This window comes from Somniosus microcephalus, chromosome 8, assembly GCF_052327205.1.
Source record: "Somniosus microcephalus isolate GS21.2 chromosome 8, FLI_Smic_1.0, whole genome shotgun sequence".
In the NCBI taxonomy this organism is placed as follows: Eukaryota; Metazoa; Chordata; class Chondrichthyes; order Squaliformes; family Somniosidae; genus Somniosus; species Somniosus microcephalus.
In genome coordinates, this window is record NC_140994.1 from 202140415 (window position 1) to 202212503 (window position 72089).

Consider the following 72089-nt stretch of genomic DNA (forward strand, 5'->3'; position numbering starts at 1 on the left):
TTCTGGGAAATGGCAAAAGTGCATTGAGGACGCAGAGCGACTTGCTTTTGTAATGCTGATGGTAAAAGTGATAGGAATTAACAGGGTATAGCAGAGATGATGTATGACCTTGGACAACTGTCGCCTACAATTACAGAGCCATATGGTAGCCACCTATGCTTGAAGATTAAGCCTATGCGAATGTGGCATGGCAGTGTGCATGCCCTACTTGACGGGCCACAGTGAACTTGAGGGATGCTACATTGGTCACAACAGGGCATTCAAGGCGTCCCTCATCCTCCTCCTCCTCCTCTTCCCAGGAAGATCTGCGCTGAGCCACGCAGCTGCTACTCCCCTGATTATGAGGATCAGGATGAGAGGACTTAAATTTTCCCCCTCCCCTTGCTATAGGTTTCATTTGAGGCAACAAGCTTGCAAGTGCACAGTCAAAGTGGCCTGAAATTATTCCATTCAGGTCACACTGCAGATGAGCGTCAGCTTGAAGAGACACAAGGTTAGTAGATGTGCAAAATCTTATCCAATACCTACAACAGCAAAGTTGTTGCATTTGAATGTCAGCCATGTTTCAGGGGCGCTTTTAAAGTGCTCCACCAATGAATACAAATCATGTCCTCCAGCAACTCGTCTCCTTGAAGCTGGCCTGTTTCTGACAAGTCGGGAAACTGGAGCCAGGAGCACGAAAATGGGAAACCACTATCAAAATAGGATTAGCAAGGCAGTTAACAGGCTCTTAACTGCCTTAACTGCCTGTCCCACCGGTTCCAATAGGGTCAGTTTGGGAGCAGCTGAACAGACAGACACGAAAATTGGGTTGGGGCAAAATGGAGGTGGGTTGGGTGTCTGAAGCCATTTTTTCTGATTTTCGCTACAGACCCGCCTCCAAACCCGCCTCCTCAGGGCTATTAAAATCAAGGCCTAGGAGTTAACTGTTGGAAGTGGGTAGCGGTGTTCTGTTCAGGGACCACTTCTTTTCACTGTCTACATCACTGATTTGCATAGAGAGAGTGGTGTCCTGGTCAATTACTGCTCTATCAGCCTGCTCCCAATCATCAGTAAAGTGATGAAAGGAGTCATCAATAGTGCCATCAAGCAACATTTACTCACAAATAACCTGCTCAGTTCACATTCCAGCAGAACCATTCAGCTCCAAACCTCGTCATAGTCTTGATCCAGGCTTGGGCGCAGATGCTGATTACAGAGGACAGGTGTGTGTAGCTTCCCTCGACACCAAGCACGGCCCCAAGGAGCTACAATCACTGCACTTCCTTCTTCTCATACTCACACACTACTATTGCAACCCTCATTTACTCACAACTTGCATGTCACACACTCACTATTAGCTATTCCACCATAACAGCAAAATTCTCCAAACACCTCACAAGACTCTCCCTAACACATTCCCTTCTTTCTTGCAGGAGAAGGTTGCACACAACTCCAGACAGCAAGGTGGCACCGGAGGAGGAAGGTCCCTCAAAGAGAGCTTGCTGGCCATCATTGGCAGAGGAAGAGTCGAGGCCATGGTGACTCGCAAAGCTGGAGGAGGCATCATGCAGGGTTTCTTCATACCTAATCCTCTTTGTCCCTTCTGACTCTCACGCCAAACACGCTGCATGGCAAGTTGTAGATGCTTTCACCATCCACTTCTCTATTTCTGCTCTTCGTTCACACCACAAATTAAACTTCATCCCTCTCTTTCATTTCAGCTGCTGAGAATGTGATAGCCATTGTGCCAGTGGAGGAAAAGGAAGCGATCCTTCAGGAAACATAGAAACATAGAACATAGAAAAATAGGAGCAGGAGTAGGCCATTCGGCCCTTCGAGCCTGCTCCGCCATTCAATCTGATCATGGCTGATACTCTATCTCAATACCATATTCCCGCTCTCTCCCCATACCCCTTGATGCCTTTTGTGTCTAGAAATCTATCTATCTCCTTAAATATATTCAGTGGTTTGGCCTCCACAGCCTTCTGTGGTAGAGAATTCCACAGGTTCACCACCCTCTGAGTGAAGAAATTTCTCCTCATCTCAGTCCTAAATGTCCTAACCCGTATCCTGAGATTTTGACCCCTCGTTCTAGAACCCCAGCCAGGGGAAACATCCTCCCTGCATCCAGTCTGTCTAGCCCTGTCAGAATTTTATATGTTTCAATGAGATCCCCTCTCAGTCTTCTAAACTCTAGTGAATACAGGCCTAGTCGAACCAATCTCTCCTCATACAACAGTCCTGCCATTCCAGGATGCTCCGCTTCTTCCTTGAACAGAGGCCCGACCAGTCCCCATCCACAACCACCCTCCTCCGCCTGGCTGAACTTGTTCTCACATTGAACAACTTCTCCTTTGACTCCACTCATTTCCTCCAAATCAAAGGTGTTGCTATGGGTACCCGCATGGATCCTAGCTATGCCTGCCTTTTCGTGGGATATGTGGAACACTCTTTGTTCCAGTCCTACTCGGGTCCACTCCCTCACCTCTTTTTCCGGTACATTGATGACTGTATCGGTGCCGTTTCCTGCTCTCGCCCTGAACTAGACAATTTCATTCACTTTGCCTCCAACTTCCACCCTTCCCTCACCTTCACATGGCCCATCTCCGACTCTTCCCTTCCCTTCCTCGACTCCTCCGTCTCCATCTCTGGGGATAGGTTATTGACCAACATTCACTACAAGCCCACTGACTCCCACAGCTACCTGGACTACACTTCCTCCCACCCCGCCTCCTGTATGGACTCTATTCCATTCTCCCAGTTTCTCCGTCTCCGCCGCATCTGCTCCGACGATGCCACCTTCCACACCAGTGCTTCCGACATGTCTTCCTTTTTCCTCAACCGAGGATTCCCCTCTACCGTGGTTGACACGGCCCTCGACCATGTCCGTTCTATCGCCTGCACTTCTGCCCTCACCCCTGTCCCTCCCGGAACCATGATAGGGTTCCCCTTGTCCTCACCTTTCACCCCACCAGCCTCCACATTCAACGGATCATCCTCCGCCATTTCCGCCACATCCAACGTTATCCCACCACCAAACACATCTTCCCCTCCCCTCCCCTTTCAGCATTCCGTAGGGACTGCTCCCTCCAAGACACCCTAGTCCACTCCTCTATCACCCCCAGCACCCCTTCCCTTTCGCCTGGTACCTTCCCGTGCAAGCGCAGAAGATGCAACACCTGCCCTTATACCTCCCCCCTTCCCACTGTCCAGGGCCCCAAACACCCCTTCCAGGTGAAACAGTGATTTACTTGTACTTTTTGCAAACTAGTATACTGTATTCGCTGCTCACGATGTGGTCTCCTCTACATTGGGGAGAACAAACGCAGATTGGGTGACCACTTTGCGGAACACCTCCATTCAGTCCGTAAGGGTGACCCCGAGCTTCCGGTCACCTGTCATTTTAATTCACTGCCCCATTCCCACTCAGACCTCACCGTACTCGGGCTCTTACATTGTTCCACAGAAACCCAGCGTAAGCTCGAGGAACAGCACCTCATCTTCCGATTAGGCACTTTACAGCCTTCCGGACTCAATATCGAGTTCAACAATTTCAGATCATAACCTCGGCCCCATTACATTTTCACATATATTTTTTATCCACACCTTTGTTTTGGCCCCCTTTCTTTTCTCTCCCACATGGCAGCTGGCTCTCATTCTGCCAGCGCATTTCACATCTAATCTAGAGCCGTCTTTTGTCTCTCCAGTAGTCCTATCACCATCTCGTCTTGTTTTGAATACCTCTTAATGTCTCTTCACTTCTCTTTTTGTTCTTTCATCCCCATTCCCCAGTCCCCAAACTGGCCTTTTAATCTGTTTCATTTCCTGTGCTTTTTCAGTCCTGATGAAGGGTTTTGACCTGAAACGTTGACTCTATTTCTCTCTCCATGAATGTTGCCTGGCCTGCTGAGTTTTTCCAGCATTTTCTGTTGTTATCCCAGGAATCAGTCTGGTGAACCTTCGCTGCACTCCCTCTATGGCAAGTATATCCTTTCTTAGGTAAGGAGACCAAAACTGCACACAGTACTCCAGGTGTGGTCTCACCAAGGCCCTGTATAACTGTAGTAAGACATCCTTGCTCCTGTACTCAAATCCTCTTGCAATGAAGGCCAACATACCATTTTCCTTCCTAACTGCTTGCTGCACCTGCATGTTTGCTTTCAGTGACTGGTGTACAAGGACACCCAGGTCCCTCTGTACATTTCCCAATCTATCACCAGTTAAATAATTCTTTGCCTTTCTGTTTTTCCTACTGAAGTGGATAACTTCACATTTATCCACGTTGTACTGCAATCTGCCATATATTTGCCCACTCACTCAACTTGTCTAAATCGCCTTGAAGCCTCTTTGCATCCTCCTCACAACTCACAATCCCACCTAGTTTCATGTCATCAGCAAATTTGGAAATATTACATTGATGTATATTGTGAATAGCTGGAGCCCAAGCACTGATCCCTGCGGTACCCCACTAGTCACCACCTGCCACCCCGAAAAAGACCCATTTATTCATACTCTCTGTTTCCTGTCTGTTAACCAATTTTCAATCCATGCCAGTATATTACCCCCAATCCCATGTGCTTTAATTTTGCACACTAACCTCTTATTTGGGACTTTATCAAAGGCCTTCTGAAAATCCAAATACACCACAGCCACTGGTTCTCCCTTATCTATTCTACCAGTTACATCCTCAAAAAACTCCAGTAGGTTTGTCAAACACGATTTCTCTTTCACAAATCCATGTTGACTTTGTCTAATCCCGTTGATATTTTCCAAGTGTCCTGTTATCACATCCTTTATAATAGACTCTAACATTTTCCCTACCACTGATGTTAGGCTAACCGGTCTGTAATTCCCTGTTTTCTCTCTCCCTTCTTTTTTAAATAGTGGGGTTACATTTGCCACCCTCCAATCTGCAGGAACTGTTCCATAATCTATAGGAAGATGCATTGTCACTCAACCTCACTCTCGCAAGCACCAACTCAGACTAGGTTAAAGGAGGTCGCTACATGTGGTGACTCACCAGGCACAAGTGTGCAGGAGCTAGGGCAGAGGTACAGGATGCCACAGATGCCAACTCGCCGGAGGCAGAGTTCACAAACTAGTTATGCTGCAGAGCGCTCAAATGCTGACTTTGAAGACCAAGGCTACTGAAGAAGGCTCATGGGCATCTACCAAGAAATGTTAGGCGCACTGGGCAGCCTGCCAAAGAGCTTTCCTATAACGACGCTGAGAATGGAGGAGTCCAGCTCCAACTTGACTCAAGACATTGCACAGCACATGGAGAACGCGGTCAGCTCTATCAACAACACAATGGTACCCACCAGCCTCTGCTGACAGCTTCCACCATGCAATCTCAGATGGCTGCCACCTTGGCTTTGGGGGCCAATGTTGACAGAGGCCTCCAAAGCATCACAGCAGTCTGTTCTCATGCAGAGGCAGCGTTCCAGTAGAGTGGCCTTGGCTCCATGGAAGGCACCTGCTTTCCTCTCTCAGGATGACAACATGTCCGCCTCCGTGTCCGTGCCCGCACCCCCCCCACCCCTCCAGTGCCCTTGCTAGTGCCACACAGCCGGCCGTGCCAGACTACTCCAGCCCACGCCGAGATGCTAGAGTCTAGTCATGGAATAGTTGGGCCAAACGCCCTGTTTCCATGTTGTAATTTCTATGTAAATAGCCCTGAGGTTATCCATCAGACTCAAATTTAATTGGTGGTCTTTTCTTCCCTACTAGTTTGACTTTGTTCGACTTTTTTCTTCACTCAATAATCCTATCTAGTTTGCCCTCAGAATTTCTCAAACCCTGGAGAGGATCTTTTACGTTTTTAAAATTTGAAACTACAAATATTTCCACACTTTCTCAGGTGTTGACTGTTGCCAGGGGGCATAGATTACATGGGTAAGGCTAGAAGTGGACATTTTCAATTTACGATGTGCACGGTGCCTGTGTAACGGGGGTGATTTTGTGCAGGGACATATCCATTCAACAGTCAGCACTTGGATTTTTTTTCAGCTGTAGGATGAGGTACAATGGAGAATTTCTACTATAGTACCCTCACATGGTGTTTAAACCCTACTTTAAGATAAGCCTCTCTAGAGGCTTGAGCACATAATCTCGGCTGACATTTCAGTGCAGTACTGAGGGAGTGCTGCATTGTCGGAGGCTCTGTCTTTCAGATGTGATGTTAAACCTAGTCTGCCATCTCAGGTGGATGTAAAAGATCCCATGGTAATTTTTGAAGAAGAGCGAAAAGTTCTCCCACTGTCCTGGCCAACATTTATCAGACAATCAACATCACCAAATTTAGATGATCAGGTCATTTATCTCATTGTTGTTTGTGGGACCTTGCTGTGTTTCCCTACATTACAAGAGTGACTACACTTCAAATGTACTTCATTGGCTGTGAAAATCCTATGGTCATGAAAAGTGCTATATAAATGCAAGTTCTTTCATTTAGGCCTTACACCACTCTGTGCCAGGATCACACAGATTTTTATGATCCAGCTACATTGTGATTGCTGAGGTTCTCACTGATAGTGTGCGAGAGCTTTGCCAAGACTTCAAAATTTATTTTAAATTCAGCTGTCTCATGATTTGTCTTGGAAATGCACAGGTTGTGCTATAGGCCTTCAAAAAATGCTTGCAGTAGAAGGCCCTTGCAGCAGCACTTGTGGGAATGGGGATAAGGATGAGGATATCCTTCACACCAAAATCCTAATGATCCTACCAGCTCTGACCATGTAATAAAGCATTTTTCCACCATCTTTAAAATACCAAGCTTGATTTGGTACAATAAAAAAAGCAAAATACTGCAGATGCTGGCAATCTGAAATAACAACAGAAAATACTGGAAATACTCAGGTCAGGCAGCATCTGTGGAGAGAGAAACAGAGTTAATGTTTCAGGTCTGTGACCTTTGGTATAATGTTCAGTTTCTATTCACTCCTAACAGCCAAATAAAAACTTTCAGTATGGAAAGTGCTAGCTTTGCAAGCACAACTGTCTCACTATCCATAAAAAAATTGCACATTCATTACCCAGAGAAGCTGCAGATAACCCAGCATCAGGCACCGGTGGACATACAATATCAAAATATAAGCATTAGCTCTGGCATAACATCAGTTAGTACTATTATCACTAATCCTTTACCCTTTAAAAATGCAATGCCTCAATTCCTCTTACTGCCTTAGAATATGGTGTGGAGATGCCGGAGTTGGACTGGGGTGGACAAATGTAAGAAGTCACACGACACCAGGTTATAGTCCAACAGCTTTATTTGAAATCACAAGCTTTCGGAGCGCTGCTCCTTCTTCAGGTGAAGTGGAGAAATGCATAAAGACACAGCTTATATAGTCAGAGAATCATGTCAGATGTTTACAGGTAACCTTTCCAACTGCCATTTATCACACCTCGGCAGAGAGATAATCACAGCAGTCAAAGGTGTGAATGGTGTCCAAACAGGTCAGTCAGGGAAACATTACATCAAAGAACAATGAGGTGGGGTCACAAGGGGTCAAATATTGCAGATGCTGGGGTCTGTATGAAAAACAAAAAAACAGACAAAAATCATTTTTTTTTTTGGCTGGAAATCACAGCAGGTCCGGCCGCATCTGCGTAGAGAGAACAAGCCAATGTCGACTCGAGTCTGGATGACCCTGCATCAGGTGGGGTTACATGTAGCGTGACATGAACCCAAGATCTCGGTTAAGGCCGTCCTCATGGGTGCGGAACTTGGCTATCAGTTTCTGCTCGACGATTTTGCGTTGTCGTGTGTCTCGAAGGCCACCTTGGAGAATGCTTACCCGAAGATCGGAGGCTGAATGTCCTTGACTGCTGCCCCACCACCAAAATGGACCCCATCGGTCTCGCAGCAGACACAGAGGAATTCATCAGGAGAATGAGGCTCCGGGAATTCTTCCACAAATCCCAAGATGTCAGCAGTGAACCCAATGAGACAATCAATGATCCGGAACAGCAGACAGAGGGATCTGGTGTATAGCGTTGGTTGGAGATCCTGTGCAGCGAAGAAGTCTTGCTCGAACTTGTGCATGAAGATCTTTGCGTATTGGGGTGCGAATTTGGTCCCCATGGCTGTTCCGTGTGTTTGGGTAAAGAACTGGTTGTCGAAGGTGAAGACATTGTGGTCAAGGATGAAGCGGATGAGTTGTAGGATGGCGTCTGGAGATTGGCTGTTGTTGGTGTTGAGTACTGAGGCTGTCGCAGCGATGCCGTCATCGTGGGGGATACTGGTGTAGAGTGCCGAGACGTCCATCGTGGCGAGGAGTGTTCCTGGTTCAACTGGTCCGTGGGTGCTGAGCTTCTGTAAGAAGTCTGTAGTGTCGCGACAGAAGCTGGGGGTTCCCTGTACGATGGGTTTCAGGATGCCCTCGACATATCCAGAGAGGTTCTCACACAGGGTTCCGTTGCCTGATGCGATAGGACGTCCAGGCGTGTTGGCTTTGTGTATCTTTGGGAGGCAGTAGAAGTCTCCCACGCGGGGAGTACGTGGGATGAGAGCATGTAGGATGCTTTGAAGGTCTGGATCGAAGGTTTTGATCAGTCTGTTGAGTTGGCGGGTGTGTTCTTTGGTCGGATCTGTGGGTAACTGTCTGTAGTGTTCCTGGTTGTCCAGTTGTCGGTATACTTCTTTGCAATAGTCCGTTCTGTTCTGTATGACGATGGCACCTCCTTTGTCTGCTGGTTTGATGACGATGTTGTGGTTGGTCTTGAGAGCGTGGATGGCGTTGCGTTGTGCTCGGGTGACATTCTGGACTGTCTTGTGAGTGCGGCTGATGAATCTGGCGTTGATGCATCTCCTGACAGCTTGAGCATACATGTCAAGCTTAGGGCAGCGACCCTCCGGAGGGGTCCAATTTGACTCTTTCTTCTTCGGTTGCTGCACTGTGGATCCCTCTGTCTGCTGTTCCGGATCATTGATTGTCTCATTGGGTTCACTGCTGACATCTTGGGATTTGTGGAAGAATTCCCGGAGCCTCATTCTCCTGATGAATTCCTCTGTGTCTGCTGCGAGACCGATGGGGTCCATTTTGGTGGTGGGGCAGCAGTCAAGGACATTCAGCCTCCGATCTTCGGGTAAGCATTCTCCAAGGTGGCCTTCGAGACACACGACAACGCAAAATCGTCGAGCAGAAACTGATAGCCAAGTTCCGCACCCATGAGGACGGCCTTAACCGAGATCTTGGGTTCATGTCATGCTACATGTAACCCCACCTGATGCAGGGTCATCCAGACTCGAGTCGACATTGGCTTGTTCTCTCTACACAGATGCGACCGGACCTGCTGTGATTTCCAGCCAAAAAAAAATGTTTTTTGTCTTTTTTTGTTTTTCATACAGACCCCAGCATCTGCAATATTTGACCCCTTGTGACCCCACCTCATTGTTCTTTGATGTAATGTTTCCCTGACTGACCTGTTTGGACACCATTCACACCTTTGACTGCTGTGATTATCTCTCTGCCGAGGTGTGATAAATGGCAGTTGGAAAGGTTACCTGTAAACATCTGACATGATTCTCTGACTATATAAGCTGTGTCTTTATGCATTTCTCCACTTCACCTGAAGAAGGAGCAGTGCTCCGAAAGCTTGTGATTTCAAATAAAGCTGTTGGACTATAACCTGGTGTCGTGTGACTTCTTACATTTGCCTTTGAATAAACCATATTTCCAAATCCACTGCTGTTGTGCCTGAACCTGCCAAAACTGACAAACATTACTGATTATTACCAGGCAGCAAGAAGGCCCACCCCATCCAGAAGCATCATTGACGTAACTAGTACCTTGGCACTGCTTCATGATACCAGCAACACAAGTAAAATACAGCAATGCCAACTGTGTAATTTTCAGCATGAATGCATTTTACCATAAATGCTTAAGGTAATCCAAAAGACTTCTGTGTGCATTGCAAGGCAACTCTCAATAAATTATACATAGAAAGACTTGCATTTATATAGCGCCTTTCACAACCACTGGACGTCCCAAAGCGCTTTACAGACAATTAAGTACTTTTGAAGTGTAGTGACTGTTGTAATGTAGGAAACGCAGCAGCCAATTTGCACACAGCAAGTTCCCACAAACAGCAATGTGATAATGACCAGATAATCTGTTTTTTAGGGATGTTGATTGAGGGTTAAATATCGGCTAGGACACTGGGGATAATTCTCCTGCTCTTCTTCGAAATAGTGCCATAGGATCTTTTACGTCCACCTGAGAGAACAGATGGGGACTCGGTTTAATGTCTCATCTGAAAGACTCCACCTCTGACAGTGCAGCACTCCCTCAATACTGCACTGGAGTGTCAGCCTAGATTTTTGTGGTCAAGTCTTTGAAGTGGGATTTGAACCCACAACATTCTGACTCAGAGGCGAGGGTGCTACCAACTGAGCCATGGCTGACACTAAAAAAGAACATTTGACATACAAAGAAACATTTGGAAACAGCTGTTTTAATCATCTAGCTGAAAAATAATGTGCTACAGCATTGTCACTAATATAATCACTGTTTCCATACAATTTGAAACATATGGAATGGAACATCACAGTGGCAGAAATGGTATGTCTTGGGCCAGTTATTGTTGGTATGAAAGGCAGTGGAATGGAAGATGCAAACAGAAGTTTAGCTTTCAGTATTTAATTCCTCTATGCCAAGACATTACAACCTGACTCTCACATCTGTCAGAAAAAAAACAAGCAATATAATTGCTTTGCCCCTTGGGACTAAGCTCCCTGAAAACTGGCCATCTGCTTTGCTGTTCCCATCAATCATTCTAACATCACTTGGGGTGAAGCTCGAATTACTTGGCATATCCAGTAGGCAGTTGATATGGTTTGCAGCAAATTATATCTTTATTATAGTATTGAAAATTACACTCTGGATTAGAAATGGATCCTGTTCGTGAAAATGCTTGAGATAAGTAGATTAATAGTATATTACAACACAGAAGGAGGTCATTTGGCCCATTGCACCTGTGCCAGCTCTCGAAAAGAATGAGCCACTTAATCCCATTCCCCTGCCCTTCCCCAGCCTATTATTTTTTTTTTATTTTGAGATATTTATCCACTTATCTTTTCAAAGCAATTATGCATTCTGCTTCCACTATTATTTCTGGTAGGGCATTCCATGTCATAAAAACCCTCTGCTTAAAAAAATCCTATGTGAACCCACTTTGATTTAAAACATATCACTTATCATAGAATCATAGAATGGTTACAGCACAGAAGGAGGCCATTCGGCCCGTCCCGGCTCCCTGCAAAGAGCACTTCAGCTAGTCCCACTCCATCACCCTTTCCCCGTAGCACTGCAATTTTTTTTCCTTTCTTCCTTCCTATATGCAACTCATTTCCAAATCCTTTCTGTGGAAAATGTTCAAAAACTCTCTAAACGTGGTACAGGTGGAGATCCATCACTTGATGAAGTAACATTTACCCATGCTAATAAGCATAACTCAATATCAAAACACTCTGTGGAGAGTGCTGGCTGTTAAAATGTCATCTGGTGTGTTGTCAAGGACTGTATGCACTTATTCTAGTGAATACTAATGGTTGGGAAAGTAAATAAATTGTGATCAGTTATACACATTTACTTTCATCATATTATAAACAGCAGAACTAACTGAACAACTGAAAGATTATTTAACAAGTTAAAAGTATTAATCTTGTGAAATCAATTTCATATAAAAGTAAAACCAAAGTCCATAAAATTGATAGTCGATGTACAAAGAATATGTACGCACATATTTTCTAGAAGGGGGCGGTGGGCAGACATCTGGTGCTCAATGAGAGGATTTCAGATCTGGGATATGAAGATTTTTCCACCTTTTGAGATTAGCCTCAGTGTCAAACACACAAGGTCTTCCCCTTTCCCCTGCCCATGGTAGAGACCAGGCGCCCAGTGTATAGGGAACCCAGGCCCGACTCCATGGCCCACCACATCATGTTGAAAAGATTTCTCCCTTCTTCATGATAAATTATAGAACAGACTGATCAAACACTTACACAATAGCAAAATACTGCAGATTGGGTGACCGCTTTGCGAAACACCTCTGTTCAGTCCATAAGGGTGACCCTGAGCTTCCGGTCGCCTGTAACTTTAATTTACCACTTCACTCCTACCCTGATCTCTCTGTCCTCGGCCTATTACATTGTTCCAATGTAGCTCAACATAAGCTCGAGGAACAGCACTTCATCTTACAGCCTTCTGGACTCAACATTCAGTTCAACAATTTCAAACTATAACCCCTGCCCCATTTTTCATGCTGTATGATTTTGCCATTCCCATTTGCAACATTTTATCTTTCCTGCCTCTTACAAAAGCACAGTATATTCCTTCAATTCCTTCCTCCCCTCCCTGTCTCTGCACCTGCTTAATATCTGTTACATCTCCAGCTTTTTCCAGTTCTGATGAAGGGTCCCAGACCTGAAATGTTAACTCTGTTTCTTTCTCCACGGATGCTGCCTGGCCTGATCAAACACTTATACTGGTTGTCAGTAGATGGGTTGAGTTAATTAATTATGTAATGTATATCTTTAATTGGGGTAAAATGGTGATATACATTTGTAAATTACACTTTTAGGTATGTAAAACTATCAAAATCAGAATGCAAATTAATATTTAAAATATATCAATATTACTGACAACACATTCATACTATGGATAACGGCAAAGTTTAAGGAGAATAAAGTGGTGCATATAACTAAATTCAGGTGCTGATTAGTAACGATGGAAGTAATGAGTAAAATAGAAAAATGATTCCACTCAGAATACCAGTCCGAAGTAAATAGCAAATAAGCATAGTAATTCACCCTTTGATCATCAAAAGGAAGGAAGGAAGAAAAGCTCAAAGGATAAAATAATGAATACAGCTGAAGGCCATTAATATTTTTCTTTTGGAGGTCATGTCTTGCAAAGTCATTGGAAAATATACCAGCATTAATAGTGATTGGCACCTAAGCTCCAGCTGTTTTAAGAGAGATAATAGCCTGGTGCTTGGTATATTTGGCAAGAACAGGGACATTTTACAGAGTCTTTTATCTCATAAATAAGAAATAAAATGCAGTGTCCCAAAGGAGGAGAATCTTAAGAGTCAAATTCAAGAATACAACCAGCAGTGTCTGACCAAACAGTTAATTAAAGGTCAAACTGCAGTTGTGGTTACTTGATCTGTTAGTATGATGGGTCCAAAATTTGCGATCAGAGGCTTCCCGCGGGCGGATGCCTCCAACTTGTAAAAATCTATGCATTTACCTGGTGGCCCGGGAGGTATGGAGACTTGCGATCCTGGGCCTATCCGGGTATGTGGGGCAGAGGCCCACGTATCCCAGGGGTGCATACAGTTCGCAAGCGCCCCTGGGATCACGTGGGCTGGCTCAACCAATAAAAAAGGGAATCCCCATTCATACTTATGAATGATAATGAAGCAGTCCATGCCCACATACAACAAGACCTGGACGACGTTCAGGCTTGGGCTGATAAGTGGCAGGTAACATTCATGCCACAGAAGTGCCATGTAATGACTATCTCCAACAAGCGAAAGTCTAAACACCGCCCCTTGACATTCAATGGCATTACCATCGCCGAATCTCCCACCAGCAACATCCTGGGGGTTACCATTGACCAGAAACTTAACTGGACCAGCCACATAAATACTGTGGCAACAAGAGCCGGTCAGAGGCTAGGTATTCTGCGGCGAGTGTCTCACCTCTTGACTCCCCAAAGCCTTTCTACCATCTACAAGGCACAAGTAAGGAGTGTGATGGAATACTCTCCACTTGCCTGGATGAGTGCAGCTCCAACAACACTCAAGAAGCTCGACACCATCCAGGACAAAACAGCCCACTTGATTGGCACCCCCTCTACCATCTTAAACATTCACTCACTCCACCACCGATGTAGCGTGGCTGCAGTGTGTACCATCCACTAGATGCACTGCAGCAACTCGCCAAGGCTTCTTCAGCAGCACCTCCCAAACCTGCGACCTCTTCCACCTAGAAGGACAAGGGCAGCCTGACTCATGGAAACATCACCACCTCCAAGTTTCCCTCCAAGTCACACATCATCCTGACTTAGAAGTATATCGCCGATCCTTCATTGTCGCTGGGTCAAAATCCTGGAGCTTCCTCCCTAACAACACTGTGGGAGTACAATCACCACATGGACTGCAGCGGTTCAAGAAGGCGGCTCACCACCACCTTCTCAAGGGCAATTAGGGATGGGCAATAAAATGCCCACATCCCATAAACAAATTTTTTAAAAGTTCTGTACGTATGGAACTCCCATAAGTATGAATGGGGATCACTTAAAAAATACACGAACACATGAAATAAATAAAAAAAATTAATTACATATTTAAAATTGATTAAAATGCCATTTAATTAAATATTTTAAACAGAAATTTAAGTTTTTGGAAAAAAAATTATGTTTTAACGGGCTAAAAAAACTTACCTTATTGGACAGGGTTTTTAATGTTTAAATGAGTGATAACATTTTATTTTTCTATTTTTTAAAACTCTTATGCTGGTAAAAGCAGGCCTTATGCGTAAGAATTTCACGGGCATTCAGCGAGCGGAAGTTGGGCAAATAGCGCAACTCTCCACTCGCAGAGGCCCATCTCCCGGGGATGCAGAGGATCTGTCAAGAAGACAGATCACAAGTTCCGGGTTTTAGCGCATGCGCTTCGCTTACCTAAACCCGGAACTTGCGTGACCCCTACGGGCACATACACACGTTGTACACACCCGTAGGGGTCGCAAAATACAGCCCCAATGGTGTAGTGCAACTAAAATTAAAATTCTCTACAACCTTTAACATGGATATTTTTTTTGAGCAAGTCTGGTAATGGTCCAGTACATTTCACAGTTACAATATCATAGTTTATGTATAAAGCTACCAGAATCTTAATAAAAAATCATAACAGTTATCAACACTGACCTGATGGCCCATCACAATCTAAACGATTCCATTACTTTTCAGCAGCCTTTTCCACTTAATTCTCTCTTAATGCATTGTGTGGACTATCTGGAGACTGCCAACTATGTATTCTATTCATTGTTCAAACTGTCACTAGGCTACTGCAGTGTGGTTGATTCCCCTTTCCAAGCTCTGTACCTGAAAATAAAATATGGATGCCAAACATAATGCATGTCTATGACAAAATATCCTCTGGTTCTGTATTTCTTTTCACACAATCCTTCATATACACTCTGTTTTCCACAAGTATTCTTTACTAATGACGAGTGCTTAAGATTTGTTACATCAATAGCAGCTCTTTAAATCTCACTAGTTTATTAAAATTTCTAGAATGACAGACAAGATCTATTCAAGCTTCTAACTACAGCAAGATTCTTCATTGTTTGTTGAAACTTATTTTTCCTTTTTTCCTTACACTTTGATACTTCTTTTATTTTCATCAGACAATTATGTTGCATAAAGCCTTTATATGGGAATCATGGGCCAAAAATTGCTGCAATGGTGGGATTGGCAGCAATGTTCCCTGTAACTTTTTTTGGCGCCCCGCGTGGTTTTTGCATTGAAAAGACAGCAAGCAGCTGTGTGGGATCCCTGGATCACTACACGGCCGCACAGCTTACAAGGACCGTTGATTGGCAGTGAACAACGTTAATTGGACTTTTATGTTCACCATTGACATAGCACAGTATTTGTGCCATAAATTGCTAGTGCGTTGATCCAATAATAATGCAGCAATATCATATCTGGGATCTCATGGACATCATGTCCAATGGACTATATACTTGACCAACAACATGGCACAATAAAAAGCTCAAAATAGGCACCATGGCCTCGATTTTCATTGGGCCGTGAGGCGGGCTTTTAGGCGTGCGGGGTTAAAATCGCAAAACCTGGGGGGTCGCGACCCCCCCGCCTGGTTCCCGCCTCCACGCTATTTTAACCTAGGTGTGTCTGATTGACCTTAATCAGTCCCGCCTGCAACAGGCGGGAGTGGTCTTTAGGGCCCTTAAACAGCACTGATTGGCCTTTAAAATCCCATTTTAACAGGCCCTTGCCTGTTTAACCCTTTTCCCATGTAAAATGCGCCTGGTGGGGATGACGTCTGTGAAACCTGGCGTGAACACTATTGGCTTGCTGACTATCAGCTGCAGGTCCAACATTAAAGAGGATATTTGATCAGTCATTATTTGCAGGTGGCAGGACTTTGTTGTCTCAGGTCTGGGGGAACTTTTAGAAGGCATAACCACAGCTGTGGAAGTTTGGAGCCTGGCACCCATCTCCAGTGTGACCTCCTGCGAGACCCCTCTCGCCACCCTCACTCAGCGCTTCCTCAACTGAGGCATCTACCAGAAGCATGGGAGGCCTTTTTTTCCTTCCCCTCTTGGCATTAGAGGACCTCCAGCCCCCTTCTCGAAATGACACACGCCACAACTGCAGAAGCTGCCATCAGAATTTTTATGAAAAACACACAACTGATGGCATTTCCACAAAATACACAGCATTTCACCCAAGTGAATATTTGTGCTTTATTTTCCTCTTATGCATGCTCCTATGTAGTGGTTCCCCTGTGGCTTCAGCAGATGTGGAGGCCCCTTGCTCACTTTCCTGCTGCTCCTGTCTCAACACCTTTGGCGGGCATCCTCTGGGATGGCGAGCCTGTGAGGGCTCGCCAGCAGTCTGCTGCTCCTGCGGCTGTGCAGGGGTTGAGACCTCTATCTCCGTTGGGTGTGTACTCCGACAGGGCTTTGACCGAGGGCTCTGCACTGGCATGGAAGTGTGAGCACTTGGAGAGGAGCCGCCACTTCCTTGAGGTCTGCCACCAACCTCCCTCTCATGGGTCAGGTCCCCCTCAGTGCCTACAAGTGGCTTGAGAGCAGCTTGCTGCACATCAGGGGGGCCATGGGGACCCGTATCTGCAATGGCAGTCCTACTCAGAATGACTTCCATGAAGGTCTGGTTTCTCTGCTCAATAGATGCCCATCACTCCTCAAGAGATGTAATTCTATTCTGAACACTCACCATGTTTTCCATACCCTGGTGACTAACCTCCTCCATGGCCGTAGCCCTCCTCTCCTCTACCGTAGCCAGCCTTACCACGGAGGCAGCAGTCATTTCCACGTAGGTAGCCATCCTTTCCGTGTTGATGCATTCATGCGCCAATGACTCCACAAAGGCTCTGCACATGTTCGCAATGGACTCCTCCATTCGCTCCACACTCGCAGCAACCCTAGAGACAAAACCTGCCAGAGACTCCTGCATCTGTGCCTGGAGTTCCATCACCTCTGATATTACGGATGGACCCAGAGGCAGAGGGTCGACATGCAGCTGAGCCGAGCTGGCAGAGTCCTGCGCCCTCCGACGAGGACTCTGCATTGCTGTCCCTGTCTCCACAATCTGCTGATGCTCACTTGTGAGCTGTGATACACCAGGTGACAACTCTACTCTATGTCCCGAAGGTCCCACCGAGGTGTGAGTGTCTGCGCTGGTGCTGGGTGCGCTTATTTCTGATGACGCTGCGCCCTCAGAGATTGCAGATTCCTCTGAGGAGTCCGGCTGCCCAGGCTCTTCCTCCTGCACCGTGGGGAGGGGGGCTTTCAATGGTCCTGTGGGGGAGTCAAGGAAAAAGTTAGAGATGTAATGCCAAGGTTACAGGCACATTGCATTTTGCAGATGATCATAAGTCCATATGATGTAGCTTCAGAATCATTATCAGCGACTCATGCAATGCCAATGAGAGAGATGGAAAACTATTCTGTCACCATCTTGCAGGGATGCTCCTGCCTGTCCTTCCCCAACGTCCACATCTCGGTCAGCCCTGGCAATCTCCAGGACGCCTTCCTTCCAGGTGGTGAGCTAGGCTAATGAGGTCGGCCCTCCTCCTGTCCTGGCTTGCTCTCTCCTGTTGTGAGCTCCCTTTTCCTACAATGAGGGAGACAAGTGGAGGTTGAGTGAGAATGAAGGAGTGAGTGCAGAGATTGCACAGCATAGATACTTAGAAGGAGACAAAGATGGAGTGAGGTTGCAATACCAAGGGCCCTCCCTGTGTGTTGTCAGTTGTGTTCAAAGCATCAGAGTGAGAGGGAGTGTGAGGGCTGCATGGTGGCATAGTTCTGTGAATGTGAGCACAGAGAGAGAGGGAATGGTTAAGGGTGCATGGATGTGAGTGTCTAGTGGGATGTGCAGGAAGAGATTGCTAAAACTGAGTGCTGGTGAGGAAAGGCAATGGGGATCAGATTGAGGGTGATGGAAACTTTAAAGTATGTGGCCTAGAAATTCAGTGCCCATAGCACCGATTTTGCAGCGCTAGAGGGCCTAGCGCTGCAATTGGCGCCGGTTCCTAAATTGCCTGGGGCCCTTCCGCGGCGGTAGACCGGTAGCGCTGCGCCGGCACCGATGACGTCATCGGTGTGCGCAGCGTCCCGGTTGCCGTGGTAACCCGGCCCCAAGCCGAAATTCAGTTGCGGCCGCCTCGCTAGTGGCAGCCGCAACTAAGACTCCGGCAAACGAGTGTTGCCGGAGTCTGCGCCGGCGCTTTAAGGAGGCGCGGCAGCCGGCCGCTTTCCCGCCGGCCGCCTGCCCGCAGCTCCCTCCCCGGACTTCTCCCCCCCCCCCCCCCGGAACAGATGCAAGCCCGGCACTTGTCCGAGGTGCCGGGCTCATTTTTGAAGAGATTTGCGCGGGCCGCGGCCGGGTGCAGGCAAATCCTCTTTAACGGAAGGAGGAGGCCTGCACTTCCCGAGCCTGCCGCACCGCAGCGGGCGCCGCAGCGCCGGAATAGCGCCGCAATGCGGCGCGTTGCGCCAGTTTTCAGGCGCTAAAGCCCTTCAGTAGCGCCGGCAGCCATTTGGGCGCGGCGCTACTGAATTTTTGGCGCGCGCAAAGGGACTTAGCGCCGGCGCTAACTTCCGGCGCTAAAGCCCTGGCGCAGCGCAAACTCAATTTCTAGGCCTGTGTCTATACTTAATCCAATAATGAAGAGACAGCTTGGAAGATTCAACGTAGGTCTTTACTTAATACCAACAGGCGGGAACTGAGGAGAAATCAGTACCCACAGTACTATTTATACCCCTATGGCCAGGGGTGGTACTACGGTATCACTACACCCTACAAAGTAGTGCTGCCCTGGCCATAGGTTTAAAGCAACATACATATTACATACACAACATTCCTCCCCTTTTAATTAAAATGTACCCGTGCAATTAAGTCAATGGATGCCCCATAACTAGGGCTAATAACATTTGGTAACACAATCTACATAACATATTTACATCAAGAGTTGTCTACTTATATATATATAAGCAGAAACAGGCTATAGATTCAGTCTCTGAGGAGGCCTCCTGTCTCGACTAGGATAACGTCTTTCTCTAGTCGGTCTCGGTATAGGCGGCGGTACTTCCGTCACCCCTTCATCGCTGGACTCGTCGGTGTCTGATGGCACATCCTGTGCCGTGGAGATCACTGGAGTGCTGAAGTCCTCGCAATCCTGAGACCTCTGTAACGACGAGCTGGGCCGTGATTCCGCTGTAACAATGTGCTGAGACGTTTGAGGTAGTGAATCAGTTGGGTTTCTGGACTCCACAAGTTGGTCAGCATGTCGTCTGATTATGCCTTCCCCTGTCTCAACTGTGTACATCAAGGGTCCCTGGCGGGCCTTTATTGTACCAGACCGCCACTTTTCCTTCCTATAATCACGGGCCAACACTTGCTGCCCCACCTCGAAGCTCCGTGTCTGTCTGTCAGGAGCCCTACGAAATACTCAGTTTTCCACATCTCTCCGAATGTTTGGTTTGAGCAATTCAAGGCGAGACCTTAATCTTCTATTAAAGAACATGACGGCGGGGGCCTGGTTGGTCACCGTATGTGCAGCATTACGGTATGCGAATAGGAAGTTGTCCACCTTGTGTTGTAGTGGCAACCTTTCCTCTCCCATCGCCTTGATGGCCTTTTTAAAAGTCTGTACAAATCGCTCTGCCAGCCCATTTGTAGTCGGATGATATAGTGCGGACGTATAATGTCGCACTCCATTCCTTTTTAGGAATGCTTGAAATTCTTCTGCCACAAATTGTGGCCTATTGTCCGAACAGACTTGCTCGGGCACCCCGTTTCGGGCAAAAATGGTCCTTAAGACTGCGACCGTCTTTTCGGCTGTTGTTGATGACATCTTTATGACCTCCGGCCATTTAGAATGGGCGTCCACTACAATAAGGAACATCGCATCCAGGAAGGGGCCAGCGAAGTCCACGTGGATCCTTTGCCACGGCGTTGAGGGCCACTCCCACGGATGTAGTGGGGCTTGTGGTGGTACGTTCTGTACCATCTGGCATCCTTGGCACGCTTTTGCTACTTCCTCAATGTCCCTGTCAATGCCGGGCCACCAGACGTAGGCTCTGGCGAGGCTTTTCATTTTGACACCCCCCAGATGACCTTCGTGTAAGTCCTGCAACACTTTATGTTGTAATTTTTGAGGGACCACTATCCTGGCTCCGCAGATCAATGTGCCCCGGCAGACGGACAACTGGTCCTTCCTTGCCGAAAACGCCGGCAATGATGCGTCACCCTGCGCCGGCCAGGCTTTCACGGTTAATTCGTAAACCCTTGCCAATGTCGGGTCGTTCCGTGTTTCCCGCTCGATACATTGGCTGGTGATGGGCAAGTGTTCCATAACAGCCGTATGATATATTTCCACGGGGTCCTGTACTATCTCTTCGATCTCGGTAGGCAAGGGTAGCTGCGACAGGCCATCCGCATTGCCATGCTGTTTGGTACCCTTATATTCGATAAGGTACTGGTGTGCTCCTAAGAACAGTGACCATCTCTGTAGCCTTTGGGCCATCATCAGGGGCACCCCTTTTGTTGGATTGAATATCGACACCAACGGTTGATGATCCGTCAGTAGTGTGAAACGTTGCCCATGCAGGTAGTGGTGGAATTTTTTTACACCCCACACCAGACTGAGGGCCTCCCTGTCGATTTGCGCATAGTTTCTTTCGGCTGTAGTTAACGACCTTGAGGCAAATGCTATTGGCCTCTCCGTCCCGTTGGGAAATTTGTGTGACAACACTGCCCCTATACCGTACGGGGAGGCGTCACATGCCAACCTCATTGGCATTTTTGGGTCAAAGTGTGCGAGCACTTCCTTTGATGTGATGAGTTGTTTACCCTTTTTAAAAGCAGCCTCACACGCTTCGTCCCAATTCCAGGAGACTCCCTTTTGCAGCAATGAATTTAGTGGATGTAAAATGGACGATAAGTTGGGGAGGAACTTATGGTAATAGTTTATAAGGCCTAAGAATGATCGTAACTGAGATACATTCTCAGGGGGCGGGGCCTTCACTACTGCCTCGATCTTTTCCGGGGACTTATGCAGGCCTTCCTTATCTATAATGTGACCACAGTATGAGATACGTTCCTGGAAAAACTCACATTTCTGCTTGTTCGCCCTGAGTCCGTATTGTTGTAACCGCAGAAGTACTCGCTCCAGGTTAGCGAGGTGGTCGTTATCCGTTTGTCCTGTCACCAGGATGTCATCCAGGTTTTATTGCATTCCTGGAATGCCCTGTAGGACCTGTTCCATGGTCCTCTGCCATATTGCCGGGGCGGACGCCACACCAAATACCAGGCGATTGTACTGGTACAATCCCTTGTGTGTGTTAATCGTTCGGAGCTTTTTCGAGTCCTGCTCCACCTCCATCTGTAAATAAGCTTGACAAAGGTCAATCTTCGTAAAGTGCCTACCCCCAGCTAACGGTGCGAATATGTCTTCTATCCGCGGCAGCGGATACTGTACCGTGTGCAGGACTGGGTTAATAGTTATCTTAAAATCCCCACAAATGCGAACCTTCTTTGGTTCCCCCGGTGTGTTATTTGCAGATTTCTTTATAACTGGGACGATGGGCGTGGCCCACTCGCTCCACTCAATCTTTGTAAGGACACCTGCACTCTCTAAGGCGTCCAGTTCTGCTTCCACCGCTGGCCGAATGGCATAAGGAACTGGTCTGGCCTTACAAAACTTGGGGTTTGCGTCTTGAGCAATAGTTATTTTTGCTCTAATGTCCTTTAAGGTCCCCAGCCCTTGTTGGAACACCTCTGGCGTTTTTGCCAATAGTTTCGACAGCCTGCTTGTAATGGTTGCATCATCCGTGGTGGTCTCTACTTTTAACTCGTGTATCGACTTCCAGTCGAAGTGGATTTTTCTTATCCATTCCCTACCCAAAAGTGGTGGTCCACCGTTTGGTAGGATGTATAAATAAAGTCCTGGCACTTTTCTGCCGTTGTATTTAACTGTTACTTGCATTTTTCCCTTTGGGTAAACTTTTTGTCCCGTATATGTTTTTAATTTAATTTCCGTATCCTTTAAGGGAATGCTTTTGAACAGCCTGTTATAATCTTGTTCATTAATTACTGATAGGGCTGAACCCGTGTCCAGCTCCATATTAACTTCGACGCCTGCTACCGTCATTTTAACCCACATTGTGCTGTGGTCCTCCGTTTTGTCTACACCATATAACTTGAGACATCCTAGACCTTTAGGCTCTGCTTTTGTGCCTTCCTGTGACTTGTCTGAGCTACTGTCAGACATCTTATGTATTTTTGTCCTTGCCTTGGTACTGCTCGGATTGCCCCCATGATTGGGTTTCGTACCAGACCGACAAACTTTCGCTATATGCCCCTTTTTCCCACACTGCCGGCATATTTTATCACGAAACCAACAATTACTTTGGTCGTGGGTGGTTTTGCCACAACGGTAGCATTTACCTTTGTGAACTGTCACCTCATGGGTGTCATAGCTGGTTGTGTTTTGTCGTATTTGAGCCGCACCCTGTGCTGCTGCTTCGTGGACCGATGCTATTTCAATCGCCTGATCTAGGCTGAGCTGTTTCTTGGCTAGCAACCGTTTACGTGTATTCTCATTTAACATGCCACAGACAAATCTGTCTCTGATCACGTCCGTCAATATGGCTCCAAACTGGCAATGTTTGGACAACCTTCTGGGCTCAGCTAAATATGCTGCCTGTGACTCATCATTCCTTTGGTCGCATCTGTAGAAGCGGTACCTTTCCGCTATAAATGGTGGCTTAGGGTTTAAATGTTCCCTTAACGTATCAACAATTTGGGCGTACGTTTTGTCCGCTGGCTTTTCTGGAGTAAGAAGATTCCTCAGCAGCCCGTATGTTTTTGCCCCCATAAAATTTAATAAGGTTGCTACCTTTTGGTCATCTTCCACCTTGTTTACTATGCAATAAAGTTCATGCCTTTTGATATAGGCCTCCCATTCTTCTGTGTCCTCCACAAATGGTGCCAACCACCCTTCTTTAGACATTTTAACTGCTGAAGAGAAAAAAACTTTGAAGAGAAAAAACTTTTCCCCTTTTGTCCACTAGATGGCGTGCTAGTCCTCATGGCTCCGTTTGTTCCCCAGATCACTTTCCCCTTTGTCCACTAGATGGCGGTGTTTTTTTTTGTATTTTAAACTGTTGGAGGAAAAAAAAACTTTTCCCTTTTGTCCACTAGATGGCGTGCTAGTCCTCGTGGCTCCGTTTATTCCCCAGCTCGACTGCCCGTTTATTGCAGCACCCGTTCCCCGGGAAGGATTTCAGTTACCTGGCCCTGGGTGGACTTTTGCCCCGTGGCTGGAGCGCCCCTCTCTGTTGCTGCTGCTCCTCTCGTACCTGGAGTGCTGGTCGATTTCCTTTGGTCGCCGCTGGACTCTGCACCTCTCGTACCTGGAGTGCTGGTCGATTTCCTTTGGTCGCCGCTGGGCTCTGCACCTCTCGTACCTGGAGTGCTGGTCGATTTCCTTTGGTCGCCGCTGGGCTCTGCACCTCTCGTACCTGGAGTGCTGGGCGATTTCCTTTGGTCGACGCTGGAGTCTGCTCCTCCGAACCTGGAGTGCTGGGTGATTTCCTTTGGTCGCCGCTGGAGCCTGCAGGCTGGCTGGTAAGAAGCCTCTCTCCTTCTCTCTCCGTACTGCTGCCGTTCCTTTGTTGCACCATGTACTGGTGAGTTCGAACGTTACTCGTCGCCAGTTTAAAGTATGTGTCTATACTTAATCCAATAATGAAGAGACAGCTTGGAAGATTCAACGTAGGTCTTTACTTAATACCAACAGGCAGGAACTGAGGGGAAATCAGTACCCACAGTACTATTTATACCCCTATGGCCAGGGGTGGTACTACGGTATCACTACGCCCTACAAAGTAGTGCTGCCCTGGCCATAGGTTTAAAGCAACATACATATTACATACACAACAGGAACATCATACAGTACTTACTTTTCCAGTGCGAAGAAGGTCATGGAATCTTTTCCTGCACTGCAACCACATTCTTCATGTTAGCCCTAAGGAGTTGACTTGACCTGCCACCTCTAGCCACACAGCCTTGGTCTGGCTGGGAGGCCTCTTCCTCCCTGAAAAAGGGAAGAGAACTTCCCTGTGGGGCCTAGCACCATCCAGTAATGCCTGTAGTGAAGCCTCATCAAATTTGGGTGCAGATCTGGCCCTCCCGCTGGCCGTTCCTCCTGCAGGCTCCTGTGCCATCTTAATATTGAAGGTTGGAAGCCTGCAGAGGAAGCAAGGCTTGCTGTGGACCTTAAAAGCAGCAGCAATGATGGCGTCATATTCTGCGACTTTCAGACTGGAAATACTCAATTGCCAAGGCTTCCCACACGCTGGAAATCAATTGGCCAATTGTGTTAAATTTGCATCAATCTCACAGACCCATTTACAATTGTGTCAGAATCACTAAATTCGGGGAAACCGCCAATTCCCCGCACCTGAACTAAAATCGACCCCCATAACTCAGATAAGATGTGGCACAGAGAGATGGGTGATCTGCAATTTCTGAAAAGACCTTAAATCAGCTTTAAAAAGTTACTAACATTTAAAAAAACATTTAACAACCAAAACTCTGCTGCTGGTACCTAACTCACTCCATGTCCCGTTCATCCATTACCCCTGTGCTCGCTGACCTACATTGGCTCCTAGTCCAGCAATGCCTTGATTTTAAAATTCTGATCCTTGATTTCAAATCCCTCCATGGCCTTGCCCCACCCTTCTCTGTAACCTCCTCCACCCCTACAACCCTCCAAGATCTCTGTGCTCCTCCAATTCTGGCTTCTTGCGCTTCCCTGATTTTAAGTGCTCCACCATTGGCGGCCGTGCCTTTAGCTGCCTAGACCCTTAACTTTGGAATACCCTCCCTAAACCTCTCCGCTTCTCTACCCGTATCTCCTCCTTTATGACGCTTCTTAAAACCTACCTCACCTGTCCTAATATCTCCTTAAGTGGCTTGGTGTCAAATTTTGCTTGATAATGTTCCTGTGAAGCGCCTTGGGATGATTTACTACGTTAAAGGGCGCTATATAAATGCAAGTTGTTGCTGTTGTTGTTTACAATGCCGTGAAATGTAATTAACAGTGTTATGCATACATTTTTCCACAGAAATAAATCTCCCAAGACGACTTGAAGAAAAAAGCCAAAAACTTTGGGTCGGGATGCTCCAGATCCATTGGCCCTCCCTGCAGGGCAGAATCCGATGATGATGCCTCACTCAACGAGCCTGCTCCTTCTGCTCCTCTTCCAGGTCATCGCTCAGGAGCAGTGGAACAGCCAGTAGGTAGGCCATTGCATTGTTTTCACCCTCTTCTGAGTGTGGAAACAGCTTTGCATCCTGAAAATTATTGCCTTCCGACACTAACAGAAGTGCGCATGGCAAGACTGGCATGAAAAGACTGCCAAGACAGACAGATAAAGAATGCAAAACCTCTCGGAACAATTCACTGACTGCAAGAGTGAGACTCCACATTTGCACTGGTCTCTTTATGGGCCTCCCAAGTTGAGGGTTATGTGAGGACCATAAATCACATAATTACCAGGGTCCTCCTACCACACTGACTTCCAGCCCTAAGTGGCTGCAGTGCAATTAGTTCGGAAGAATGCTGTGAATCCAGCAATTTATTGATGGCATGTGGGCGTAAAAGTAACAGTATAAATTGTAAGGTGTTTGGTTTCCTCGTCCTCACAAGGGTTCTTTGACTCTGGGTTTTACAGGAACAAAATGGTAGACGACACAAAGGTTTAGGTTCAACCCAAAACTGTTAGCTTATTAAAACCAACAAAACACAGACAAAACCCTGTTGAGATTTGGCTGAAACTTACAATCACCCATACGGCCGGTCGTTACCATTGTGGATTGTAGGCCTGGATCGGAGATGACCTGTCCCCGTCCTCCTTTATCTGACTACAGCTGCCTACACAGCGCAAACCCCTTGTCGAGTCATAGGCCTAGAAATTCGGTTGGTAGCGCCAGTGATTAGCGCCTAAAGAGCCCAAGAATTGGGGCGTTACCCAATTTTCGGGCGGGCGCAGTGAATATAGCGCCACCTCCCATATTGAGTATCCTTTTAGCGCCGGCGCTAACTCTTTTCGCTCGCCCGCGGGCGCAGGCAGATCATGACGTCATTTCAGTGTGCAACGCCTTTTTGGCGCCCCGGACCGGATATTTGGTGGCGCCTGCAACCTTTTCGCCTGGCGCTATTAGTGACAGTTGGATGGAGCGTTCCCAGGCCCTTCTCGGACTCGGGGGGCGCTATTTAAAGGGGACAGCACTAGTATAAAAGCTGCAGCCATTTGGGCTGGTCATCCTGATCGTTGCTGGAGAGAGTTGCTGACCTTCTGTTGGACAGTAATTTTCTCATTGAGCCTTCGGAGGCATTGGCACTGGCAGCTTGAGGGCCCGGATCCCGAGCTGGTGATGCAGCATTTGAAAGCAGGGAGGTGGAAGAGTGGCTTTAGCAAAAGGACAGCTTGGCAGCAAGGGATGCCAGATTGCGGCAAGGCTATGACATGGGTCCACAGTGAGAAAGCATGCTGGCGGGGGGAACAAGTGGAAGGAGACAGTTGTAAAAGGTGAGAACCTTACCATCGCTGTCGACAATGGGGTCGGCAGCTGCAGTGGTTACAGGACCACTCAGACGTCCTCCAAGAATCTGGTGGACTCTCTCCTCGAGATCCGTGAGAGTGACCACTTGTGGAGGTCCTCCACCGGTGCGAAGCTGGTCTTTGCCAATTCTCGCCAGCTTGGACTACAGGGGAAAGGAGGGGAAGTTATGTTACATGATGCCCTGAGTGATCATCTCATGCCCCCCATGGTGCAAGAGCCCTTACATGACGCCTTGAGTCAAATGTGCATGTGTGTGCCCAGAAAGGGCCATGGGTGCTTGCTGGCAGATGGCCAATGGGGCACAGCCCACCCTGTAGCCATAAAGTCAGGTGCAAATGAGGGGATGCAGAAGTTTGCAGAAACAACACTCACCCTCACAACCCGAGTGAGGTCGTTGAATTTCTTTCTGCATTGGACAGGGCTCCTGGTCACCATGCTGCTGGAGTTGACCCTCTGGCATACATCCCTCCAAGCTCGTCGGTAGTCCTTATGATTCGGCCTCGTGCCATTGTCTGGGTAGAGAACATCTCGCCGGCGCTCCACTGCGGCCACCAATTGCTCCAGAGCCTCATTGGTGAAGCGCTCTGCTCTCTGTCTCACCTTCTCCATCTGGTCCAAGTTTTTAGCGCCAGAGAAGGGCCTGCGCCGATTCTGAGGCCTGCAAGGCGAAGAGTGTGGATGCTGAAGCTGACTGACCCACCCCTTTAAGAGCTGGCCGGCGCCGGGAAGTCTCGTGGTCATCAGTAATAGAGAGCGCCTGCGCTGCGCCCGTCCGCTCCGATATTGGGTTGCGCCGGAAGATTAGCGCCTTAGGAGTCCCGTGTAATGCCTGAATTCACGCCTCAATCCCCTTTAGGGGCGATGCAACCCAATATCGCGCCAGGTGGCGATAATTTCGTCTGGCTATAAACTTTGCGCAGCGCCAGTTCTAACGCCTCAAGCGGGGCTATGCCCAATTTCTAGGCCATAGAGTCATAGGCCTAGAAATTCAGTGGCGCCCCGTTTGGGGCGCCAAGCTCGCCTGGGCGCCAGAATTACCGCTGCGAGCGGAGCCACTTGCGCCATCCCGATATTCAGTTTCAGCGCCCCAAACGGAAGCGGGCCGCTACTCGAGGCTCCCCGCGTCCCGCTTGGGGCGCTCACACTGAATATCGCCGCGCTACAGGCCACAGCGCCACATGCTGTGGCACGGCGCGCTGCTGTACTGCAGGCCTTCCTCCCCTTCTTAAGGGGGAGGGGCCTGCACCAGCACGATCACCAATCACGAGTGCCAGCAGAAGAGCCCGACACCGAGGAGAAGTGCCGAGCTTTTGGGACACAGCCGGCACTGCCCGGGGGGTGGATCAGGAGGCCGGGGAGGGCGGCGCGAGGAGGTGCTGGCAGGCAGCCACCGGAAAGAATGGCCGCCCCGCACCTCCACCTTAATTTGCGCCACTACCGCCACAGGTAGGCCCTGTGAACCGGTCGCGATTTGTGACTGGCGTTAAAGAGGCGGGCGTGACCAAATATGGTGATCGGGGTGGGAGCGGGGCGCTGCGCACACCAATGACGTCATCGGCGGCGGCGCAGCGCTACAAGCTAACGCCGCCATTAGCGCCCCGCTAAATATCGCGGGAGGCATGGCCAGTGGCGCTAAAGCCACTGAGTGCCCTCTTTGGGCGCTAACTGCTGGCGCAGCCCACTGAATTTCTAGGCCATAGAGTTATACAGCACAGAAATAGGCCCTTCGGCCCATCATGTCCGTGCCGGCCATCAAGCCCTGTCTATTCTAATCCCATTTTCCAGCACTTGGTCCAAAGCCTTGTATGCTATGGCGTTTCAAGTGCTCATCTAAATGCTTCTTGAATGTTGTGAGGGTTCCTGCCTCTACCATCCTTTCAGGCAGTGGGTTCCAGATTCCAACCACCCTCTGGGTGAAAAAGTTTTTCCTCAAATACCCTCTAAACCTCCTGCCCCTTACCTTGAAACTATGCCCCCTGGTTATTGACCCCTCTACTAAGGGGAAAAGTTCCTTTCTATCTACCCTATCTATGCCCCTCATAATTTTGTGCATCTCAATCAGGTCCCCCCTCAGCCTTCTCTGCTCTAAGGAAAACAACCCCAGCCTGTTCGGTCTCTCTTCATAGCTGAAGCGCTCCAGCCCAGGTAACAACCTGGTGAATCTCCTCTGCACCCTCTCCAATGCAATCACATCCTTCCTATAGTGTGGCGACCAGAACTGCACTCAGTATTCCAGCTGTGGCCTAACTAGCATTTTGTACAGCTCCATCATAACTTCCCTGCTCTTATATTCTATGCCTCGGCTAATGAAGGCAAGTATCCCATATGCAATTTTAAACCACTTTATCTACCTGTCCTGCTGCCTTCAGGGATCTATGTACTTGCACACCAAGGTCCCTCTGATCCTCTGTCCTTCCTAGGGTCCTACCATTCATTGTGTATTCCCTTGCCTTGTTAGTCCTCCCAAAATGCATCACCTCACACTTTTCAGGGCTAAATTCCATTTGCCACTGTTCTGCCGATCTGACCAACCTGTCTATATCGTCCTGTAGCCTGAGGCTTCCCTCCTCGCTATTTACCACTCCACCAATTTTCGTGTCATCTGCAAACTTACTGATCATACCTCCTACATTCATATCTAAATCATTAATGTACACTACAAACAGCAAGGGACCCAGCACTGATCCCTGCGGTACACCACTGGACACAGGCTTCCAGTCACAAAAACAACCTTCGACCATCACCCTCTGCCTCCTGCCACTAAGCCAATTTTGGATCCAATGTGCCAAATTGCCCTGGATCCCATGGGCTCTTACCTTCTTGATAAGTCTTCCATGCGGGACTTTGTCAAAAGCCTTACTGAAGTCCATGTAGACGACATCAACTGCACTACCCTCATCCACACACGTAGTCACCCCCCCTTGAAAAATTCAATCAAATTGCTTAGACATGATCTCCCCCTGACAAAGCCATGCTGACTATCCTTGATTAATCCTTGCCTCTCTAAGTATCAGAGTCAACTGATACTTATAATCACCCATCCGGCTGGTCGTGGCCAATGTCGATTGCAGGCTGGGAGCTGGAGATGGCTGTCTTCCCTTCCTTCTTACACCTGGCAGTTCCTGTAATCAGAGCTAGCTTCCGAGAGAGAGAGCTTCTGAGAGAGCTTCCGAAAGAGCTTCCCAGAGAGCTTCCGAGCGAAAGAGAGAGAGAGCTGTGGGTGTGGTTCCTTCTTATAGTTCTTTTAGTCACCTGGCCCCATGCTGGGCCTCCCCCAACCAGTTTTGGTTGTCAGTTTGCTGAACTGTCTGACATTCACACTCGTCAACCTGTAATTCAATCACCGGAGGTGTACAGAGTTGTGAGTTCGAAGATAACTCCTTATTTCCTCTGATAGCACAATTTTTCCAGCATTTTCTGTTGCTATTTCCTTATTTCCTCTCCCGCTTTCTGTAACACATATTCAATGTGATTTCTATTACGGTTGATGGGCAGTTTGGCTGATTGTCTGCTCGGGACTCGTGTATCTTCCATTCATGTCAGGAAGTCGATCGTGACCCCATTGTTTCAGTTAAACTCAGAGCATTGTCCAGATGTTAATTTTTCCCATCAAAATCAATCATGATTCAAGGTCTCACCGTTCAATGTCAATGTCCTTTTCAGAGTTAAGCATGAGTCAAAGCTTTCATTGTCCAGTATCAATGTGTTCTCCAAGAACTGCAGACTTTGATGACTGACACCTTTTCTGTGCCTCGAAGTTTACCCGTTTCATGCCCTTACCACTGGGCCAAACAGGCTTTCAGCATTTTGAAATCTACAAAATGCAAGATTTTTATTCCTTTCTTTAAGCTATTACCTCAGCCTTCATCTGGTGCCACCGTATGAAACATATATAGCAAGAAGATGCCTCTCAGAATCGCCTCTGCTAACACACAATATTTATCAGAGTCAGTCTTCAATCCTCCAAACACTAAGCAACAAATTGTTGAATAAAATGATGGTATGATGAGACCACTTTAAAAACAGAAACAAGTTATCCCACAGTTGAGTTGACTGAAGATGAGTAAACATAAATGATAAATGGAGATTTATCTCTGAGAAATAACACTGAAGTAGAGATAGCGGCTGCATTATGAAGGGCATTGGAATGTACTTTTTATTTCCTGGAGTGAATTACTGTCTGCCTCAAGAATGGCTATAAAATTGTATTTCACTGTCCACCTCAGTGCAGTCTATTTACAACACTAAAATATGAACATACAAGTGTTTATTTTAAGTTGCTTCCATATTATTTTAGTAATAACAGACCAGAATTTGCTGTCAGAATAACGGTGAGGCTAATGGCGCTCGCCATTAGTTATGCACAAATGCTACAGCAACTTCAGACAAGGGGCAGATGCGTGATTAAACGCGGATATCCAAAAGTTGCCGTTCAAGATGCCATTAGCTTCATGAAAATGGCATCTCACTGTCTGCCTCATCATTAAAACGCATTCAGTGACGTGAAGTTGTTATATTTGTGCGGTAGATGCAAACTAAACTCATCACAGAAAGTTAAGTCTTGTTAATTCATGTCTAAGTACCCTTTTAATGGTGATAAGTGTTAATTACTGCCAGTCAGCTTCTCGGGCACTGAAAATTAACTATTACGGGTGTGGAGCCTCATTCCTTCAGGTTTTAATTGTTGTTGAACATTTTTAAAATGTAGAATTTTAAATAAAACATTTTTTTTACTTTCCCTTTCTTACTCTTAGTCCAATCTTTCTCTCTCTTTATTTCTTTTTCTGTTCCTGATTAGACATTGAAGTCTCCCACACCAATTTACACCGTGCGCTGTTAATTTCACAATCCTTCAATCCGATTGGTTAAGGAGATACACAAATGCTTGCCCTGTTTCCCTCGCTGTGGTATTATCAGCTCACATTACAGCAAATTATAACCCAAAATATTTTGTAAGGCTAAAAACAGTCAGTATAGAGATAAACTAGGAATTAACATTCCATGAACTGGCTGACGTAATAAAGACTCACTACGCACTTGGTTGTACATAAAGCAAGGCTTTAATCGACTTGTAACAAAATATGGAGGTCTAGTTAGTAGTCACTAGCTTCCTGTTTCCAGACTGTCTCTGGCAAGTTGGGCCCACGCCTGAGTATTTATACTCCTTGGGCGGCGCCCTCAGCTGGCCGTTCAGTGGTACTTCCTGAGTTACTTCTTGTAGAAGTTGCGATTTATGACACTGGCCATTTCCAGACATAACTAGCTGTCATCTTGAAAATTCTTTAATTGTGAACCAACTGTTAAATTCTTAGAACTGTCTTGAGCCCAAATATTAGCTTTTTGTACGACAAGCCATGGAGCTTGTATGAATGTTCAGCTCTATGACTTGACATGAAGACTTATCTTTTTCCGGGCCTACGGTTTGGTGAAACTCAAACTGAGCGTCAGTCAGCAGGCTATTGGTTAGTAAATGTTGCTTCATGGCACTATTGATGACTCCTTCCATCACTTTTCTGACGATTGGGACGAGGCTCGTAGGACGGTCAAAAACCAGGAGGCACAGATTTAAAGTAATTGGTGGAAGATTTAGAGGGGATTTGAGGGGAAATTTCTTCACCCAGAGGGTTGTGGGGGGTCTGGAACTCACTGCTTGAAAGGGTGGTAGAGGCAGAAACCCTAACCACATTTAAAAAGTACTTGGATGTGCACTTGTGATGCTCTAACCTGCAGGGCTACAGACCAAGAGCTGGGAAGTGGGATTAGGCGGGATAGCTTTGTTGGCCGGCGCGGACATGATGGGCCGAAATGGCCTCTTTCCGTGCTGTAACTTTCTATGATTCTATTCTATGATTGGTCAGGTTAGATTTGTCCTGCTTCTTGTGAAGATAGTTGAGCTGAAAATGCAAAACAATTTTCTATATTGTAGTGTCAGAGCAACACTAGAATAGCTACTAATAGTGGACAAGAAAGTAATTATGCATGAGTGAATTCTGGTGTAATGTTGAATTATTAGAGACCATCTGTACTAAATTGCCTTTTAGGATCATTGAAGAGGCTTATGAATAGGGTGTAGCAATGGCAAGTTATAGTTTTCTTTTAATTTTCAGATCTTTTGCATATATCACACCACACTTGCACACAAACAATTCTGAATGTGAGGAATGATAGGTTGAGAGCAACTCCTTAGGAAGATAAGTATCAAACAGCAGATCCAATCACTGAAGATAAGTTATCTAGGAAAATATAAAATATAAAATGCATAAAGCTCAGAAGAGCTGACATGAAGAGTGACCATAAAGAGAGCAACCAAGACAGAAGAAATAAAGAAAGGAAAAGTCTTAAAACAGCCTTGAAAGCTAAACAGTAACAATTCGATTCAAAGGAGCCACATAATAGCCTATTGGTAAGGAACAGGATGAACTACACATAATTCAATTAATAGATGGGTGATCTGTAAATATCACAGGTTTTTCTTTAAGTATTTGCATTAGCTAATCTAAGGATTTAATTTGCTATAATCCACTAAACAGAATGGGATAGATTTTGCCTTTGAGAGATAGTGTAAAATGGATGATAGCGAATTAACAGTGCGTTTTACACCTGCTGATTTTTATTTCCATTGAAGTCGACATTGGACTACTGAAAAAGAAGTTTGTCATATGAATTTTTTAGGATTTATATTTAATTAATGTATGTTTATTTCAGCCAAAAAAGAATCCTTTTGTGTCTTTGTGTTATTCGAAGAAGTATTCAAATGTAAATACCAATAAAACATTAAAGCCAATATAATAAAAAAAATTAGCATCCTTTTATTTCCAAATCAAAACCTTCATATTAGCAAAAAGCTTTACATACAAACTTTATCCACATGCTAATGTGCATTTCTAAAGAGTTCCTAATGAGTCCAGTTGTGGAAATCATTTCTATTTGGCAGTATTTCCAGCAGCTATTTCAAACCCCCTTAATATTTGTTGCTATGGTAAAACTAGGCTGCAGAGGTTACAAAAGAAATCTAACCCCAAGATTTGAACTTCCTTTATAAATTTCAATATTATGAGTTGTAAGTACTGCGTTGCATATGTAACTGTGTTTCTTGGCTTCTAATGCTGCACGCTACACAATACAGCATTTTGCTATTTCTTTATTTGTACTTTAATGAATGCTGAAAACGGAACAATTATTTTGCTTCTAAAATGCCGCCATAATCTACAAGGTACTACGTATACATGGAGTTGGTAAGGATTGTGGCCAAAATATAAACATTTTTTACTAAAATGTAGCTTGATATTTGTTTATTTCATTCTATCATGGCACGTAGGGGTTAATCCCCACTTTCACTTTCAGAGGAATATGTTGCAATTATTAGTCAGTTTGTCTTAAGAAAAACAAGTGATATTTGGGGGGCAAGCCAATCAATTCAAATACAAAAATTATGTATGATTTGTTCAAACACCTGTTCGACCAGCAGCTCTTTTTGAATTTAACAAAGTTATGCCAGAGTCCTTTTTGTAGGTATTAATCAGTGGGTCTTTCTCCAATCAGTGCATCTATTTGGAACCTTCAAAGATTATGGGCTGGATTTTGTCATTGGGGCGGGCTGGGGTCGTGTAAACTGTGTTTCGTGTTATCCACCCAATTCCAAATCGATGTGGGAGATTGATGCAATTTTCGCCTAATTGGGCAATTGAGTTCCAGCGTGTGGGAACCCATGGCCCAATTAGTTCTTTCAGTCTGAAACTTGCCTCTGATGACATCATCATTGCTGCTGCATTTAAGGTCTGCAAGAAGCCTTGCTTCTTCTGCAGACTGCAAACCTTTTGGCCTTTGCAGTGAGAGGGACCTGGAGGCAGAATGAGCAGCAGGAGACCTAAGTCTGCTCCCAGATTTGATGACGTCGCCCTGCAAGCTTTGGTGGAGGGAGCAAGAGCTAGTAAGGAGGTGCTCTTCCCTTCTTCAGGGAGGAAGAAGCCTCCCCAGCAAACGAAGGCTGTGTGGGTCTAGGTGGCCCAGGAGGTGAACTCGTTGTCCCTCATCCGCAGAACCTGGCTTCAGTGCAGGAAGAGGTTTCAAGACCTTCTGCTCACTGGAAAAGTGAGTATGACTTTGCCATCACCCTCAATCTGATCAACATGGCCTCTCCTCACCAGCACTCAGCTTTAGCAACCTCTTCGTCTACATCCCACTTGACACTGACACCCCTGCACCCTTCCCCATTCCCTCTCTCTCTATGGTCACATTCACCTAACTATTCGACTATGCAGCCCTCACACTCCCTATCACTGTGATGCTATGAAAACAACTTACAAAACACAGGGAGGGCCCTTGGTCTTGCCAACTCACTCCATCTTTGCCTCCTTCTAAGCATAAGAACATAAGAAATAAGAGCAGGAGTAGGCCATACGGCCCCTCGAGCCTGCTCCGCCATTCAATAAGATCATGGCTGATCATTGACCTCAACTCCACTTTCCCGCCTGATCTCCATATCCCGTGATTCCCCTAGAGTCCAAAAATCTATCGATCTCAGCCTTGAATATACTCAAAGGCTCAGCATTCTGTAGGAATTATCAACGGGGATGGGGTTATTGTCTCTGGCCAGTCAGAAGCTCCAGAGCCCCGTGCGGTTTCGAAGCGCTCCCCTCTTCCTGGTTCTGACCGGCGGACTTATTCGGTAGTGATGTAGACAGAAACGAGACTCGTGGTTGGGTGCAAAATAGACCAGTATTTATTGAAACAAAAAAAACCAACTTAAAATAATGAATACAACACACCTGTGCTCAATACAGCACTTTTACTTAACACAGTACACTCATTGTCCACTACAGCACTCTTTTGCTCAGTGCAACACTCATTTATTAAATACAGCACCTTTAATACAGTACACTCTTACATAAATACAGCACTTTTAACTAGTGCAGCACTTTACTTCTCACAGTACTTAGTGTCCACTACAGCACTCTTTTGCTTAGTGCAACACTGTTACTTAACAGTGGAGGAGAAAACAGACACAACAAGGGAAAATTGACTAAAATCACAATTTAACAAAATCCCCCTTAATTCCCACCCCTAAATATCTATTTAAGTTGCCTTGTGATGGGCCAGAAAAACTATGCTCACCAGTGAAACAACTGCTCCGTGCCCCTGCGGTCTTAGATTCTTCACCACCCTGAAATGGAGATACCCCAGTGTTTAAAAGTAACTGCTGGTATTCCGCTCCCTTGGGCGGGCTCCTGAGTTGTAGATAAGGCACGGTGGTGAGGCTGCAGAGAGAGAGAGAGATGGCTTCCTGAGAAGTTATCTTATACCCCATTTGGGGCCAAAATCTTCCCGCCCAAATCCGGATGTATCTGGGCTGAACAAAAGTGATCCAAACTGTCCCCATTGACTGTGATGGGGTTTGGATGAATTACCCATTTACCTAATGATGGGTTTTTGAATGTCTTCCCATTCATCGTGATGGGTTTGAATAGAGCTGTCTCGGTTTGAAAAAAAATGTATATTTCCTTAATTGCTGAGTAAACAGCCCTTGGATGTTAGTGTAAACAAAGCCATTGTCCTGTGGTCACTGGAACTGCAATTGATTGGCAGTCTCAAGTGGTTAAGCCTTTGTGTCAACATTGTAGACTTCCTGTAAACAAACATCGATTGTCCTGCGGTGAAACTCCTCGAACTGCCTTTGATTGACAGTTTAAATACTCCATTGCTTCAGGGGCTGGGGTTTTTTCTAAATCCTTTGTCAGCCATCTTTGATTTTCCTTTTCATATGCACACAGGCTGTGTGGTGTCCTCTGCCATGAGGTCGGACAGCCATCTTTGATTATCCTTTTCACAGCACACACACAGGTTGCCTTTCAAGTCCTTTTTGTCAGCCCGTGCTTTGCAGAGAGACTGTCTTTTGTCTTCTGCCATGAGGTCTGATGGCCATTTTGATCCCTGGATTTTTAAAGGTATATTCTACCCAGGTTATCTTTAATCTTTGGCTGTAGAAATTTCGGAAATTCTTGCGAAATCTTACAGTCTCCCATCGGATACTAAAACTTGCTTGTAGTATCCTGTCCAAAGGTGAGCAATAATTTCTGACCACCCACAAACAACCTTCGCTTATACTTATCTAAATCTATCTTTGGTCCCCCGACACCTCCATCTCCCCTACCCAGAGAGAATCGCAGTACACGGTAGGCATCTATCAACAGAAAAACAAGATTAATTAATTAATCAATACACGGAGGGGGTCCAATGCCCCTGCACCACTTGCATTCACAATAATTTAAGCATGGAGGGTTCCAATGCCCCTGCACCACTTGCGACATAGTTTTATCATGATACAACATCTTCAATGGGATTACCACTAAGCCAAAACATATCTGTTAAAAATACAAATGGAGGAAAATGAGCTTCCCTTTTTTAAAATTAAAATGCAATTGCCTGACACTTTATTAAATGGCACTATTCTTCAGCCATAAATGTATTTTAAATTTTCACACTCTGCAAACACAACAATTCATAGGCATATGCAATTTATTCCATTAATTCCACACAAGTAGTCCAATCTTACGGTTAGGAACTAAATTCACGCATTATTTCCCTTGGAGTTGGGTCCAGTACATAATACAAAATATAAAATAGTTAACAAGCTTTTGTAAACTCTCCATCTTAATTTGGATTTCCAAATAGCAGCTTAAATGTTGTGGGCATCTGCTTCCTGCAGACCCCTTCCTTTGTGGACTAGGGGTGCTTCCTTTCTTGAATCACCCGAAACACGATGGTCCTCTGTACCTTCCGGAACTCTGGAAAAGACTAAAAAGACATCTAGCCAGATCCCCTGGCTCGGGGGAGTGTGATCAGGTCCCGCGACCTCGATTCACTATACAATTCTGGAATGGTACCATACTTAAAACTTATACACTAATAATGCCACTACTGAATTGCAATATAACTTATAAACTAATAATTATCACTACCGAATTGCAATATAAAATATAAAAATTAACACGTACTACCTTAACCCTTTATTGCACATTACTTGAAACAACTATATACAAGCACCGCCCGTCTCCGGGCGGCCAGCCTAATCCCTGTTTGGGCTGCCACAGGCTGCTCCCTGCAGCGTGGCTGGACTGATCCCAACATCTTGTCCCTCGCAGCTTAGGGCTGCTGGTTGGGGACTTCTGCCTTTTGGCTTCTCCCTGACTCAGGAGTCCGCCCTGTTCCATTGGAAAGTGGGTGTCCATACTCTCTTGGGCTGGGGTACCCGAAGAGACCTCCTAGGGAGTGTCGCGGGTGGGGTTACCCCGGCGAGCAGACCCTTAGCTCGGGTCACACTCCCTGCTGGCTGGGGACCTCCTCCTTCGGGTCCCTCCCTCCCCAAACCTGAGCTGGGAACAGGCAATCCCTTGCCACCGGCTGCCGGTGGCTGAGAGCCTTCCCCTTCAGGTCTAAAACCTGGTTCAGGCTCCTCCCCAGAGCCCCACAAGAGAGGGGGAATCGCTCGGACCAAGTGCTGGGGAGCTTTTCCTCTCATACACACGACTGCGCCTGCATGTGCAGTCTGTGTGTGCATACGCGCTGCAGGCTGGGGATTTCTAATCTCGGGTACAATCCCAGCTGTCTGTTCCCCTGCCCCTGGCTCAAACAACCAGCATTGCTTAATATAACTGGCAGCCTGCCACTAATCCTGTTCAAAATCCTTTTCCCTTACCAGGTTGGCCTTGAAGGTGGAGTCTGGGGCTTGGACCTGCTTTTGGTACGGGGCCAAAGCTATCCGCTGTGTGCCTTCCTTGTCCTGGCTTACTGCGATTGGACCTGCTCTACAGGGGTCCCAGGACTCTCCTTCCCTGTTCCCCTGCTTGAACAGCTTGCACTGGTCATGGGTGGCTCCTCCCCTAACACAAGCCACAGCGCCTGCCTGTACAGCCTGTGAGCTTGTACCCGCTGCGGACTGGGGATTTCTGACCTCAGGTTCACTTCCAGCTGCCTGTTTCCCTGTGGGTCCCATTAAGCTAAATGGGACCTTGTTAGACCGGGGGGAATTGGTCAGGTCTTCCGAGTGCACCACCGTGCTGGAGGCTCCAGTGTCCACTGAATATCTCCCCTGCACCATCTTCACCCCCATCTCAACATAGGGCCTACTCCCCTCAGCATTTTTGAGGGGACACAGGTCGACAGGCTGCGCTGGCTCTAGCCATTGCTGGGAGTGGGATGGGGCAGATGGGGTCAAAGCACCGGTGATGGCTGCTACTCTCCCCTTGCCAGTCAGAAGAGTCTGCACTGCCTCCAATAGTGACTCGACCCAGGTGGGGGAAATTCCTGTCTCTACCACCTCATCCTCCACCCCCCTTTGCTGCCAGAGCTCCTGAAAACTCGGGCCTGCCTTCGGGCTGATCAGACATATCATCCCCTTTGCCCTCTTTAAAGCCATATTCAAGCTTTCTATCTCTTCTCTACAGGGACCATGATCTGCTTCCTAAAACCCTTGCTCGCAGGCCAGCTTATATGTTGCCTTTACCTGTCTAACCTTTTCCTCCTGCTCTTTTACTTCTTGTATGAGGAGAGCGTTCTCCTCCCGCACCCTTAACTCATTTCTCTTGGCCTCTCCAACTAGGCACTTTAGGTACTCTGACTCATGCCTCGTGTGGCTTTTGCCCTCACTAAACTGGACCACCAGGCACTCTAACTTGGCCTGGTATTCTTCGACCTCCCTTTCCCTATCCCAACTCTCTGCTCTGGCTTCCCTAAGACTGCGGGTAACTTCCCCAAAACCTGCGGGCACCTAACCATAAACAGATCAGGGGCGTATGGAATTTGCTACCTCAGAGAGCTGTGGAAGCTGCGACATTAAATAAATTTAAAACGGAGATAGACAGTTTCCTAGATGATAAGGGAATAAGGGGTTACGGGGAGAGGGTAGGGAAGTGGACGTAAGTCTAAGTTCGGATCAGCCATGATCCTATTGAATGGCGGAGCAGGCCCGAGGGGCCGTATGGTCTACTCCTGCTCCTACTTCTTATGTTCTTATGTTATGTTGAGTGCGTTCTGTAGTGTATGTACCTTTAAGAGAGAACTACTTTTACAGCTCCTGTATACTGTAGTACCGGCAGTGACCACACCTGTATATAAGCCTTGAGCATGCCTCTGTACCCCCAGTCTTGAGACTACCCTACTCCAGTAAACACCTGTTGATTGTTAAGTTACAGCATCCGTGTAATTATTGAAAAACAGCATACTCTCAGAATCACGGATCTAACAGTGGCGACGAGTGTCGATTCGAATCTACCTACAACTCTGCATTTCCCTTCAAGGATTCGCTCCGGGAGGGCGGTGGAAGAAAGTCGAGGCCGAAGCACGGGCGTCGACCATGAGCAACCGCCCAGTCGTCCGGCAGAGAGTGAACATCGCAGGGGAGGCTGTGGAGAGCCGGGCTTGGTTCCCCAGCCACGACGATCAGCAATAGACTGACGACAAGTACAGCGCAGACCCTTCCCGGACAGCGGCGGCTGGAGCCGACCGACGGCGGAGAGAAAGCCGAGCAGCGTCGACGGGGTAAGACAGAGGGTGAAGCGCACAGGGCGCAGCCGGGGGTTGAAAACTGAGTGGCGTTGAGGAAAAACAAAATGGAGAGAGAGAGGGTAAAGCAGCAGCTGGGCTCAGGACCGAGCGGCGGAAACGGGACAGGCGCACAAAAAAAAAGAACGCGCAGAGCACAGCCAGGGCTCAAGGGCTGAACAGTGTCCACGGGGAGAAGGGAGAGCGCGGGAGACGCCATTGAGCCGCGGAGAAGAAGGAAGAGCATGGGAGACGCCATTTTTAGAAGCCGCAGTGGAGAAGAAGGGCGAGCGCGGGAAGGATGGAAAGCGCGGGAGACGCCATTTTGTGCCAGCGGAGAAGAAGGGGAAGCGCGGGAGACGCCAGTTTTGACAGTTAAATCACACCCAGGGATGCCAAAGAGTGGCAGTATCTCTACGTTCGACAATGAAGTCAAAGATTGGGTGACATATGTGGAACGTATTGAGGTGTACTGCAGGGCGAATGAAGTGCCAGATGCTAGGAAAGCACTGGATTTGTTAAATTCCATGGGTGCAAAAACTTATGGGTTACTGCGAAACATAATAACCCCAGAGAAGCCTGTGAACAAGAATTTCGAAAGCATAGTAGAAATCCTACAGGACCACTTAAACCCCACACCGCTGCTGATAGCAGAACGATTTAAGTTCCATAAAAGGAACCAACACAAAGACAAAAGCAATGCTGAGTACCTAACGGAACTGCGCAAGCTATCGAAACGCTGCCAGTTTGGAGCGGGACTAGCAGATACGTTAAGGGACAAGTTTGTGTGTGGGCTGCAAAGTGAAGGAACCCAGAAACGGCTTCTATCAGAAAAGGATCTTACGCTGGACAAGGCTTTCAGTATGGCAGTATCACACGAAGCAGCCGCAAGGCCGCTGCAGAGATACAACGGAGACCGCAAGAATATGGCACCAATGAAATGTCCTATGGGACAGGGAAGTGCTATCGCTGCGGCAGAACAACACACGACCAGAAGGATTGTTGGTTCAAGGACCAAGTGTGCAGACAGTGTGGAAAAGCAGGACACATAGCAAGAGTCTGCAGGTCTGGGAAGAAAACCAACAGTAAGAAATCTCCACAGGAGAAGTACAAAAAGGTACACAAGGTGATGGACAGTAGTTCAGACGAACAGAAAAGTGACACAGACTCCGGAAGCAAGGAGCTGGGTTGTCTGAAACTACATAAGGTAACCAAAATGCAGGATCACCAGACTATCTGGGTTACACTCAAGATAGACGGAGTCCAAGTGAAAATGGAATTGGACACAGGATCAGCCCTAACATTCATAAACCAAAGGGACTACAAGCGGCTATTTTCACATATACCCTTGAAAGCTACAGAGATTGTCTTGAAGACGTACACGGGGCAAAAAGTCTACCCCAAAGGAAAAATAAGGGTGAAAGTGATATATAAAGGCCAGGAAATACCTAAAATGGACATATATGTATTGCCAGATGGTGGACCACCACTACTAGGACGTGAATGGATCCGGAAGATTCAATTAGATTGGCATTCCATACAGGCACTGAAGGTTGAGGCCAAAAAGGATGACGACGTCACGCCTGGACGACTGTCAAAAATGCTAACTGATGCAAAAGAAGTGTTCCAGGAGGGACTCGGAACACTAAAAGGCACAACAGCAACGATTAAAATAGAGGAAAATGCAAGCCCAAAGTTTCTTAAGGCCAGACCAGTGCCTTATGCGATCAGTCCAGCTGTCGAAGCAGAGCTGGAAGGGTTGGAACGTTCAGGAGTACTGTCCAAATTAGACTGGAGCGAGTGGGCTACACCCATTGTTCCTGTAATGAAGAGGTCATTGAGTAATACGCCTGGGGAACCAAAGAAGGTCCGCATCTGTGGGGATTTTAAGGTGACAGTGAACCCAATCCTTCACATGGTACAATATCCGCTTCCACGAATTGAGGATATTTTCGCCTCGCTATCTGGAGGTAAACGCTTCACCAAAATCGATCTAGCCCAGGCGTACTTGCAAATGGAGGTAGAAGAAGCTTCGAAACAATACCTTACGATCAACACTTATAAAGGTCTCTATCAATACAACCGGTTGGTGTTCGGGGTAGCATCGGCTCCGGCTATTTGGCAAAGGGCGATGGATCAAGTCCTGCAAGGGATTCCAGGGACCCAGTGTTATTTGGACGACATCCTGGTCACGGGCGAAAATGACAGTGATCACCTCGCCAACTTGGAGAAGGTGCTCACCAGATTAAAGGAATATGAGCTACGAGCTAATCGCCACAAGTGCGAGTTTTTCCAGAAGCAGATCTCGTATTGTGGCCACGCCATCGATGAAGAGGGGTTACATAAGTCCCCTGAAAAGATTGAGGCATTAGTCAAGGCTCCAGCACCGGAAAATGTGTCACAACTGAGGTCGTTCCTCGGGCTGGTGAACTACTACCATAAGTTCTTACCAAATTTGTCCACGGTATTACACCCACTGAACACCCTACTGCAAACAAGGGTACCATGGAAGTGGAATGACGAACGTAGACGAGCTTTCCAGAAGTGTAAAGAATTGATCACATCAAAAGAGATGTTGGCCCATTTCAACCCAGCACTACCAATTCGTTTGGCATGTGATGCATCACCCTATGGTATTGGAGTGGTGCTGTCGCACAAATTCCCAGACGGGTTGGAGAGGCCAGTAGCCTTTGCGTCTCGGTCACTAACCTCAGCCGAGCGCAACTACGCCCAGATTGACAGGGAGGCCCTCAGCCTAGTGTGGGGAGTAAAAAAATTCAACCACTATCTGCATGGGCAGAAGTTCACCTTGCTGACTGACCACCAACCACTTGTCTCCATCTTTAATCCTAAGAAGGGCGTTCCAGTGATGACTGCACAACGGTTACAAAGATGGTCCCTGTTTCTAGGGGCGAATCAATATGAAATAGAATATAAAGGCATGAAACAGCATGGAAACGCTGATGGGCTATCGTGCCTGCCACTGCCTCCTGTGGAGGAAGCACCAGCAGTGGATCCTATCGAGATATTTTATTCGTCAATAATTGAACGATTGCCAGTAACGAACGCGGATATAGAGAAGGAGACCCGCAATGATCCGACGCTGTCTCGGGTATATGATTTGACGGTGAGGGGATGGCCAACACATGGTGACTCACTGTTGCCAGCATTCTCATCCAGAAGAGAACAGCTGTCAGTATGCCAGGGGACAGTGATGTGTGGATCCAGAGTGGTGATTCCACCTAAGTTAAGGGAGAGAGTGCTAAATGAGCTTCATGAATGTCATCTGGGGGGAGTAAAAATGAAAAGCCTTGCTAGGGCTTATGTGTGGTGGCCGGGAATCAATCAACAAATCGAAGACCTAACCAAGAGCTGCTCAGGATACCAGAAGGTCCAAAATGCACCACCACATGCCCCTCTACACCCATGGGAGTGGCCCTCCTCTCCATGGCAACGGGTGCATATTGATTTCGCTGGTCCATTCATGGACTCAATGTTCTTAATAGCAGTGGATGCTCATTCGAAATGGCCTGAGGTGATAAAAATGTCCTCAACCACTACAGAGAAGACGATTGCAGTCCTACGGACCATATTTGCCAGGAACGGCTTGCCAGAGCAGATTTGCTCTGATAATGGACCACAGTTTGTGTCCGAAGAGTTTCGGAAATTTATGAGAAGGAATGGGGTAAAGCATTACACATCCGCCCCGTATCATCCAGCCACCAATGGATTGGCTGAGAGGTTCGTACAAACCTTTAAGAAGGCGATAAAGGCCATGTGCGATGATGAAATTCCACTACAGCATAAGGTGGACAATTTCTTATTAGCCTACCGAAACGCGACACATGCAGTTACCAACCAGACCCCGGCCATGATGTTCTTTAACCGAAGGTTGAGATCTCGTCTGGACTTGCTCAGACGAAATGTGCAAAGAAATGTTGAAGATAAACAATTCCAGCACATCAATGAGAAGCCGACAAGGAGCTTCAATGTAGGACAACCAGTCTTGGCCCGTGACTACCGAACAGAGAAATGGCAACCCGGAACGATATGCACAAGGCAGGGGCCATTAATGTACACAGTGGATGTCGGGGAGAACATTGTGAGACGCCAAGTCGATCAGATCTTAGCGTCACAGGAACGAGTCAACCCCATGTCTCGTGTCCCTGGGGATGAACCCGACATACCAGTACCATCTACCTCAGAAACAGTAGCAGTGGAAACGGATGAAATAACCGACAAAAAGGGGCCAGAATTGCCTCCGCACCAAGAACAAGAACCTCAGGAAAGGCGCTATCCCGAAAGGATCAGGAAGCCACCCCAAAGACTGAATCTATAAATGGACTATTGTTGTTTAATGTACATGTTAAAGTGTTAATTGTTATTTGAATATTATGGGTACTACTAATCTAAAAGGGGAGGAATTGTAGTGTATGTACCTTTAAGAGAGAACTACTTTTACAGCTCCTGGATACTGTAGTACCGGCAGTGACCACACCTGTATATAAGCCTTGAGCATGCCTCTGTACCCCAGTCTTGAGACTACCCTACTCCAGTAAATACCTGTTGATTGTTAAGTTACAGCATCCGTGTGGTTATTGAAAAACATCATACTCTCAGAATCACGGATCTAACACGTTCCTTGCATCCCGGGCAGCAATATTCTCGTGTACTGCTGCCACTGGGTGATGGGCCTCTGCAAGATGTTCGTTTTCACTCTCCCCCTCCTCTTCCTCACCTGAGGAGGATATGTGAGGAGCCACTTGGTCCTCAGGAATCTGCAAGCCACGACGCTGTGCCATGTTGTGAAGTGCACAGCAAACCACGATGATTCTGGAGACCCTGGCTGCTGAGTATTGCAGGGCTCCACCTGATCTATCCAGGCATCTGAAGCGCATCTTCAGCATGCCGATGGTTTGCTCAATTATGGATCTGTTGGAAATGTGGCTATAGTTGTAGCTCTCCTCAGCTTCGTTGGATGGGCTCCTTAATGGCGTCATTGGCCACGTCTTCAGGGAATAGCCCTTGTCTCCAAGCAGCCATCCATTAAGTTGGTCTGGCAGACTGAAGAGCGGAGGCACACTAGACTGGCGCAGTATGCAGGATACATGGCAACTGCCAGGGTACTTGGCACAAACATGGAAAATGTCCTTCTGTGGTCACACACCAGCTGCAAGTTGAAGGAGTGGAAGCCCTTGCAGTTGACAAAATTACCTTGATTACAATGGGGTGCCTTATGGGCCACATGTGTGCAGTCGACGACGCCCTGAACCCTTGGAAAGCCTGCCAGATTAGCTAATCCAACCGCACATGCCGTGAAACTTGCTTGATCCTTGGAGAAATGGATGTGATTGCGCGTGATGGCAAAGAGGGCATTGGTTACCTGCGTGATGCAAGTGTGTGCGGCCACCTGGGAGATGCCGCTGATGTCTGCTGCTGATCCCTGGAATGAGCCTGAAGCAAAAAAGTTGAGTGTGGTGGTGACTTTGACGGGCACTGGTAAGGGGTGTCCACCTGTTCCACTGGGCTCCATGTCTTGCTGCACCATTGCGCAGATGTCACCCACTACCTCTCGCGAAAGTCGGAGCTGCCTTTGGCACTGCTGCTCACTCATGTTGAGGTAGCTGATCCTCTGTCTGTAGACCCTATTTGGGGAGTATCTCCTGCGCTGATGGGCTTCCTTGGGCTGGCGCCTTCTGGCCTGTGCAGCTTCAGGTGGGTGAGCAGCAGCTTGGCGCTCCTGTTGTTGCCACTGCTGTTGGTGCTGCTGTTGTTCATGGTTCTACTGCTGCCACGGCTGGTCTTCGTCCTCATCTGATGTCCAGGAGGAAAGGAAATAAATGGTCGCCATGCTTCTGGTATATGCCTCAGTTGAGGAAGTGCTCAGTCATGGTGGCGAGAGGGGTGTCCCAGGAGGTCACACTGGAGATGGGTGTCAGGCTCCAAACTTCCACAGCTATGGTTATGCCTTCTAAAAGTTCCCCCAGACCTGAGACAACAAAGTCCTGCCACCTGCAAATGATGACTGATCAAATCTCCTATTTAATGGTGGAGCTGCAGTTGATAGTCAGCAATCCAATTGTGCTCCCACCAGGTTTCACCATCAAGTTTCAGAGGAGACATGAATCACGTGGGAAATGTGTTAAAATCTCAAAGGCCTCTCAAAATGGGATTATAGAGGTAATTTAGTGGTTGTTACGGGCCTTAAGGGCCTATCCCGCCTCTTGGAGGCGGGACGGAGACGGGATCAGAAACCACGCATTTGGGAAAATTGCTTGTAGGCGGAATGGAGGTGGGGTCAGGCCCGCCCACCACTTTTTGCAATTTTAACACCCCACAAGCCTTCATTCCCGCCTCCTCGGGCCTGGCAAAGTCCAGCCCTATCTGTCTATTGCCTTTGAAATGACTCTCTCTGGTACCTCTGAAGAGTCATAGGGGGAAAAGTTCAGTTGGTAGCGCCACCCGTTAGTGCCGTAAGAGGGCGCTAAGTGGGGCGCAAACCAACTAGTGCCCGGGCGTGGCGATATCTGCGCCTCTTGCGAAATTGACCGGACATTTTTCTTATGTTCATTAATAAATAGACATTCTTATTATGAACACAGCTAGCTTTTGCTAGACTTTTTATTGAGCACATGTGGACTAGGTACAGTATCTGTAGAGGCATCCATCTTGACTGCTGCCTTGTGTGTAGCCTAGTGCCTCATGGGCAATGTAGTCTTAATATACATACAGCTGGGTAGTGTAGTCTTATATACATACAGCTACATACAGCTCTACACAGCTCTACGGCTCCACCTAGTGTCCACTATAGAATGACATGTTATTGATCATTACATCCCCCTTTTTTGAGGTTTAACAAAATCAATATCAATCAACTTTCAAGAAAACAATAAAGATAATATCAGTAACACTTTTGTTAGTGCTCTATAAACATAAACATTTTCAAAACAGTCAACACATTTTCAAAGCTTTACATTGTACTCAAAGATTAAGTCTATCAGGCTTTTTTACTTCACGTGTGGATCTTCTCAACATGGGTAAGTCTGATGTGTCTTCATGAGATTGTTCTGGCGGTGAATGACAAGATGCAGTTGTGGCATTGTCATCAACCTGGTCTTGAATAGTCTCTTGTGTTTTTAGGAGGGAATGGCGGTTCCTCCTGAGAATCTGTCCTTCCTCAGTTCTAACAGTGTATGACCTTGGTCCTTATTTATGCCAGGCAAATAAACAGTGTCTCTTGCCCTCCTTTTGCATTTTTCAATTCCGAGGTGTCCCTCATGAATCCTTTTGAGCATGTCTTGACGTAGAGCCTGTGGAATGACTATTCTGTTCTGTTTTAGTAATAGTCCACTTGCGACACTCAATTCTGACCTTATGTGAAAATATTTTGGACAGGAACCTTTTGGCCAACCATGATGAATGTTCTCTATTGCTGTTTGTAATACTGTATCTTTTACTGTTTCTTCTGCTATTTGCTTTGATTTTGTGTCTGACACGGGCAGCGCAGCAGTGACCATACTCACATGAACATCCACGTCTTCTTCAGTAGAGCTCACATGACTCATTGTGGGTGCTCGGGATAGTGCATCTGCTAACACTATGTATTTGCCTGGTGTGTAGATCTGTTCAAAGTCATATCTTTGCAGCTTCGTCATGAGTCGTTGAATCCTTGGAGACATCTCATTCAGGTTTTTTTTTATGATGGCAACCAGAGGGCTGTGGTCTGTCTCAACTGTGAAGGTGGGAAGTCCATATATGTAGCCATGAAACTTTTCTAGTCCAACTACCAAGCCTAGACATTCCTTTTCAATCTGGGTGTATCGACACTCAGTTTCAGTCATAGACCTGGAGGCATAGGCAACAGGCTTCCAATCTTCACCCTCTGCTTGTAGCAAGACCGCACCTAGGCCATCTTTAGATGCATCCGTTGACACTTTGATTCTTTTTGTTGGGTCAAAAAAGGTGAGTACAGGTGTGGTTGTCAGCACTGTTTTGAGGTTCATCCACTCTTGTTCATGTCTTTCTGTCCATGCGAGCTCATTTGTTTTATGTAGCAGGTCTCGCAGACAGGCTGTCTTGGCTGACAAGTTAGGAATGAACTTTCCAATGAAGTTTATCATCTCCATGATGCGTAGCACTCCTTTTTTGTCAGTGGGTCGGGGCATTTTGAGTATGGCGTTTACTTTTTCCATATCTGGCTCTATTCCTTTACCAGATAGATTATCTCCTAGGAAAGTGACTTCCTGGACGCCAAACTGACACTTGGCTTTGTTGAGCTTCAGTCCATTCCGGCATATGCTCTGTAGCACTTTAGTCAGTCTCTCATTGTGTTCTTTCAGTGTGGAGCCCCAGATGATGATGTCATCAACATAGACCCGAACTCCTTCCAGACCTTCAATTATGTGTTCCATCGCTCTATGAAAGATTTCAGATGCAGATATTATCCCGAAAGGCATTCTGAGGAAACAATACCTGCCAAATGGTGTGTTGAAGGTACAGTATTTGGTGCTCTCTTCATCCAGTTTTAGTTGCCAAAATCCTTGTGAGGCATCGAGCTTTGTAAAGTATCTGGCACCTGACATTTCACTGGTGATTTCTTCTCACTTGGGAATCTGGTAGTGTTCACGTTTTATGTTTGCATTTAAGTCCTTTGGATCCATGCATATTCTTAGATCATTGTTCTTTTTCTTTACACATACCATGGAGTTAACCCAGTCTGTTGGCTCTTCGGCTTTCCTGATGACTCCTAGTGTGGTCATTCTGTCCAGTTCATTCTTGAGCCAGTCACGCAGGGGTGCTGGAACTCTTCGTGGAGCATGTACCACTGGCTGAGCATCCTCCTTTAGCTGGATCTTGTAAGTGAATGGTAGAACTCCAAATCCTTTGAACACATCCTGGAAATTATTCACTACAGCATCCACCGAGTCATCTGGTCTGCTTATGGCACAGTTTATACGGTAGACTCTCTTGACCAGTTCTAAGTCCTCACAAACTTTGTCACCCAGTAGTGAATCAAGTCTTTCAGCCACAACAGAAAACATGAGATGATGCACTTTGTCTTTGACTGTCACTTTAAGTCTGCATACACCTAAGCTATCTATTTTCTGTCCATTATAGTCCTTCAGTAGTACTGACTTTTTCCTGTATTTTGGGCTTTTCTTTCATATTGTTAATGTCACTCATACTGATTAAGTTTGCTTTTGCACCAGTGTCTAGTTTCAAGGTAACTAATGCTCCATTTACCTGCAGTGGGATCATCCATTTGTCCTCTTTTACTGCATTAACTTTATGTTCAGCATTGTCCATTTCTGAGGGCTGCACATTTTCTGTATCCTTTTTGATATTGTCACATGACACCATTCCTACAAAAAATGTCTCACTTAAATCAGTGTCCTCAATTACTTTAACTCGTTGCCCTTTCTTAGTTTGTACTTTTGAAAAGCATTGTTTGGCAAAGTGATTCTTTCCATTACACTTTGTGCACATTTTTCCAAACGCTGGGCATTGTCTTAACTGGTGTTTGTAACCACAGCGTTTCCAATTAAAAATTTCATCCTCCAATTGCTTTTCATTTCTGTTCTGCCCACGTTTCTTCCCCTTGTAGGACACAGCACCGACAGCAGCATTATCACTCATTACAATCGCATCATTATTGATTTCACTGAAAGTCTTAGCATGCTTTCGAGCTAGCTCGCTGGCTTGGCATATTTTCACTGCATTTTCCAAATTTAGTTTGGTTTCTCTCAACAGACGTTCCCTGACTTTTTTATCATGAATGCCAAACACAATCTGGTCACAAATCATGGATGCTTTGAGCTCAGAGAAATTACATGTCTGTGCTTTCAGTTTCAGATCAGTTATAAAGCTATCAAAAGTCTCATTTTGCTGCTGTGTCCTTGAACAGAACATGTATCTTTCATAGGTCTCATTCTTTTTGGGAGAGCAATGTGCATCAAATTTTTTTAGCACATCTTCTAATTTTTCTCTGTTCTCCTCTGGATTAAATACAAATGTATTAAATACCTCTATCGCCTGTGGGCCTGCAACCGTAAGCAGCAACGCTATCTTCCTTGCGTCTGGCTTCATACCGAATCCGATGGCTGCAATGTAGAGTTCGAATTGTTGTTTAAGAGTCTGCCAATTGTAGTCGATATTTCCTGTGAGTTTCAAATGCTCTGGTCGCTTCAAATTCTCCATGTCGCTTTTCACAATTTTCAGCAGATCTTCACCAATCCCGCTCCTGGTACCATCTTATGTTCATTAATAAATAGACATTCTTATTATGAACACAGCTAGCTTTTGCTAGACTTTTTATTGAGCACATGTGGACCAGGTACAGTATCTGTAGAGGCATCCATCTTGACTGCTGCCTTGTGGGTAGCCTAGTGCCTCATGGATAATGTAGTCTTAATATACATACAGCTGGGTAGTGTAGTCTTATATACATACAGCTACATGCAGCTCTACACAGCTCTACGGCTCCACCTAGTGTCCACTATAGAATGACATGTTATTGATCATTACAATTTTGTGGCGGCGCTAAACAATACCACCCGATCTCCTGCGCACACAGATCTTGACGCCATTCGAGAGTGTAACGCCCTTGGGGCGCCCCAGACCGGAAATTCAGTGGCGCCCCCCTCCTTTCCGCCTGGCACTACCAACGACAGGTTGACTGGAACACTTCCCAGTCGCTGTGGGGCTGGGGGGTGCTATTTAAAGGGGGCCTCTTCCTGGCTTTTGTGTGGTAGCCATTTTTGCACCACTCGTTCTGAGAGAGAGAGAGAGATTTGGAAAGAGACAAAGAGAGAAAGAGAGACTTCTGCATTGAGTCAATGCTGTCTGAGGTAGTTTTGGCTTCTGACCATAACTTTGCAGGTACTTTGCTTTTTGACCTTCATAACTTTGATTGCCCAGATACTATGGGGGCTGCAATGGATGGGAACGTTGTCCTTCTCCATCCCATTCAGAGGGCACAGAGACGCAGAGAGAGAGTGGCAATCATGGCCAGATGGAGGAGGGCCAACAGGCATCAGTACAGGAGACATTACCCTCCCAGGGCTTTTCGCCAACAGTTCTCCTACATTAATATGTCTGAGGAGCATTGTTTGCGAAGGCTGCGATTCAGCAAGGAGGCGGTCACTGAGCTCTGCCACCTGCTTCAGCCAGATCTGCAGCCTCAACTGAGGAGCAGGACGTCTCTGTCAGTGGCAGTGAAGATAACAGTGGCTCTCAACTTTTATGCCACCAGCTCATTTCAATCAGCTACTGGGGACATCACCAATATCTCCCAGTTCATGGTGCATTGCTGCATCCGTCAGGTAACAAATGCCCTCTTTAAAAGGAGACGCGAGTACATCTCTTTCCCCATGACCCCGGACAAGCAGCAAGAACGCGCAATGGGCTTTGCGATGATAGTGGGCTTCCCCATGGTGCAGGGCGCCATTGACTGCACGCATGTGGCTTTGCGGGCACCGCAAGAGAATGCCGAGGATTTCCGCAACCGAAAGGACTTCCATTCCTTAAACTTCCAGTTGATCTGTGACCACAGACAGCTGATACTCGCTGTCAATGCCCACTTTCCAGGCAGCAGCCACGATGCCTTCATCCTGCGCCAGACTTCCGTGACAGACCTTTTCCAGGTACCGCATCACCCAGGAGGTTGGCTTCTCGAGGACAAGGGATATCCTCTGTGCACCTGGCTGATGACACCGACCTGTTCGCCCAGCACCCCTGCTGAGCTATGATACAATGAGAGCCATCAAGCTACCGGCGTGCTCAAGCAACGGTTCTGCTGTCTGGACCATTCTGGAGGAGCCCTGCAGTACTCACCTGAGCGAGCCTCCCACTTCATTGTTGTGTGCTGCATGCTGCATAACCTTGCAATCCTCAGGACCCAGCCAATGCAACCAGACATTGGAGCACCAGCAGAGGAGGAGGAGGAGGAGGAGGAGGAAGATGAGGAGGATGATCATCAGCAGCACCAAGGCGGGAGGGAGGCACAAAGTGGAAGGGCCGTCCATCAAAGGCTCATAGCAAGTCGCTTCTAGGCCCCCTCTGAGGGAATGGCTTCTGCCATTCAAACAACCTGAATGAAAGCATCCCGCAACCCCTAAGCCGGTCAAGGCAACAATGAGTGCAAAGACCAAACATGTACATTTTGAATACAGACACTTCTTTATTTCGCAAACTTTGTGTGTCTCATTTCCGCATGACAAAGTAATAGAAAGAAACATAAAAAAAGCAGTCATTCACATAACTAGCTCTCACAACCTGGAGACAATGTCCAAAACAGTAACAAAAATTTGACCATGAAACTCGGCCTTCAAAAAAACAATGAAAAACATTTTGCCACACCTCCTACTTTTTGCCCTTCGAGAGTGATCTGCTTCCCTTGCGAAATTCCCCCCTTCCCACCCTGCAACTCCTCCGTAATGGGACCCCAGTGGCTGGAGCAAGGCTGGGGGAAGGCTGTTGAGTGTCAGAAACCAAGACTGCAGATGCCCTTGAGGGACGGCCTGGACCAGCTCTGGGCCTGGAGGGCCCAGCTGCTGACTGCACCAACTCTGCATGGGCGGCAGCAGTCTGTCCTACAGGTGATGGCAACTGCAGTGGAGAAGTGCCAGTGGTGGCAGCAGGAATGCTGTCATCTTGAGAGAGGACAGCAACTCCCTGCTCGACCGACACACTGGCACTCCCACGGGGCAGCACTTCAGCATCTGGAGCAATCAGAAGGAGCACAGATTGCTGGCATGCTGTGGCACGGTGAGCGCCCCGGGGAATCCTGCCCGATGCAGCGAGGGTGGCAACAGTCAGTGCTCGCGTGGCCTCAATCTGCGTCTGCATGAGACCAGCCACTGACTGCATTGCAGCACTTAGCATTTGCGTGGCAGCCGCCTGTGCTACAGCGAAGTGCTCCACACTCCTTGCCAGTGATTCAATGGATTCGGGCAACGTTGCCACTGCAGCCATGAGCTCGGTGTGCCTTTGCTCCGCCTGGGCGCTCATTTTAGCAAGGACCCGCTCCTCGTCTGCATCCAGTGCAGCAGGACTCGAGGCCATACCCTCCCTCCGGGGAGAAGGCCCCCGAGCTTCCCTACCCCCATCGTGTTGCTGCAGCCCACTGGGTCCTGGAGCTTCACCCACATCAGACCATTCCGCTCTGCTCCCCTCCAGGGAAGGCGTGTCTCCAGTATGGGCATGGGCTGCCTCGGTAGAGGGTGGCGCTGATGGTCCAGCTTCTTCTTCCTCCTCGCCTTCAGCTTCACTCTCACTGGCAGCTTGAGGGCCCGTCTCCTCACCTGGTGAATCACCATCTGAAAGCAGGGAGGTACAAGAGTGGCTTTAGCGTGAGGACAGGGTGGCAGCAAGGGAGACATGAGTGCAGCGATTTAGTGATTTGGATTGAAAGTTTCAAAGGCTGCTGTTGTGAGGAACAAGTGGAAGGAGAGAGGACAAAAAGGTGATGACTGTGGTGTATGTAACCTGTTCCACCTTAAGAGAACTACCTTAAGAGATGTACTACTTTCTCTTGGCTCCTGTATACTGTAGTACCGGTGGTGACCACACCGGTATATAAGCGTTGTGTAGTGATTTACTGGGCAGTTCAGCCCTGACCTCCGAATAGTAAAGACCTGTTAAAAGTTATTCTTGTGGTCTGTGTCCAGTGATTTATAATAAGCATAACTGGGACACACAAACTCAACAGTGGCGATGAGTCCGATCTTACCCTGCGGCAGTTTTACATCCAAGGCAGCTTCGTCCTCAGAACGGGCGTCGAGAAGAGGCATCCGCCCTCATCATCCTGCTGAGCACCATTGCACGGGAGGCATCGAGAACCCGGGTTAAAAAAGAAAAATTCTGACCACGAAGCCCTCCATCAGCGACAGGCAGTGATCATCCCTTCTACCACAGTGGTGGGTAAGCCGATCAGCGACACGAGCAGAAAGTCGGCTGTGTTGACTGTGGAGTGGGGGAGGGAAAACGGAGGAAAAAGGGCAGAGAACTCGACCACGGCCAGTGAAAAGGGCCGGGCTGCAATCGAGGCCGAGAGGCACAGCGACAGGGGCAGCTTAAGGCACGAGAGCCGCGGAGAACTCAAACGCAGCCGGTGTAAAGGACCGGGCTGCAAGCGGGACTGCGAGGCGCAACAGCAGGGGAAGCGTGAATGCCCACGGGAACCGCGGGGGAGTAAAAGCAGCGTCGGGGAATTGAGAACCGCTGGGGAGGCGAGAACGGCAGCAGCACGGCAATCGCCATTGCAGCCAGTGGGGGAAGAAGGCAAACACGGGAAGCCGCCATTTTAGTAGACGGGGGAAGAAGACGAGCGCGGGAAGCCACCATTTTGAGAAAAAGAAAAATTTTAAAACTTGCAAGGATGCCTAAACATGGGAACATTAATACCTTTGATAGCGATATTGAAGATTGGACCACGTATGTAGAACGCATGGAAGTTTATTGTAAAGCAAATAAGGTACAAGATGATGAGAAAGCACTAACCTTATTAAGCTCAATGGGTGCGAAGACATATGGGTTATTGAAGCACCTTCTATCACCAGATAAACCGGCGGATCAGACCTTCGCGAATATTGTTACTGTCCTGAAAAATCATTTAAACCCCACGCCGCTGATGATAGCGGAACGATTTAAATTTTACAGAAGAACGCAGCTGAAAGATGAAAGCAACGCTGAATTTTTAATTGAACTGCGTAAGCTATCAAAGTACTGTGAGTTTGGAACAGGACTAGCAGATGCGCTGAGAGATAAATTTGTGTGTGGATTGTTAAAAGAAGGAACACAAAAGCGACTGCTTGAGGAGAATGATCTTACGCTTGATAAAGCTGTCACTATTGCAGCATCGCACGAAGTCGCAGCGAGAGGCACGGCGGAAATGCAGCTATGGTCACCGGAACTCAGCACCAATCAAATGGTCTTGGGTACAGTAAAATGTTATCGTTGTGGAAAGACAACGCACGATCAGAACCAGTGCTGGTTCAAAAATCAGGAATGCAGAAAATGTGGCAGGCTTGGTCACATAGCTAAAGTATGCCGGTCAGGAAAGAAGACCAGCAACAAAAAGTCACCGCAGGAAAAGTACAGAAAGGTACACAAGGTGACAGAGAACAGTTCGAACGAACAGAAGTCAGATTCAGACTCCAGCAGTAATGAACTGGGTAGTCTAAGAGTACACAATGTTGGTAATGAAGCAGACCTCGAAACAATTTGGGTCACACTTCAGATAGCAGGAGTCCAAGTGAAGATGGAATTGGACACTGGATTGGCATTGACGGTCATGAATAAGCAAGATTACAAAAGGTTATTCCCACATATTCCCCTACGGGATACGGAGATTGTATTGAAAACATACACGGGGCAAAGAGTATACCCCATCGGGAAGATAGAGGTAAAGGTGGTCCACAAGGGCAAAGAAAGCCGAGGAATGGACTTATATGTGCTACCTGAGGGAGGTCCACCACTACTGGAACGGGAGTGGATTAGGAAAATAAATATGGACTGGCATTCCTTAAAAGCACGAACGGTAGATTCCGGTAAAAAAGATGTCAAACCTAAACGATTGCCCAGAATATTGGACGATGCTAAAGAGGTGTTCCAACAGGGACTGGGAACACTGAGAGGAATTACGGCAAACATCAAGGTTGAAGAACATGCAAACCCGAAATTTTTCAAAGCCAGACCGGTACCTTATGCGATATGACCTGCTGTGGAAGCTGAGCTGGAAGGGCTAGAACATTCAGGAGTACTGTCTAAGGTAGACTGGAGTGAGTGGGCCACACCCATTGTTCCCGTCATGAAGCGTTCATCGAGCAACAAGCCGGGGGAACCGGGGAAGGTTCGCATCTGTGGAGATTTCAAGATCACTGTTAATCCGGTGCTTCACACGGTGCAGTATCCACTTCCGCGGATTGAGGATATCTTCGCTTCATTGTCTGGCGGGAAACACTTCACCAAGATAGACCTGGCACAGGCATACTTACAGATGGAAGTTGAGGAAGAGTCACGCCAGTATCTCACGATCAACACGCATAGAGGCTTGTACCGGTATAATGGACTGGTTTTTGGAGTGGGATCGGCTCCAGCAATTTGGCAGAGGGCCATGGAGCAGGTATTACAGGGAATTCCAGGCACACAATGTTACCTGGACGATATTCTGATTACAGGAGATGATGACGAGGAACACCTTGCAAATTTGGAACTGGTGCTCACCAGATTGAAAGAATATGGACTTCGAGTTAATCGCCAGAAATGTGAGTTCTTTCAGAAGCGGATCTCGTACTGTGGTCATGTCATTGACCAGGAGGGGCTTCATAAGTCTCCTGACAAGATCGAAGCTGTTGTGAAGGCTCCCGCTCCGGATAATGTATCCCAGTTGAGGTCGTTCCTAGGGTTGATTAACTATTACCATAAGTTTCTGCCAAATTTATCCACGGTGCTGCACCCGCTGAACGCTCTTTTGCAGAAGGGAGTACCATGGAAGTGGAGCGAGGACTGTAAGAGGGCCTTTCGCAAAAGCAAGGCATTGATCACCTCAGAGGAAGTGTTGGCTCACTTCAACCCAATGCTGCCTATTCGTTTGGCTTGTGATGCTTCTCCATATGATATTGGGGCAGTACTCTCACACAAGTTGCCAAATGGCCTGGAGAGGCCAGTTGCGTTCGCATCTAGATCATTGACCTCCGCTGAGCGCAACTATGCTCAGATAGATAGGGAGGCTCTCAGCCTTGTGTGGGGAGTAAAGAAGTTTAATCATTACCTGCAGGGCCAAAAGTTTACGCTTCTGACAGACCACCAGCCGTTGGTATCCATTTTTAACCCTAAGAAGGGTGTTTCGGTGATGACAGCACAGAGACTCCAGAGATGGTCCCTTTTCCTAGGGGCACATCAATATCAGATCGAATTCAAAGGTACAAAGCAGCATGGTAATGCTGATGGGCTGTCGCGCCTGCCACTACCTACAGAGGAGGAGGCACCGATGGTTGACCCTGTTGAGTTATTTCACTCGACCAAGTATTGAAAGAGAAACCAGGAACGACCCGACACTGTCCCGGGTCTACGAAGTGACAGTGAAGGGATGGCCAGCACATGGTGATCCACTATTACCGGCATTCTCAGCAAGACGAGAACAGCTGTCCGTCTGTCAAGGAACATTGATGTATGGAACAAGGGTGATTATTCCTCCTAAGTTAAGAGAGAGAGTTCTAAAGGAACTGCATGAAGGTCATCTGGGGGGAGTCAAGATGAAAAGCCTTGCTAGGGCTTATGTGTGGTGGCCGGGTATCGACCAACAGATAGAGGATCTGATGAAAAGCTGCTCAGGGTGCCAAAAAGTGCAAAATGCACCTCCGATTGCACCGCTGCACCCATGGGAATGGCCTTCAACCCCATGGCAACGTGTACATATTGACTTTGCTGGTCCATTCATGGACTCCATGTTTTTAATTGCGGTGGACGCACATTCTAAATGGCCAGAAGTGATTAAGATGACTACCACTACCTCGGAAAAGACGATCGTGGTGCTAAGAACGATATTTGCAAGAAATGGATTGCCAGAACAAATATGTTCAGACAACGGACCGCAGTTCGTGTCAGAAGAATTCCAGAAATTCATGAAGAAGAATGGGGTGAAACATTATACCTCTGCCCCATATCATCCGGCTACAAACGGGTTGGCCGAGAGATTTGTACAAACGTTCAAAAAAGCAATAAAGGCCATGAGCGAAGATCAGATTCCACTACAACACAAGGTGGACAAATTCCTACTGGCATATCGAAACGCCACTCATGCAGTGACAAACCAAAGTCCTGCCATGATGTTCTATAACAGGAGGTTGCGGTCCAGGTTGGACTTGTTAAAACCAAATGTGCGGAGGGAAGTTGAAAACAAACAGTTCCAGCATATAAATAACAAGACCACTCGGAGTTTCGAAATAGGACAACCAGTGTTAGCCCGGGACTATAAAAATGAGAAATGGCAATCTGGAACAATTCGGGCCAGACAAGGACCCCTGATGTACACGGTAGATATTGGTGAAAATGTAATACGGCGTCATGCTGACCAACTGGTAGAATCGAGAACAAGGGTCAAACCCAGGGTTACGGCAGAGACAACCGTGGAAGAAGTTAGTGAACCTGAAGCATTTACCTCAGAAGTGAATGTACCTGATGATGATGTCCAATCCATAAGAGATCAACTAGATGAGTCACCCCAGCAACGAGAATCAGAGACCCCTGAAAGACGTTATCCAACTCGAATCAGGAGGCCTCCTCAGAGACTGAATCTTTGAACTGTTTTGCATGAAGTTGTATATATATATATATATATCTATATGTTATTATGTTATGTTAAATGGGGATATAACTGTTAAGCTAAAAAGGGAGGATTGTGGTGTATGTAACCTGTTCCACCTTAAGAGAACTACCTTAAGAGATGTACTACTTTCTCTTGGCTCCTGTATACTGTAGTACCGGTGGTGACCACACCGGTATATAATCGTTGTGTAGTGATTTACTGGGCAGTTCAGCCCTGACCTCCGAATAGTAAAGACCTGTTAAAAGTTATTCTTGTGGTCTGTGTCCAGTGATTTATAATAAGCATAACTGGGACACACAGACTCAACAATGACCTTACCATTGCTGTCCAGAACGGGGTCGGTGGCTCCAGTGGCGACGGGACCAATCACCCGGTTTGCCACAATCCTGTGGACGCGCCCCTCAAGATCGCAGAGGGGTTGAATCTGAGACTGCCCTCCACCGGTCTGTTGTTGCTGTCTCCTATTATGAGACAGCTTGGCCTGCAAGAAAAAGGACGGCGTCTGAGTAAATATACAGCCATGGTCTTGCCTGATGTGCCTCCCATAGTTGAATAGCCCTTACTGTATGCAAAGTGTGGAATGTGCGTGTGTGTTTGATGAAAGGGCCATAGGTGTCGGATGAGCGTTGGGCTTTGGGGCTTTCAAGACCCTCTGGCCATAAAGTGAGGTTGAGATGGAGGGATTAAGAGGTTTTGAAAAAAAGGCACTCACCCTGACGACCCGAGTGAGGTCATTGAACTTTTTCCTACATTGCACATGGGTCCTGGGCACCATGCTGCTTGAGGAAATGCTTTGAACCACCCCCCTCCACACTCTTCTGTACTCGCATGGCAAAGGCCTCCTGCCACTCTCTGGGTACAGAATAGATCTTCTGTGCTCCACCCCGCGAGCCAGAGCCTCCAAACCCGCTCGCAGAAGCGTTTTGCTCGCTCCCTGGCCCTTTCCATAGTGTCTGGCTGCTAGATTTAGCCACAGGTCTGCCCAGGCCGAGATTCAAGGCTCCAGTGAGCAGGGTGTGGCTGAAGAGCTAGATCGACCCTCCCCTTTAAGAACTGACTGGCGTCTGTGTGTCTGTGTTCAATCGCTAACTGACAGCACCTGCGCTGCGCCTGCCTTCAGAGGTAGCGCCTCGCTCCTCGGCCTTAGCGCCTTAAGAGAGTTGTGTAGCTGTGAGGGTGCCGGTCAGTTCCTTCTGTAGCCTCTAGATGGCACCTTCACTTGTTTGGTTCTAGCCCTTTGTTAATTGTTCCTAGCCTCCTGTGTTAATTCTTAACGGCCTGTTAGCTGTTCATGGGTTTCACCTGGTTTTCTTGGTATATAAGTTCTGTGGTTGCTTCCCTCCTTGCTCAGTCCTAACCGGGGATCCGGGGACTAGCCTTCGCTCTGTGGCTCCTGGCTTTGACTAGCTGGTTGCCATGGTTCTCTCGAGCTCTGTATTTAAGATATAACTAAGTCTGTGTTCTTGTTGTTCTTAGTCTTGATAAGGTGCTGGGCTGGACTAGCGTGTTGCCATGCTGGCGCTTGTCTTGAGCTCTGTTTTGATAAGCCTGTTACCCCTGCGGCAGCCCCTCATGATAGCTTGTCTCGAGTCTCGTCTCGGCAAGCTGGTTGCGCTTGTGGTAAGCTTATCCCAGCTCAGTATGGACAAGTAGGTTGCCTCATGGAAGCTGTCCTGAGTTCCTATTCTTGACTAGCCGTTTTGTAACTTGTCTCAAGTTCTATGTATATTGTTCTTGTCTCGAGTTCTATGTATGCTGTGGTGTTCCTGTCTCGAGTTTTTACGCATGCTGTTGTGTTCCTTGTATGAATCTAGTTTTGTGTGAATCTAGTTAAGTAATGAATAAAGTACTGTTCCTTAAGATTGTATACCTGCCTCTAGCCTGGTTTCTGCACTTGGGTCCAGAACCTACCTTGCCCGGAGAGCATGGCCCCGTATCTACACGGCCCCGTGGCTCCCCAACCCTGACAGTGGCGCCTGATTTAGCGCTCCAATCACCTCCAGGGGCGATAAAAGACAAGTTTGCTGTCGGAGGTGATAATTAGCGCTAGGCGCTAAACTTTGCACACCGTCAGTAATGGCGCCCCATATGGGGCGATACCGAATTTTTCCCCCATAGTCATAGGCCGCGATTTTGCCGGCGCTCAGACGGCGGGTTTGGAAACAGGTCAGAGGTTAAATTTGATTTGATTGACCTGGAATGGAATTACCTGCCTATTAACGGGTACTTGTCAGCAGTTTTCAGCCTGTTTTTGGATTTTCCCACTTCTGGGTCAGGTTTTCCGACATCCGGACACCACACCAGGTAAGTGTAGCATGTTGTGAGTTTGCTGTAAAGTTTCTGGAATGATGACAACTGCAGAAGTGGTGTGAAGGATCCAATGTTGTACATGGTGGGGGTGATTTTCATTCAGAAGTCGGGAAGGAGGTGGGACTACAACTTTCGGGGTTGTAGTCCCGCCTCCAACGAGTTGCAGCCAATCCACGCGATTTTAACTTGATTGACCTTGTTGAGCCCGCCCAGCGGGCTCAGCAGGCCAATTAAGGCCACCCGGCAACAGGTGACGTCACAGACTAAAATGTCATGTCAAGACGTTTTGACAGATGAAATATCAGTGTTTCACAACTGTTTGAAGCTGTCAAACACTGACAGTCTTACTTCTAACCTGAGTCCTTCTACACAGACTCAGTTAGAAATCTCCCTGGCACAGAAAGCTGCAGGCTGTCACTTTTGACAGATCGCAGCCATTCTGCTTTCTGTGCCAGTTAGATGATGGACTCCCAAAATCTAAAGGAAGGAAGGCTGTAAAGGTAAGTACAGGTAATTTAAACTTCTTTACACACTTTAGACACACCAAACACACTTACATTTGCACTCATGCACACATCACTCACCTGAACACCAACATCTCGACCCCTCCAAGTCCTTCAACCCGACGGCCCGACTCCTCTAACTTGGCGTGGTTTGGAGCCGTCGGGAATCCCATACTTCAAGCTTTAAAATAGGGATTAGGGTAAAAACTGCCTGTTATCTACCTGTTAACAGGCAGTTAATTGGCACTAATCCCTTCCTGCCTTGGGTAGACAGGTCCCAGTGCGGGGCGGGTACCCGCCTCCTTTGAAACTTACATGGAGGCGGGTTGGGGGCGGGATGGTGTCGGGACCCCCGAATTCTGGACTTTAACCCCCCGCACACCTCCAATCCCGACTCCACGGGTCAATGAAAATCGACCCAGGTGAGTTTCAGAGCAAAGAAAATGTTGGGTACTGCATTTTTTAAACATTTACAGATTTCTTTAGCTTACAAGTTTTTAAATCCAACTATATGTCCAGTGCCACCTCATTGGGAGAACCTTTCTCCCCAGTGACAGTTCGCTTCTGTCGCCTCACCTGCAGCTGCCATCTATTCCAGCATATGGAGGGAGTCATTGGAGAGCCTGGGTGCAAGAGGTCACCTTTGTGCAGTGATTGTCTGTGTTTCCAGCACCTCAATGCTGTCAAACACTGAGAAATCAGCTGTCAAAATAAAATTATGCGTTGCCCCGTTAAGGAAACCGGCAGATGACATCATCAAATTACATCATCAGACCCGCTTTCTGTTAATTGGCCGGCAAGCCCACAGGGCAGGCTTAACAAGGTCAATCAAAGTAAAATCACGTCTGTGGAGCAGAGGCAGCTGGGAGTGGGACTGGGAACCGCAAACCAGCTGCCCCGCACTCATCCCGACACCGCTGAAAAAATCACGGCCATAGAGTCATAACAGCATAGAAGGAGGCTATTTGGCCCATTGAGTCCGTGCCGGCTTTCTGTAGAGCAATCCAGCGAGCCCCATTGCCTTACTCTATCCCTGTAGCCCTGCAAGTTTATTTCCCTCAAGTGCCTATCCAGTCTCCCCTTGAAAACATTGAGTGTCTCTGCTTCCACCACTTCCGTCGGCAGCGAGTTCCAGGTCCTCACCACTCGCTGTGTAAAAAAGTTTTCCTCACGTCCCCCCTGTATCTCTTGCCCAAAACCTTAAATCTGTGTTCCCTAGTCCTTGTACCATCAACTAGTGGGAACAGCCTTTCCCCATCTAGCCTATCCAAACCCGTCATAATCTTGTACACCTCCATCAAATCACCCCTCAACCTCCTTTGTTCTAATGAAAACAAATCCAGCTTCTCCAACCTGTCCTTGTAGCTAAGATCCCTCATCCCCGGAACCATTCTGGTAAATCTCCTCTGCACCCTCTCAAGGGCCTTCATATCCTTCCTAAAGTGTGGTGACCAGAACTGTACGCAATACTCCAGTTGTGGCCTAACCAGCGCTTTATAAAGGTTCAGCATAACTTTCCTACTTTTGTACTCAAAAGAATGTTAGTAAAGCCGGATAACTTCTAATTGATAGAGAAATAAATATATAGTAGAATTTAGCATAGAAATTGTGAACTATTTATTATTTTCCTATTACAATAAGCAGCTATATTGTAGCGGTTCATGTAGATCGCCACTAAATAAGAGAGTTTGACTTCGACGAACTATAAATAAGTTGTTTATTTACAGGAACAGGCTAATTACATCAGGTAAGATAGCAGGTAAGATGGCTGACTGTAGGAGCACCGTGGTGTAGGTCTTGTCCCAGCGGGGACTCCACGAGGACTGAGTTCGCAGTCCTGTGGGGAGCGTGATGACGTCATCACGTTTGTGTTGTGACATCATCACATTGTTCGCGTTTCCCACGCTTAGGGCATCACGTGATGCGCGTCGTTGCGTCGCTGGCCGTTGAGGCCGAAGACGCTAGGCCGGGCTGTGCCGGTGCTTGCCGCGGGAGCGGAAGATCGCGTCGCTCCCGTCGGCTGGCCGTTGAGGCCGAAGACGCTAGGCCGGGCTGTGCCGGCGCACGCACATCACGTTGTACGTGACGTGACGTCAGCACGCTAGGACGCGTCTTAAAGGGGCAATGGCCCCAACAGGTAAGTTAAAAGGGCAACGGCCCCAAAAGGTAAGTTAAACATACAGTAAGGTAAGTTAAAGGGAATTATGTGTCTCAATGTAAGGGACAACCAGTGGTACCGTCACATAGGCCCCCCCAGAATTCGCTTTAACAAAAGTCCAAGGATGAGATGGTCTGACGAGCTGGTGGTCATGGCGGTCGTGCTGTCTCGACTTGGTAGGCGAGGTATGAAGATGCTGCTCGTGAGCGGATCCTTACGCGCGTCGTGGCGAATAAAATGTATCCGTCAGGCGAAGGACCATGGAGACGTGCGAAACAGCAGGCCTTGTCAGAGTGACGGGCAGGTTGGGCGGACGCGGGCGATGTCTCCGTTGATGGGTGAGCGAAACCTTCGGGAGGCTGGAACGCACGGAACGGTGCATGCCATAGTGCTACGACGTGAACACAATGGAGGGTGAAGAGTTGCTGCGTTGATCAGTGATCGGTGAGGCTAGCAACTTTCACGTGGCTGATCGCGGCCGCAGGATGCCCGTTGGACCCGTCCTCGATGTGTGCAGCTTCAGTAGACGTTTGCGTTTGTTAAAGGGAAAACTGGAGAAAGGGCGGCAACGGTCCAGGTTGTTGTTGCTTTCAGGAGGGGTTAACTCTGCCTGGAGGGCAGCAACACTTGTAACAGTTGTAGATTTAGAAGAAAACAGCCGGGAGGGCGGCACGCCTTTTGTTCATGCCGAATCGTGCAGTAGGTAACACAACCAGCAAGCTGAAGGGCTGGTGCGTCGTCGGCGGAGAAGGAGTCGTCGGTGTTCACGAGGGATGGGTTCTCGTGGTTCGCGAGGGATGGGTCCTCGTGCGCGAGGAGTGCGTCCTCATGTTTTGCGGGGGTGAGCCCTCGTGGTATCCCCGCGGGGCGCACTCCGATCTTGTGGGCCCGAACATGCTGTACCCCGCGCTTGGAGAGATGTATACTTGCTGTTGCTTTGGACGTAGAGGCGGACGATCCGTGTGGCGGTAGAAGAGTCGAATACGGAGACCATGAGCACGTGTGTGGTCTGTGCCGCATCGATGTTCTCGGCGAACGGGGCTTCTACCTGCATAAAGCACGAGGGAGACCGTGGCTCCCTGGATTGCGGTAGCGACAGCAGAACGGCTGATGCTTCCATAGCGTGCTTCGTTTGTGAAAGACGTTCACAAACCCACCAATTAGTCGTGCTCTACTTCAGTGAAATCGTTCGTGAAAAACGGGCTCACCTCCAAGCTGCGCTTCTATTGCGAATATGTACGCAAAGATGGGGTCGCTTTTGGTGGAATCGGTGTTATGCGGTTGCTGTTCCGTGGTTGTTCGTCGGTTGTGCGTTGGTCGTCTTGAGTGAAAACGAAGTTCAGGCGCGCGTTGATACCGTGAAAATCGTTCACGGATACGGGTTCACCAATTGTAGCGTTGGAATTGATGAGCTCCCGTACTCACGTCGTGGGGTCACCAATGTAGCGGTTCGTGTAGCTCGCCACTAAATAAGAGAGTTTGACTTCGACGAACTATAAATAAGTTGTTTATTTACAGGAACAGGCTAATTACATCAGGTAAGACAGCAGGTAAGATGGCTGACTGTAGGAGCACCGTGGTGTAGGTCTTGTCCCAGCGGGGACTCCACGAGGACTGAGTTCGCAGTCCTGTGGGGAACGTGATGACGTCATCACGTTTGTGTTGTGACGTCATCACGTTGTTCGCGTTTCCCGCGCTTAGGGCGTCACGTGATGCGCGTCGTTGCGTCGCTGGCCGTTGAGGCCGAAGACGCTAGGCTGGGCTGTGCCGCTACTTGCCGCGGGAGCGAAAGATCACGTCGCTCCCGTCAGCTGGCCGTTGAGGCCGAAGACGCTAGGCCAGGCTGTGCCGGCGCACGCACATCATGTTGTACGTGACGTGATGTCAGCGCGTTAGGGCATGTCTTAAAGGGGCAATGGCCCCAACAGGTAAGTTAAAAGGGCAACGGCCCCAAAAGGTAAGTTAAACATACAGTAAGGTAAGTTAAAGGGAATTATGTGTCTCAATGTAAGGGACAACCAGTGGTACCGCCACAATATAAGCTTAAAATCAATGAAAATATATGTTGCAATATTGTACTACAGTACTTGCATGTTGTTTTGCTATTTAATAAATTTGTTGCATTTAAAATATGGTCCACCTGCCAGATTCTAAAGAGAAGTATCCCACCAAGACAGCTGAGATAATGGCCCAGAAAATCGGGTCCCAGCGCCTGAGTGCACACAGGGTACTCACCCGTAGGCCCAACGAAAGTGCCGGTTTCGTGCATGCACTGCACATGCGCGGGAAACCGGCACTTCCGTTCCCCTGAAAGAAGGGGTTGATAGGTGGAACGTTGTGCAGAGAGGCAGCACGTGCGCATCGAACTTACGTTTTTTTTGTAAGCTTCTCCAGGAGGGTAAGTCTCCAGCAGTTACACTTTTAAAAAGCAGGCGCAAGGCCCGCTTTTAACAAGGTAAGTGGTGAATTAATTAAAATTTAAACAATTTTTCCACAGGTTTATTATTTTTAAATACTTTAAGAAAGGTAAGTTTATTTTTAGCCCCGTTAGAAAATAAAATTATTTTTTCCAAAAATGTAAATTATTGTTTAAAATAGTTATTTCATGTAATTTATAGTTATTTTAAAAATGTGATTTAAAAAAAAAAATTATTTGAAGTTTTAGTGATGTTTTGGGGCTTATAGTATTTATAGGTTTGACAGGTCAACTTTTGAATGAAGCATTCCCTGCTACCATTGGCTCTTCATGGCCCACGTGATCCCAGGGGATGCATCGAACTAACTGCACCCCTGGGATATGCAAGCACTGCGTGCTGGCAGTTGGAGGAGGCCCAGGATCGGAATCCTACGTGGCCCCACAGCTCAACGGCCGGCGCGCTAGGTAAGTGCAGGTCAGAGGCTTGAATTTCTGGGCCATTATGAAAAAGGGTTCTCTGTTCATTTCCCAGGCATGCCACAGATTATTTTTATTCATTCGTGGGATGTGGGCATCGCTGGCAAGGCCAGCATTTATTGCCCATCCCTAATTGCCCTTGAGAAGGTGGTGGTGAGTTGCCTTCTTGAACTGCTGCAGTTTGGTGGAGGTACTCCCATAATGCTGGTAAGGAGGAAGTTCCAGGATTTTGACCCAGTAACGATGAAGGAATGGCAATATATTTCCAAGTCAGGATCGTGTGTGACTTGGAGGGGAACTTGGAATTGCTGCTTTTCCATTGTGCCCTTATCCTTTTAGGTGGTAGAAATTGTGGGTTTGGGAGGTGCTGCTGAAGAAGCCTTGGCGAGTTGCTGCAGTGCATCTTGTAGATGGTACACACTGCAGCGACGGTATGCCGGTGGTGGAGGGAGTGAATGTTTAAAGTGGTGGATGAGGTGCCAATCAAGCGGGCTGAAACATAGAAACATAGATACATAGAAGATAGGAGCAGGAGTAGGCCATTCGGCCCCTCGAGCCTGCTCAGCCATTCAATGCGATCATGGCTGATCATCCAAATTCAGTACCCGATCCCTGCTTTCTCCCCATATCCCTTGCTCCCTTTAGCCTTAAGAAATATATCCAACTCCTTCTTGAATATATTTAATGAATTGGCCTCTACTGCCTTCTGTGGTAGAGAATTCTACAGGTTCACACTCTCTGGGTGAAGAAATTCCTCCTCCTTTCTGTCCTAAATGGCTTATCCTTAGACTGTGACCCCTGGTTCTGGACTCTCCGACCATCGGGAACATCCTTCCTGCATCTAGTCTGTCCAGTCCTATCAGAATTTTATAAGTTTCAATGAGATCCCCTCTCATTCTTCTAAACTCCAGTGAGTATAAGCCCAATCGACCCAATCTCTCCTCATATGTCATTCCTGCCATCCCAGGTATCAGCCTGGTGAATCTTCGCTGAACTCCTTCCATGGCAAGAACATCCTTCCTCAGATAAGACGACCAAAACCGCACACAATACTCAAGGTGTGGTCTCACCAAGGCCCTGTACAACTGCAGCAAGACATCCTTGTTCCTGTACTCAAACCCTCTTGCTACGAAGGCCAATATACCATTTGTCTTCTTAACCACCTGCTGCTTTGTCTTGGAAGGTGTCGAGCTTCTTGAGTGTTGTTGGAGCTGCACTCATCCAGGCAAGTGGAGAGTATTCCATCACACTACTGACATGTGCCTTGTAGATGGTGGAAAGGCTTTCAGGAGTCAGGAGGTGAGACACTCGCCATGGAATACCTAGCTTCTGACCTGCTCTTGTAGCCACAGTATTTATGTGGCTGGCCCAGTTAAGTTTCTGGTCAATGGTGAGCCCCAGGATGTTGACGGTGGGCAATTTGGCGATGGTAATGCCATTGAATATCAAGGGGCAGTGGAGAGATACTATCTTGTTTGAGATAGTAATTGCCTGGCACTTGTTTGGTGCAAATGTTACTTGCCACTTATCAGCCCAAGCCTGAATGTCGTCCAGGTCTTGTTGCATATGGGCATGGACTGCTTCATTATCTGAGGGGTTAAGAATGGAACTGAACAGTGTGCCATCATCAACAAACATCCCCACCTCTAACCTATGATGGAGGGAAGGTCATTGATAAAGCAGCTGAAGATGGTTGGGCCTAGGGCACTGACTGAGGAGCTCCTGTACTGATGTCCTGGGGCTGAGATGATTGGCCTCCAAAAACCACAACCATTTTCCTTTGTGCTAGGTATGACTCCAGCCAGTGGAGAGTTTTCCCGCTGATTCCCATTGACTTCAATTCTACTAGGGCTCCTTAATGCTGCACTCATAAGAACATAAGAACATAAGAAGTAGGAGCAGGAGTAGGCCATACGGCCCCTCGGGCCTGCTCCACCATTCAATAGGATCATGGCTGATCCGAACCTAGATTCACATCCACTTCCCCGCCCGCTCCCCGTAACCCCTAATTCCCTTATCAGCTAGGAAACTGTCTATCTCCGTTTTAAATTTATTTAATGTCGCAGCTTCCACAGCTCTCTGAGGTAGCAAATTCCATAGATTTACTACCCTCTGAGTGAAGAAGTTTCCCCTCACCTCAGTTTTGAAAGGGCAGCCCCTTATTCTAAGATTATGCCCCCTAGTTCTAGTCTCACCCATTAGTGGAAACATCCTCACCACATCCACCCGATCAAGCCCCCTCACAATCTTATATGTTTCGATAAGATCGCCTCTCATTCTTCTGAATTCCAATGAGTAGAGGCCCAACCTACTCACCTTTCCTCATAAGTCAACCCCCTCATCTCCGGAATCAACCTAGTGAACCTTCTCTGAACTGCCTCGAGAGCAAGTATATCTTTTCTTAAATATGGAAACCAAAACTGTATGCAGTATTCCAGGTGTGGCCTCACCAGTACCCTGTATAACTGAAGCAAGACTTCCCTTCTTTTATACTCCATCCCCCTTGCAATAAAAGCCAAGATTCCATTGGCCTTCCTGATCACCTGCTGTACCTGCACACTAACCTTCTCTGTTTCATGCACCAGGACCCCCAGATCCCTTTGTACTGTAGCACTTTACAGTTTCTTTCCATTTAGATAATAACTTGCTCTTTGATTTTTTCTGCCAAAGTGCATAACCTCACTTAGCCTGTCTATGTCCTTTTGCAGGTTTTTTATGTCCTCCTCACTCGCTGCTTTCCCTCCCATCTTTGTATCGTCGGCAAACTTGGATACGTCGCACTCGGTCCCTTCCTCCAAATCGTTAATATAGATTGTAAAGAGTTGGGGTCCCAGCACTGACCCCTGCGGAACACCACTCATCACTGATTGCCAACCTGAGAATGAACCATTTATCCCAACTCTCTGTTTTCTGTTAGATACATAGATACATAGATACATAGAAGATAGGAGCAGGAGTAGGCCATTCGGCCCTTCGTGCCTGCTCCGCCATTCGATGAGATCATGGCTGATCCTTTAATTCAGTATCCCGTCCCCGCCTTCTCTCCGTAACCCTTAACCCCTTTTGCCCGTAGAAATATATCTAATTCCCTCTTAAATATATTTAATGAGCTGGCGTACACTGCCCTCTGTGGCAATGAGTTCCACAGGTTCACCACTCTCTGAGTGAAGAAATTCCCCCTCATCTCTGTCCTAAATGGTTTAGCCCTTATCCTTAAATTATGTCCTCTAGTTCTGTTCTCACCCGCCAAGGGAAACATTCCTTCTGCATCCAGTCTGTCTAGACCTGTCAGAATTTTATACACTTCTATGAGGTCCCCTCTCAATCTTCTAAACTCCAGTGTGTACATCCCTAAACTACATAGTCTCTCCTCATAGGTCATTCCCGCCATTCCTGGTATCAGCCTGGTGAATCGCCGCTGCACCCCCTCCATGGCAAGAACATCCTTCCTCAGATGAGGCGACCAAAACTGTACACAGTACTCGAGGTGTGGTCTCACCAGTGCCCTGTACAGCTGCAGCAAGGTATCCCTGTTCCTGTATTCTAACCCTTTTGCTATGAAGGCCAGCATACCGTTTGCCTTCTTGACCGCCTGTTGCACCTGCATGCTCGCCTTCAGTGACTGGTGTACAAGAACACCCAGGTCTCTCTGTACTTCCCCCTCTCCCAATCTATTGCCATTTAAATAATAATTTGCCCTCCCGTTCCTGCACCCAAGGTGGATAACTTCGCACTTGTCCACATTATAGTGCATCTGCCATTTATCCGCCCAATCGCCCAGTCTGTCCAAATCGCTCTGGAGCTTCCTGGTCTCTTCCTCTGAGCCCACCCCCCCTCCTAGTTTAGTGTCGTCTGCAAATTTGGAAATGCTGCATCCGACTCCCTGATCCAGGTCATTAATGTAAATTGTGAACAGCTGGGGGCCCAGGACAGATCCCTGTGGTACCCCACTTGTTACTGCCTGCCATTCAGAAAATGAGCCGTTTATTCCAACTCTCTGTTTTCTATCTGACAGCCAGTTCCCTATCCACGCCAAAACTTTCCCCTTTATCCCATGAGCCTCAATTTTCCATGCTAATCTTTTATGTGGGACCTTATCGAAGGCCTTTTGGAAGTCCAGGTACACCACATCTACTGGCTCTCCCCCATCTATTCTACCAGTTACTCCCTCAAAAAATTCCAATAGATTAGTCAAGCACGATTTACCCTTTGTAAATCCATGTTGACTCTGTCCTATCCTGTCCCCATTTGCTAAGTGCTCCGCTATTTCATCCTTAATGATGGACTCCAGCATTTTGCCCACAACTGATGTAAGGCTTACAGGTCTGTAATTACCTGCTTTTTCCCTACCCCCCTTTTTGAATAGTGGGGTAACGTTAGCTACCCTCCAATCCATCGGCACTGTTCCCGAGTCTAATGAATTCTGAAAAATCATCCTTAGTGCATCCGCTATCTCTAGGGCCACCTCCTTCAGTACCCTAGGATGCATGTTATCAGGCCCTGGGGATTTGTCCACCTTCAATCCCTTTAGCTTCCTTAACACCATATCCTTAGAGATATTGATTTGCGTCAGTTCCTCCTTTGCCAATGTCCCTATTTTTCCCGATATCCCAGGGAGGTTTTTTGTGTCTTCCTTCGTAAAGACTGACCCAAAGTATGCATTTAGTTGATCTGCCATTTCCTTATTTCCCATTATATATTCCCCCGTATCTGACTGCAATGGACCAACTTTGGTTTTCACCAGTCTTTTCCTTTTGATATATTTATAAAAGCCAATCTTCCACCCATGCCAGTATATTACCCCCAATCCCGTAATTTTTTATCTTGTGCAGTAATCTTTTGTGTGGCACCTTGTCAAATGCCTTTTGGAAGTCCAAATATACCACATCCACTGGTTCCCCTTTATCCACCCTGTTTGTTACGTCCTCAAAGAATTCGAGCAAATTTGTCAAACATGACTTCCCCTTCATAAAACCATACTGACTCTGTCCGATTAAATTATGCTTATCCAAATGTCCTGTTACTGCTTCCTTAATAATGGACTCCAACATTTTACCAACCACAGATGTTAGGCTAACTGGTCTATAGTTTCCAGCCTTTTGTCTACTTCCCTTTTTAAATAAGGGTGTTACATTAGCAGTTTTCCAATCTGCTGGGACCTTTCCTGAATCCAGGGAGTTTTGGAAAATTACCACTAATGCACCCACAATTCCTACCGCTACTTCTCTCAAGACCCTAGGATGTAAGCCATCGGGTCCAGGGGATTTATCCGCCTTTAGTCCCATTATCTTACCGAGTACCACCTCCTTAGTGATTTTAATCGTGTTTAACTCCCACCCCCCTATAGCCCCCTGTTTGTCCAGTGTTGGGATATTTTTAGTGTCCTCCACTGTAAAGACTGATACAAAATATTTGTTCAGTGTTTTTGCCATCTCCATGTTCCCCACCACTAATTTCC